Here is a 72,089-nt window from a genome sequence, read left to right as displayed (position 1 = left end):
TGGCCCATAAGCAAAATGCCGACTCTCACCCTGGGTGGTGTGCCATCCTCAGGGAAGAAGCTGAGAAGGACATCCACCTCATCTAGGAAGTCACCAAGCTGATCTGGGGGCGATAGAAAAATGTGAAAAAAAAGTTTGACAGGAAACAGAAACAGCATGGAATTCAAATGAGGTTATGAAAGATGGATAGAGAAAGAACACTAAGTCCACTAAGGTGAGATAAGCTACCCCATCGACCAGTTGCCGTGTTCTCAGGTATGATCCGTGTTTCAGTAAGGGTCAGGAAGTGGAGGACCTTAAAGAAGGCAAAGGCTGCGATAGCCTCTGCTTTCCTGACTGCTGACTGGCCGTTCCAGAGTCCTCCGGCAACAGCCGGGTCAAGACAGCTTGAGTGTACACAAGATTTAATTGGTTGCTAGGTGGAGTGCCTTGTCAGTGTACCCTACAGAAAGATTAAATAACAGGGAGGGGAGAAGACACATTGTAACAGCAGAAGTTAGATAGAAGGATTATAAAGCAAAAAAGAATATAGCTAGCACTGATGACAACAATACTGAATGCAAATACTCAGCTGTGTGGCCCTTCTCTCTGTCCTTCCTCGATGGACTCCCACAGATAGACTCCCTTGTGTTTGTGTGCCCCGGGTCTTTGTGCGCAGAGGCTGAGAAGATGAGGCTGGTGCTGTCAGATCAGTGAGACTTACACATTGCTGATTGCCTAGCAGAGGTGTAAGCCCCTCCCACCTACCAGCAGTCCTCGACAGTAATTAGCCCACGAGCTGCCAATCAAGACCTTCAAACACAGCAAGATGGCCAATCAAAGCTATTCAACAGAAACTACCCAGATACTATCCAGAAACTGACAGACTAACCAACCCACCTATTCAATCAGAAACTAAGTAACCAATCACACTTAATTCAAATACCAAAAGAATTCTACTCAACCAATCCTGAAGACACTGATGATTCTACAGCCATATACAAATGTACACTGACTTCCTACAATGACAGTCATCTTAAATAACTCAGGTGATGAAGGTGAAACCCCTCCCACATACTGGCAGTCCTACAGACAGTAATTAGCCCACAAACTACCAACCAAGTCCTTCAAACACAGCCAGATGACCAATCAACAGCTATTCAATCGATCCTGAAGACACAGATGATTCTACAGCGATAGACAAACGTACAAATCTTGTGACTATCGGTTGGTTTAAGACCTTGATAAAGGATCTGTCATCTGAGGAGTGTATGTTTTTTAATTGATTATAGTGTGTAGATTGTGTGGAGTTGTTTGTAATGAAGGCTAATTTAATGTATTATAATTTATTGTATTGTTTTTGAAGGCTAATGTAAAGCAATGTCATTTTAATGTAATGTATTTTAATGTATGCAGGGCTCCCCTGAAGAAGAGTACCTTAGTTTCAATGACACAGCCATGTATAAATAAAGGTTTAATAATAATAAAAAACAAATAAGTTGACTTCATGTAAACCAGCAAGGAGAGTATCTCTCCACAGCACTGATTCACCCTACAGAACTTGGCCCTGCCCTAATACATATGGAACAGAATCAACATGCATACAAACATTATGTTTATCTCCCCCTGGGGCCAAATGAATTATAGGGAGCAGTGGAAATCAATACAAGCATGGCATTACCTGATGCTGACGCACTGGAATTTCTCACATTTACGTACTAAACTGTAATGTATGGCCCTTACCTTGTGTCATGAATCTCTTGTGTTCTAATCATATTATTAATTTGCAATCATGCTTTAATTTTCTTTTTCTATTAGATTCCAAAGTCTGACCAGGTGACACCAATGCAGTCAAGAACATTCTAAAGTAAATAGGCAAACAAAACATAATGATACCAATTTAATTGGTTTAATATGCTGTAGACATTAGATTATATAATTTCTCAGACAAGTTAAGCGAGAATTAAAGGGTATTTTAGCTTATTTTTCATCTGAATGCATATATACAGTGCATTCGGAAAGTATTCAGACCACTTCGCTTTTTCCACATTTTGTTATGTTACAGCCTAATTCTAAAATGGATTCAATTATTTTGTTTCCCTCATCAATCTACACACAATACCCCATAATGACGAAGCCAAAAAAGGTTTTTAGAAATGTTTGCTCATTTATTAAAAATAAAAAACTGAAATATCTCATTTACATAAGTATTCAAACCCTTTACTCAGTACTTTGTTGAAGCACCTTTGGCAGCGATTACAACCTTAAGTCTTCTTGGGTATGACGCTACAAGCTTGGCACACATGTATTTGGAGTGTTTCTCCCATTCTTCTCTGCAGATCCTCTCAAGCTCTGTCAGGTTGGATGGGGAGCGTTGGTGCACAGCTATGTTCAGGTCTCTCCAGAGATGTTCGATCAATCCGGGCTCAAGTCCGGGCTCTGGCTGGGCCACTCAAGGACATTCAGACTTCACTTGTCTCGAAGCCACTCCTGCGTTGTCTTGACAGTGTGCTCAGGGTCGTTGTCCTGTTGGAAGGTGAACCTTCGCCCCAGTCTGAGGTCCTGAGCGCTCTGGAGCAGGTTTTCATCAAGGATCTCTTAGTACTTTGCTCTGTTCATCTTTCCTTCGATCCTGACTAGTCTCCCAGTCCCTGCCACTGAAAAACATCCCTACAGCATGATGCTGCCACCACCATGCTTCACCGTAGGGATGGTATTGGCAAGGTGGCTGAATACTTATGTAAATGTGATATTTCAGTTTTTTATTTTTTAATAAATTACCAAACATTTCTCAAAACCTGTTTTCGCTTTGTCATTTTTGGGTATTGAATCCATTTTAGAATAAGGCTGTAACATAACAAAATGTGAAAAAAGTGAAGGGGTCTGAATACTTTCCGAATGCACTGTATTACTGATCTGGTAAGCATTTGCTTCAAACCACAACATTTCTATCCAGCTGTGTGTTAAAGTTGTAATAATGAAGTGGAACACATTTGTTATTGCCAATCATGTGAACAGAAAAAAATGGGAGAGCGTGATATTCATTATTCAAAGGATATATCAGAAACAGATGTGAACTTGCTAAAACCTTATTTTCTGCCAAAGCTCACATTCAAATATGGCTTCAAAAGCCACAAGGACTTCCCATTTCATTTGTGTTCCATCTCTATGGTGTTTGTGATTTCAACTTGAAAAGTGTTGTCTCTGATCAGCCTATTCATAATTTGTACTTACAATGTTGAAATCACCATGCTAAGAGTATATACAGTGCCCTGCATTTTTTTCTTCTTTTGGCTCCAGGGCCAGTTTTAGCCTGCTATATTAGGGTATATATAATAATAATAATAATGCATTTTATTTGGAGGCGCCTTTCAGGTCACCCAAGGTCACCTTACAGAAGAGAAGTAAAAGCAAAAGCATGACATCAATCATTAAAAACAAAACAAACAACACATTAAGATAAAAACAAGTGAAGTGCAGAGTGTCCAATTTATAGATAGTATGCCAGTTTGAACAGGTGGGTTTTGAGTTGGGACTTGAATGTTGTGATGGAGTCTGACTGTCTTATGTGTGGGGGGAGAGAATTCCAGAGCTTGGGTGCTGAGCAGCTGAAGGCTCGGGCACCCATGGTGCTGAAGCATGACGTGGGGATGGTTAGCAGTCCAGCAGAGGTTGAGCGAAGGGAGCGGGAGGGAGTGTATTCATGGAGGAGGTCACGGAGGTAAGTGGGGGCTAGATTGTGGAGGGATTTGTAGGTGAGGAGAAGGTTTTTGTACTGGATGCGGTAATGTACCGGGAGCCAGTGAAGTTGGATGAGGACAGGGGTGATGTGGTCAGATGATTTAGTGCGGGTGATGATCCGGGCGGCCGAGTTCTGAATGATCTGCAGATCATTCATATTCTATCTATCTATCTATCTATCTATCTATCTATCTATCTATCTATCTATCTACAACATCAGTCTTCTGTTTCCCTAGGCAAAAATTCTAACAAATTCATCCACGTCTAAGGTATTTGTTATTGATTTCTCATGGGCCAAGATCACCAAATTCCTCTTTCTTTCATGTCACACGGTGCGACGATGGGAGGTTAGGACGTGACAGTGTGGAGAAGGAACTCTCACATGATGCTGAAGACACACCAATTACCAGGACTGTTACATACAGTTATACAACACAGGAAAAGCTTCCTTATACTCCTGCAGGTGTTACACAGAGTGGACAGGTCTGTTTCATTTGGACATTTCTTGACATTTCTTGACCAAGCATTGGTAAACTCATCCTGTGTACAGTGTGGACTTGTGTACCAGTTGAGAGCTGAGAATCTCATTACAGATCTTGTCACTTCTCTCAGGTGTAGTGAGTGATGACAGCCTCTGCACATCCCAGCAGCACAGATTAATACAGGGAATTAGAAAATGACTCCTTGGCTGAGGACCGCCTCCATTCCTCCTTTAATTGAGTTACAGGACAAAACATTACTCATCCCTTTACTGCTGCACTGATACACATACTCCCTCTCCCATAGGATTATCAGCAGCCGCTCCCTCAGATTACACTAATGGCCCAGGATAGTGCCTGATCAGTCAGCTGGGGGAATAGTGAGAGGAGCTGGCAGGAAACGACCCAGGCTGAATAGGAAGGCCTATTATCTGATGTAGATGGACGAAACGTCATGGGTGTAATTGGATTGAAATCATTAAAGTATATTCCACGCAGTGTGAGTTCCGCCTTTGCTGCACAAACAAGAAAAGAAAAGAAAACCGTAAACCGGCACAGGGAACACCAATCTGTGATGTTTTCGATTTTGACATTTGGCCATAACTTGGGTTCTACATAAGGATTACATAGCATAGATACATAGATAGATAGATAGATAGATAGATAGATAGATAGATAGATAGATAGATAGATAGATATACATATATATAATCCAGCCGCATTTGAAAGCAAAGAGATAATCAGTTCAGACATACACACGCCCCTGCATCCCAAGAGCATGGACGTAGTTGACTCAATTCATTAATTCAGTTCCACCCCTCTTGTTGGAGAGAGGGGACTTCAGTACGGAGAGGTGAAAAGGGAAACTGAGCAAAACAGAGGAAAAGCCAGCCTGGCATCTGGATATTTAGGACTGAACATCAATTACCATATGATATGATATGGGGTGCACATTTGTCCATTTGTCATAGATGTTCCTCCTTCGCCTATTAGGTTCAAGTTAATGAGGGGTGGACTTATTCATGCTCAAAATGCATCGGACCAGCAGGGCATTTTCAGTCCACGGCACTCGTTGCCCTACAGGGTCAGGATGATCTCAGCCGACGACGTCTAAAAATGGAAAATCATCAGTCTCTGTAACTATTATGAGGGAAGTTAGATTAGACTTTCTTTCACTTCTGTCACCTCTGTTTTCCGCAACTGCATCTCAATGAGATTTGAAAGACACATCTTGGGGAAGGAACCTTGACTTTCCCGCCCCAGTGTCTTCTCATCTCTCATGCTGCTGCCTCTCCAAAAAAAGAAAGAAAGTAATTTGTTATTTACTTCATTAGTCATGTTCTAGGAGTCTAACTGTGACAGGTACCAAATGGGGAATGGAAAAAATACAGACAGCAGCCGCACTTAGAGTCCCACTGGTTAATTCACAGGGAGAGCAACAACAAACATTTCAAAAGATTAGTGGGAAATGGTACAAGGCAGAACCATCTCATTCATACTGACTAAGCCATGCTAGAATATGATTAATGCCGCGATAATCAGGGGCCTCATTTATCAAAACATGCAGGTCAGAGTTTTAAAGGTTCATACTTGTGCGACGATATCGCAAAGGTTGCACTGCAGTAAAATGGCCTTCTCCAAACATTTTATTTTAGGTGTTTCACCTTGGCAACCAAGGGGCATAGCAACCAAGGGGCATAGTTGAGCAATTCTAATGGATGAGCTAGTTGTGAAACGGTAGCTCATATCAATGTCTTCACTTGCCTAATTTGTGAGCTGGTATTAATTGTACATTTTCATTTAATTTGTTTTATTGTAATTCCTTTTTTTCATTCTGAATTAACAATAATGGCAGCCTGGATTAATTATGTGAAGAGAAGCTTATGAGTTGTTGTTTCAATTTAGAAAAGGACAAATTATTGTCTGGTCGGAGAAATTTAAAATTATGTCCTATAAACCTCTGGAACAAATAGATAACATTTTGAACAAATCATGTCTTCATGTACACTTCATAAATTGATGTCAGACTCCCTTTGCTCTCAAACAGCCTCAATTTTTCATGGCATTGATTCCACAAGATGTTGGAAACATTCCTTTGAGATTCTGGTCCATGATGACATGATTGCATCACGCAATTCCTCAATTTTTCAGGCGCACTTTTCTCCCGTTCTACCACATCCCAAAGGTGTTCTACTGGATTCAGATCCGGTGACTGGGAAGGCCACTGAAGAACACTGAACTCATTGTCATGTTCATGAAACCAGTTTGAGACGACTTTTGCTTTGTGACATGGTGCATTATCATGCTGGAAGTAGCCATTAGAAGATGGATAAATTGTGGTCATGAAGGGAAGCACACGGTCAGCAACAATACTCAAATAGGCTGTGGCATTCAAGTGATGATTGATTGGTATTAACAGACCCAAAGTGTGCCAAGAAAACATTCCCCACACCATTACACCACCTCCACCATGAGAAGGTGTACAGGTGTTCCTAGTAAGTTGTTATGTTATGATACGTTGTTAATATTATTCATATTATTCTGTAGACTATAGCCTAATATATAAAACTCACAACTGTTAATCTGTGAACAAATTACATTTTCACTGTTTTACAGCCCGTATCCAACGAGTCATTTGTAGTTGCCTGACTGTCGGTACTTCACTGTTCTTTTTTGCCCCTGTCCATCATATCATGTATCATAGTTGGGTACAAATGAATAACTTTCATATAGGTGTCATATCATTGCTGTAACCTTGGACAGTTCTTGATATGTGTGACACTCAAGATCTGTAGGCTACACATTTTTCTGCAGTTCCTGTGTGTGTCACGGTTCCATCTGGCCACCAGAGGGGAGCAGAGATCGCCCCCCAAAGATTAATGGCACAGGTGTATTTGATTTGAACTAATTATAGTCTCCTTAAGAGAGGGTGTTTTCTGTTGTTCCTTTGTCTTTACTTGGAAAATGCCTACCATGTGCTCTAGCCTGTTGAGCTCGTCTCTAGTTTGGTTTGTGATTTTCTCAAGTGTTCCTTTGTTAGCCTAGACCTTCTCTAGCGACGCTTTGTACGTTACCGTGGATACTTGTCATGTGTTCCAGTCTCTCAAGTTGTCCTAAAGTTTATGTCTTAGTTGATTCTCTAGTATCCAGCGTTCTTAGGTTTAGACATAGCCTCTGTTATTTTCTCAATAAAGTAGCCTATTTAGGCTTGAACTAGCCATTCCTTGTGGCCTCATTTCTGTGCCTGGGTCCTACCCTACACACCTGACAGCAAGCAAAGACCCCACCATGGACCCAGTGAACATCGACCAGATCAAGAAGGTCACCTCACACCAAGGAGTACTTTTGGGGCAGCATCAAGAACAACTCTCCCAAATGGCAGAGACCCTCCGGGCACTGACCCACTCCATCGAGCAGCTCCACGCCACCATCTTGGAGTGGCCTCTGCGCCCAGTGTGTCGTCGGTGGAGATTCCCCAGTGAACCAGCCCTGTGAACCCAAGATCCCGGAGCCAGTGAAGGGTGCGGAGGAGGGGAGTGACATGGGAGAATTTGGGGAGATTGAACACCATTGATGGGCGCAGCGTTCTGGATGAGCTGCAGAGTCCTGATGGTGGAGGCGGGGAGACCGGCCAGGAGTGCGTCCTCTCCATGTTATGGTCATTGGAGGAGTCGTTATTAGTTATTTATAGGAATTCTCCATTAGTCAAGTCAGTCACGTGAATAAAGAGAGTGAGAGAGACAAGATAGCCATTGTTTTGGCTTGCAAATGTTCACCACTCCAGTTGTTTCTCAATAATTAATTTGTAAAAGGTGAGTGTTTGAATATTTGGTTAATAACAAGGCCTTAATATGAATTTCAGAAAACTCCAGGGTATATTTCCCAGAAAACATATTGACGAGTTGACTGTGATATTGCATATTTCAGTACCCAGTGGGGAGTACTAAACTTGGCACTAGAGTTCCGTTTATGTAAATTCCTTTTCCTTAGTGTCCATGGAGGATACCGCTGTGGCTAATTATTCTCCTGCAAAAGGAGAATGAGACAAATCCAAAATAAGTGGTCCACATTTGTAGTACTTGATATGTACAATTTGCCTCGAGAATGTTGGTTTAAGAAGGTTGTGGAGGGCACATCTCATTATTGAGAAACAATTATTGAGAGTGATGAAGACCATTTGCAAACCAAAATAATTCACTTTCATGGACATGCATTCATATGCAACATCGCTTACACCAAGTATTTGTCTGCAGCCTTTAACCAATAGAAGGTTATTACACCTTAATAAACATGGTCTGATATTGATAGCTTCTTCTGGGTCTCTGAGTTGGATTCATGCTGCTAAATGAAGGTGTAGATGAGGTGCCTTGCATTTCTCCTAGTGGTAGCATTGTAGAATACAGTTTATAGAAGACAGTAACTCAACAGTGTCCCCCCTCCATCAAAGGGATTCAATTAACTATTGATATGGACACGATCTTCTCTTCCTCTAGTGTCCAGAATTAGAAAATGACTCTGCTGGGGAAAAGGTTGGAAGTAAGACCTACAGTAGCTGTAAAATTCATATCTAGTCTTATTGCTGTGTAACATATGGCCAAAAAAGCAGACTTTAATTTTGAGTTATATGCTATAATAATGCGATAATAGTCTACAGAATTCATAAAGAGGGGTTGTTCTATTGCATTCAGATTTTCTATATCCTGCCGTACAGTATATCTTGCCTTGTAACCATACTGGAATCTAGCTTGAATTTTTACTGTGGTAGAATACGAAGCCTTTGTAGTCCCATTTGTGATTAAAGTAATTGTATGAAATGGAATCCCTTCAGGCATTTTGTTCGACATTAGCTTTGTACTAATCCATATTAATCAGGTTATTTTTTACTTTTATTTGACTGTGGAGACAACTCTACCTCTCTGCTGAAAATGTAGAGATTTCACTTTCCTGTAATGGTTAAACTGTTCTTCATTCGGGTACGATTCAAGAGAAATAACTACAATACTTTTTCTCCTCCTCATGAAATGTACACGGTCAAATCCTTTAGCTCCAAGCTGCCACATTATATTTTCCTGATATATTGCTTCAAGATGGATGCTCACAATGCTTGACTACTGTGGAGTTCCATCATCTGTGCATAACATACTCATACATGAGACATGTTACTTGAGTATATGCAGCTACATGCTCCTTATATTGAGAAGTCTCACTTCATTTCTCTTTTAAATTTGACTTTTTTGTGTATATGACACATCTGAGAATACTTGTTCACAGCTAATAATTAAACTATCTGATGATGCCATTAACATTCTGGGAAAAGCTCCCTTTGTACCTGGTCAAGTTACAAGGTGTACTGTTACCACAGTAATTCTCCCTAAGGGCTCCAAATAAGATTTTGGATTGCTTCCCTCTTGATCTAAAGATGACTGTGAATGTGTCCCTCCTCCAAGGAAGGATAATTGTCTAACACATCTGGCCAGCTGGAGGCTAACTGAATCTGGCCTAGTGCATAATGCATGACAGTATGTGGTTCTTTCCCGTCTCCAAGCAACAGTGGTTTGTGTTGTGCCCCGAGGTAGGAGACTACACTGCCCTGTTGTATATATCCTGCTCTGTGGGATCACAGATCCTGAGGAGGCCGTTTCAAACATATAGGGAGGGGGGGTGCTAAATAATTAATTGTACTGACCTTTATGGGGGGCAGTGGGGACCTTTTAATTATTGTGACCATAACAATGGCACCCCATTGGGGAACTGTGTAAGGGGGAAGGCAGCCACTATCCCTATAAATGTTAGTAATATTCCTCTGGAAAGTGCTGGAGAACTGTCTTAAGTGGTTCTGGATACCAACAAAAAAAAATTCACATAGAAGCCAGATGTTGAGGTCATGATTCATGTTCCGAAGGAAGTTTGAAGGATTTATTGGTTTATTTTCAGCTAACCGAAGCCCATCCTGTTAACTAGCTGCAGCCTAGTCATGGCCATTTTGCCTTTCAACTTTCAATTTGTCTTATTATCTATGAGTGAACCTATCCTGTGCACTGCAATCATCACCTTTGACCAAAAATGAGAGTCAGATCCCAATGGCGAGATGGAGGCCATGGTAAAGTAATTCATTGACACAAAGAGCATCAAGACATTCTTCATTTAATCAAGATGATAATGAATCTTGAACGATTCTCTTATAAAGGCTGAATCTCTTTCTCATAAGGGGGCGTTAGAATTGGCCGAGGACGAGGATTCAGATGCAGCAGAAGACCTTGACTTGTAGCTACTTCAGGCATTATATCTGAGCCAAATGGGTCATGATGTGTTGACACGGTTCTTTGTTTCAATAAGCTGTTCATGAGTGATTCTGGCAGGGCCACAAAGGCTCCAGAGTACAGGGAGTATGGCAATGTGTTTGAAGAAAAAGGTCCCTATTCAATCAATTACACATAAAGGAAAATCCAATTGGGGTTTCTTTCAGTGTTTATGCTGTATTCTAAGGACCGTTGTGTTCTTTGTGCAAATGTCCATTAACACTGCCTGCGAGAGGAACAGCTCAGAGGATGTGCATACACTGTAAACAATCTGGAAGTCAATCTTACGTGAACCTACAGTTCGGTTTGCCTTTATCTGCAATTGATTGAATTGAGCCTTACTCGGATAAGGATGGATCCCTATAGAGACCAGGACGTCTAGCCCAACCGGAGTAGACAACAGGGAACACATAGGTGTTAAAAGGAAATACCATGAGCTTTGAATCTGATTCCAATTGTTGGCGTTTTTTTCTTCCTGTGGTGTCGTTTTTTCCAGCCAGTTACTTCAGATTGTGGAAAACCACCGTCTTGATCTTCTAACAGAGCCCGTAATGATGCATAGTAAATTGGTCTCACATTCACAGGCATATGCTTGTCTTCTGACCCACTGACACACAAGCACACACACACACACACACACACACACACACACACACACACACACATCAAAAGACACTGATAAGCAGCACTCATAAGCAGAAAGATGTTCTGCTTCATCTATTTCCTTGTCTAGGGTTAGTTGTCGCAACACAAAAGGCAATATCTTTATTGACAGCAGATTCCCCAAGGTCTACGCTTTGCATGCTACATACTGAGGAATTAAATGGTCTCCTTACGCTCAGATAAATACCATCCTTTCAATACCAGCCGAGGTTCACTGAAGTCTCCCCAAACCCTACCAGTCTGGTACGAGTTCCCTGAATGAAACACTTTGATGGAGTTTCTGCCAATAGCTTATCACATCATGTGCTTCAGATGTGAATATTCCATTGCAGTGAGATGAATTGTGACTGATTAAGGTGTAGAGGAAGCTGAAAACATGCAACCCGAGGGGACAGCTTGCTACAGTCCACCAGGTCCCAGAGTATTGGGATGGAAAGGGAGACAGAGAAAGAGAATTTGTTAATACAATAATTACATGAGTTATTCTTCCACAAATGTGATTATTTACATGATTACAGTACTTATGAATTACAATGGGTGGAGTACAAGCTGGAGTACAGAAAGTTGTGAAATGTATAAGTCTAAGTAAGAATATATCAATAGAAATACTTCTTACATCCTAGAAAGTGACGTTTGACAGAGGAATTAGGTTGGGTAATGTATTACCAGAATTCATTAATATCTTGAGAATTCCCCTCACTGGGTACAGTCTGATATCAAGAAGTAAATATAGAGTAATTATATAACAATATTATCAGCCGGAAGTGCGTGGGATCAACTACCACGAGCCCAACTCAGCCAGCATGAAGTTTTTACCACAACTTTATTCACTCTCCGGCCGCTGGCATGGCTGTCATACGTAGGTGGTGGATTTCATGCGTTGTTTTAGTCCCTTTTGTCGCCTATTTGGGATCTTGTCACTCGGATTCAGTGAGAGGTAAGAGTACGTTTATAATTTATGAAAGTTTGATTTACATCCTGCGTCCACAAGTTTTGGCGCAACGATGTGTTGTAGTATGGATAGATAGTTAGATCCCATCTGCATTATTCCACAAAAAACGTCTGACTATTTGACTACAAGCCCGTGCGTAATTTGGTGCCAAGGCCATCATAATCCTTGATGGATGGCGCGTTACAATTCGCCAATCGATAACTCCTCTTGTAAATTAACATTGTAAGTTTGTTTTGCTTGTTTTGATACGATAGTTAAATTATTATCAACCAATTGTCAAACATAGGTTTACTTATGCATAGATAGTGACTGATGGTTTTGTGTTCGTGCGCAGAATTATTCCGATAAACTCACGTTCGTGTGAATAAATAGGCTATATTTGCTATAGCCTAACTGAATGCAACCCACAATGACATCGTCCAGTTGTCAACAGAGTTGTTGTAGATTTTTTAAAGTCATATTGGACAGTCACATAATTTCATACATTTCTAGCATTTTCCAAGTTCCAATGATTAGCCTAATAATAATCTAGTCTAATTAACACATACTCTATAGACTGTTGTTCTTCATAATGAACTGCCTTTTCCATGTACACCCCCTTCCTCATAAATGAAAGTAAGCTACCCACCCACTATTGAAACTACATGGCTGTATTAAGCAACGTTTCTAAGAGCTGGTACTTCTATATTGAATTTAGAAATCTCCCACCATTACCATCTGGATGACCCAATGTGTCTTGTTGAGCTATTCAGGAACTCCGGGTCCCTATGACGTGCTCAGCGAGGTGAAACATCACTCTGGCGTCTGGCTCAAAGTCCACAAGGCACACAATTCACTTTCTGGTCAGGGCTGCAGCTGAGTTCCTTATGTCAGGTTGCAATAGTCTCACAGGTTGTGAAAGGGCATAATGAGAGGCCAAGTGAAGGAGGTTTGAGGGGAGGCAGAAACATGATTGTTTAGACTCAGTATAGGTAAAGCTAGGGCAGACACTGGTGTGTATTAGTCTTGACGACAGACTCATGGCCCCAAGTTGGTAATTTAGTTCAGAAACGTTTTAGTTACCGTAGAGGCTGAGGGCAGGTCTTTGGCAGTGATTGGTTGGGTATAATTTAATATGATATGTAGTAGTATCTAGATTAGGGCTTGGCAGTATATCACACCCTGCGTAAGTAATGGGACAGTGAAACATTTTTTCTTCTTTTGGCTCAACTGTCTAGAAGTTTGGATTTGAAATTAAACAATTATGTAATTGTTTATGGTTAAAGTAGAGATTATCATCTTTTATTTGATAGTATGTGTGTACATATTAGTTTCACCATTCAGAAATTACCACACTTTCTATGCATACCCGAACCCTAACCCCTAACCCTATTTTAGAGTACCCAAAAGTAATGGGACAATTGGCTTGACAGGTGTTTCTGGTAAGTCAGGTGTGTTCCGTCACATAATTTGTGCAGGCATAAGAGAGCTGTCAATATCTAGTATTGATTCTAGGCTTTGTATTTTCCTTTGGAGTTAATAACCTTGATTTTCATTGACACCTCTTTGGTCCTCATGTTGACAGACACTAATAGCAGACTCCAAAGGCAAACGCAAAGCCTAGAATCAATACAAGATAATTGTCCTATTACTTTTGGGCACCCTAAAATAGGGGGATTATGCATAAAAAGTGGTGTAATTTCTAAATGGTGAAACCAATATGTACACAAACATTGTTTGATGAATTAACTACGGCTCTACTAACCCAAACAGAATAGGATGAGGTTGGCTTATCCAGACTCAGTGGTCAGTGCGTGATTATGAGGGTTATTTAGCAGGCATATAAGGTATTACAAAGGAGGGAAATGAAGCAGATATGTCGACATAAGCACAATGCTTGTTAAAAATAATAATATGCATTTTTTTGGGGGGGGGGGGATTTTGATTTAAAGTAGAGATTCTCAGCTTTTATTTGATGACTCACTCATTAATTTGTGAAGAAACTGAATTAGTTATTCACTCAGTGTTTGATGTGGTCTACCATATTGAAACTCCAGGCCATATGCAAAAGGCAATTCCTTAGCATGTGACCATTTTTAATTAACTTCAGTAGCAAGGAGTTTGGCTTCACAAAAGTCTACCTCAAGTTGTTTAACTGTTGTGAATTCACTTGTAGATGTGCTCCAAAGGATAGCGGCAGTTCTCAGGGTTGTACTTTGGCAGTTGATGTGTGAAATGTTTTCAGCAATCGGTTAACGTTTAATCCTAACATTTTTAATGAGACAGTGTCCATTTCACTTGACCGTAAATCTCACCTGGAGGTGAATTAAGCTTCAGTATTGTCCCTGGGTTCTTTTCTGGCAATAAGCCTTCTACTGCAAACTTTTCAGACCTGCTTAACTATACCAGTCAATATGCTGGATTATCGTCCGTTGTCTATTTTACCTCCCATCATCCCTGCCAGTTTTGGGGTTATGACCTTCCATCAGAGATACAAGATTGTTATTGTCATAAATATTTTAATGAAGGCATTTTTAAAAATAGATTGGTGTTTGCACAATGAAATATTAATGCAGCGGAACATAGTTTGTGCATGTGGTAACATAATGAAATCTGTTGCTTTGACTCACGACATTGAACATCAAGGCATTTTTTTAAACATCCTTCCGGTGCCATGGGAGACTGTTGCCGTACCCTCCCTCAAGATTTCTAGAAAGGTGATTGTATTACTGCTAATTGCATGTTTCAATGAGATTCTTGCAATTTGTTCTTTTTTTCCCCTGAATGTGATCTCTCAAGGGTCATATAGAACATATTACCAACACACCAACAGGCATGTGCACAGACTTATAGAGGTGCTTAGCCCCCCAAAAGGGCACTCAAACCCCCTCAAACCCCCTCAAACTAATAAGCGATTTTCCGAACATTGTATCCGGTTCAGAATCCAGACAAAATCTGGTGACGGTGTTGTCTGAGCTCCGCTATAACCATATGTGAAAAAATAACGTTGTATCTGTTGTGCAAGAGATCATTAAGAGACATTTGTGATTGGAATATACTTTGTCGATTGGTCAAATTTCCCATTAAAAATGTTTTTGCTCCTCAGTTATAGACTATAGCTTTCAAAACAGCGCTTGTCATGGAGAGTAGAGAGAAGAAGACATGTCTAGTGTACAGTAGGACGTTGTAATAACATAGTTCTTACATCTTCATCGGCTCGGCTAGACATTACCCTCTTAGTAAGGCAGATCTGTATGTCTTCTTTTGACAGTCGGTTCACTTGAACACATGAAGTGTGTTGTGCTGTTTCCCCACTCCTGGACCGGCTCAGCACTGGGATGCAGTGACTGACCAAAAAGTCAGTCATGTGAGAAAAGGCCTGCGCGCTAACGCGTGACACAGCACTGCGATGACAAATGTACTCGCTGGAGCTTCAGCCACAGGTTAATCCCTATGTCCTGTGCTCTGTCACTCGGAGAAATTGGTGTACTTCAAGCTTGCAGTTTCTAAATCTGGAGAGGCAATGCTCAGTCCATGCTCATTCTTTCCATCATACCCTGACTAGCCGTGGCACTTCCGCTTAATTAAATGACACCAAATACCTATTGTTAGCCGGAGCCACCAAAACAAACACTGTTCCTTTGTAACGTTCTTTTTTTTTTTTAACTGTTAAGAAATTGGTTTGTATGTCTTGCGATTGATACAAATAGGATGCACCTCTGGCAAACTAAATAAAGGTTCCAATGAAACATTTAATTGTATTTGCATTGAATAATGCTCCAGAGTTATATGGTGTCTGTTGCAGATTTAAAGTATGTTTTACCATTCAGTATTGTACCATTTGTCATGGCTCGATACATGAGTCAGGAGTTGATAGTGATATTTGTTTCCTTGTGTTGAAACGGTTTGGGGAGTGTAGAATGACTATAAGACCTGATGAGGTTTTCACGAGTCATCTGCCAGCAGATAAGCGTGATGGTACTTCCCGCGTGACTCACAGATGATTCACTGCTGAGAGGCCCAGTGCTTTATTTTAAGGAATTTATTTTTCAGGAAACCATGTTCTTTACATGATACTGAATCCATGAGAGATATGGCTTGAGACACTGGAATGTACAGTATGTGTTTTATTGTGTTGAGTAAAAGTCATGTCTCCAAAGTCTCCAAAAATTTTCAAGGAAATGTTGAGTGTGAAAAGATGTAGATTGCAGTAGCCATGCAGGTCATCAATGATTTGTTCCTCGTCACTGGCCTAGTAAAGTAGAATGGGTGTGCATTAACAGACGATATTCGCACACTTCCAGCGGTTGTGACAGTTTACCGCTAGAAGTGTGAGGATACCGGCTGTTAATGCACATCCTGGAGTGCTTTAACGAGTTTATAAAACGGATCGTAATGTTTTGATTGATGATGTGATGATTCTCCCTGAAACTTGCTATTTTAGCCGTTAAAAGTTGACTCCTCAAGCAACGGAAGAGTGTGGATATTCTTATTAATACAAACCTCGACAGACACCTTGAAATTCGGCAAGCATATGCGTCTATGTTCTAGCAGCCAAGTAGTCCCTCCAGTTCAAGTATAAATCGTACAATCGTAACAACATAGTGTTATTACAGTGTTGTCATGTTAGATATGTATTTTAGGTTTGAGATTGACATCGTTGTTTAGTGGTAACCAGGGGTAACATCATTTGAGGCGAGAGGGATGTTGGCCATATTTTTGGTTTTGAAAAGCCATTGGGTTGACGTCTGTTAACCCTTAACTGCCCGACACTCCTTTCTCAACTGTGTGATTGTCGGGATTAATGCACGGCTTGGAACGCAGTCTAACCCGTTTTATAATTAAATATAACAACGGTAGGTTATGTTTCAATTAGGTAGCTGTAGGTAACTGAAATCAATTAGGTTTATAGTGGGCACAGTGTTATTGTAGTGCAAATATAGTACTTACATTTGCTTACAACATACAACACAGTATTAAGTGGGGGTTACTTTAAAACCTTTACCTTGATGGGTAGAAGGGTATGTGGTGCAATGGAATCACAATCTGTTAAAAGCTCTAAACTCATTTTGAATCAAGTGCTGCTGTGCTTATTTGAATTTATATGGTACATTTCCACTGTCAACATGTCGCCCTGAAAGGCTGTAGAGATGAACAAGCCAAAGCTTGAGAGCCGTGATAAGACGAGAACAAAGCAACAGCACCAGATCCAGATTCAGGTCAAAAGCTAAAATGAAGCAGAGATTGCGAGGTCAGTTCAGATGCATGCCTGTTCTATATCTCAGACACATTCAGCCTGACATTCTGCCAAGTGATGATGATCCTCTGATGAGATAAAAACTGGAGCCCGGCCGATACTGGATTTTTGGGCCCGAATTGTCCTTTTTAGCACAGTTTTCATAAGAAAACATTGGCAAAAAGCTGCTCTTAATGCTGATAAGGCTAACCTTTGATGAATAGAGCAAAATGTATTTATTTTATGTGCACAGTTACTTATAATATGCCAAATTAAACATTGTACACAAATGCACTGTGAAAAGTATTGTTAAAACATACTGTTTGGTTGCCAATTTCCAATAATGGTTTATTCAAATCCTTCCCCCTCCCCAAGTCGAACTTTATCAAAGTGGTATGTTCCGCAGTCTTTACCAGAGTAAACAAACCTGCGTAGTGCAGTCCATCCATTTAGAATTTCATGGATACAAGCTACAATTTTACAATATTACAATATAATATCTTACTATGTGACTCCTTAATAACTAAATAACTCTCTTGTTCAGTCAACATCCTTTTAGCAACTGTCCTAATTGACTGCATTCCAAAGAGCTAACGTTACTTTGCTAAATTCAGCCACTTCAGTAGGCACTCCAGTAACATCAAATGCTAATAAACATCTTTATTAATTCCCCAAAAATCCATATATGTACATACTTTGCTCTGGAAAAACCCAATTACACTGATTTCCTGTGATTTCGGGATGTGAAGCTGACGCACGTCTTCGGTGCAGCGCCGGTGCGTTATCGGAGTGGTGCCGATACAGGTACTTATGTAAAAGGCCAATATCGTCCGATAATATTGGTGCTCCGATATATCTATCAGACTCTAGATAAAACAGAATTCTTGCACAACATAACACAAGTGGTTGGGAGAAACTCACAACAAGATGTTGTGCAATAGCGTGCTCTCATAAGCTCTCATGCAGAACAGCTGATAGCCCAGAATGTACAAAAGGTGTGGTAAAGACCAGATGGTAGGACTGTTGGTACTTGCTCAAATGGCACTAAAAAAGTAAGCAATAAAAGAGTGATTAGTTGTTCTCAGGTAATGTGGTATTTGTTCCTTATAATAGAGTGGGCGTTGTAGGGGCAATGGGTTGAGAAAAGTACAGGAGTGTTTGGAGTTAGTTTGAGCTTTAGAGCAACAATGTTTGTTTCTTTGAGTTCAAGCTGTATTAGTCTGATACAGTTTTCTGGGGCCATGCCCCATGGTCTTTACCAATCTGTCTGTCTCTTCTTTCTTTTCATCTTCCAAACCTTCTAATGACAATGCCAGGCAAGGCCAGTGAGTGGTACTGATTGTAGCTACACGCTGCTGTCAAAGCCTATTTAGGCCGACACCTTCAGCGTCTCACTGTCCCAGATGCAGTTGTCTCTCACCCTTCCCCCGAATTGGAAAGTCTGTCATCAGTTGATGAGGAAACCATAGTCACAGAGAAGAAGCACACAGGCATTTGAAAGGTAGACAAAGCTCATAGGGAAAACATGTGGGAGGTTGTTATGTATTGCCTGTGTGTCTAAAAGAGACAAATGCAAAAAAAAAAATCAACCCTTTAAAAATATGCCCTTTTCCGAAAGCAAGTGATGGGAAGTGTGTGCAGAGTTTTGTTCCGAAGAGAGCATATATTGTCACATTGGATTTCTGTGGGGACTGTATCAGTAATTAGACGACTGCGCGCGTGTGTGCGTGTGTGTGTGTGTGTGTACACTTCTGAGTTGAGTTTGCCATAGAGGAGCACCAAATTGCAATGTAAGGAATGCCAGCATTTTTAATAACGATCCCTTCCGGACTTCATGGAGCTAAAGCAAGGCAAATTGGACCAGTTATGAAATTCCATTCAGTTTCTCATTTCATGGGTGTCATTATTGGAGGTATATTCAGGACTCTCTGATCCTGCTCCCTACTGTTAATCCCCCTATGGAGGATGTTTATTGAATGCAGCCTCTCAGTAGCACTGCCGCCCACTGTTGCCAATATAAGAGTGTTCCCTTTATCTAATTTGTATTATTTGAACGATAAAGCCGCATTGCAAAAAAAAAGGAGTAGATATTGATCTTCCCATTTAATCCAGAGCGTGTCTATGCTGTGGATCAGTCACAGCGTGGCATTTGCACAGGGCATTAGGCGAAGCCTTCTCCCTCTGTTTCTATTGGTTCCATTGATTCTACAGTATAATCACATCCTCTTTAAGGAACCACACGGTAGGCAGAAAACAGTCATGCATGCTCATGTCCTTGAAACCGCCCTCCCTGTATGATAAATGGTTTCAGGAATTGTTCCTTTTCCTTTCAAATGTTTCTTATCTTCACATGCTTTGGCTTCATTGCAGTGTAACAACATTAGTGCAGTTTAGGAGGTGACACAGCGCCTTCAGTAAGTATTCACCCCCTGGACTTTTTCCACATTTTGTTGTGTTACAACCTGTCTTTAAAATTGATTTAATATTTAAAAAAAATTGTGTCACTGATCGACACAAAATACTATATAATGTCAAAGTGAAAATTATTTTTTAGAAATGTTTACTAATTAATAAAAAATGAAAAGCTGAAATGTCTTGAGTCAATAGGTATTCACCCCCTTTGCTATGACACTCCTAAAATTAGCTCAAATTAAAAATGTCTTCAACAAGTCACTCTATAAGTTGAATTGAGTCCATCTGAGTGCAAGAATAATACTTAATGTGATTTTGGAGAACACATTTTCTTTGACAAACCTATCCTTTCTTAGTTTCTTCCATTGAATGCCATTATGACACAGGTGAGAGATGTGACCTACCAGTGTTCTGACTCACCAGTGTTCTGTTTAATGTTACATATTGATATTTCATGCAGGACATATGACTAGTTCCTTTCTGTGATTCACTGGTTTTCATCGCCAGCCATGTAATGAATAAATGACTTTTCCTCATCAAGGGGGTTTGTAAAGATGGCAGATGGTGCTTTGGTACTTTCTCTCTGGAGCTCTGCAGAACTTATGGTAAACTTATGTCCACATGAACTGCTGCCATATGTTCTATCAGATAATGGCAATTTCCCCTCTGCCAGCTACTGTTCCTCAACCTTCAGAAAAGATAGAAGGTCTCTCACTGGCAGTGGTGGATTGTTTGGTTTGTTGACTCCTGGACTTACAAACGGGCACACTCTCTCAAACAGGCTATTGTTTGTTATCTTTCAAAACCAGGTGAAAACAGGTAGGAGCTCATTTGGGACATCAGAATGAGAAGGCAACAGAGAGGGCAGGAGTCAATGTGGGTGACTGAGTCGCCAAATCTGGTGAAGGGGGCCAAAGCAACAGACAAGCGGAGAGATTTATGATGTGCCAGAGCCTCGAGCCTAAAGAGCAAAAGCATCAGAGGTTGCAGCGAAGACAACCGGTGATGAATGTTAAGTCAGGAACAACACTGACAAATGAGTGACAATTGCTGGAGCTGTTATTGCATCCCCTGGACATCAAGGCTAAAGAGAGACTGTCTGAGCACTGATTAAAAATGCCTGCTCTGTATTTCGGCTAGCGACGTATTCTGCAGATGGTAATCTCTGGCACATTCACGCCTACCTCCTGGAGAGTGTTTCTGATCAGTGAGACAGTTGTTATGCTCTTCTATTCATTGCAGTGTATGTGAGTTCCCCACCATGCCTTACTGACAACAAATTCCATTAACCTAGGTTGTGTGGCCATAAAATGAACTTGTATCTTGTCATGCAACATATAAATTACTATCTTGGAGAAAACATACTCTAAGAATATGACTTAGGCTGTTTGAGAGAAGCTTTGAATCCTAAGCAAACTGCCCAGCGACGAGTACATGTTGTTTGAAGTACAGCAGACCAACATACAGCTTTGACACCTGCTATAGTGCTGTGTGCTGGAAAACCTTGTTAGTGCATAGGTGAATTTATGGGTGGTGGTGCTCATTTTGAATTTTCTGTCTTTTGCGGCTTTTGACAAGCCATAACTTCTCACTTAAAATGTAGCCTACTGTTGAATTAACCATCATCCATAAAATGCTAATACCACAAGATGCAATTTTGACCCTGCCAATAGCGTTGCTGGACTTGATGCAGCCTCTCCAGCACGCAGGGAACAAGGATATTTTCCTCGTAAAATATCAGATGAGAATGCTATGATATTCATGAGACACACCCTCAAATGTGAAACCGCCTGTAAAACACAGATCCTTTTGGAAATGAGAAAAGTGCTCGGTGATCATTCAAACAGAACAGTAAATAGGTTTTGCCGTGGTATATTGTTATTTTAGCATGGCTTGGCCAATCATGCTTGGTTGGATCTTACCATTGCATAGTAAATATTTCCACAACAGAACATTTCCAAAACAGCTTTAATCAGGATGCATGCCCAGAGTAAAAAGAGTAGAGTATACCTTTTATGTTTTTAAGTAAATCTCCTCTCTCAGGTTTCTGTGAGGCTCGATGAGGACAGTATTATGGTCACCACCATGTATAATGAAACCTGACCACATTCTTTGGTTTCCCACACTTCGTCTGGATGAAAGCAGCAAAATCGTACTCCATGTGGGAACAGCGCACCATATTCACCCAGTCTCTTGATCTGGTTTGGAGAGTGGGTTGGAAAGTGCTTTTTTTTTTTTTTTTTTTTCACCAACCACCATTGAGATAAAGCCCCTTTCTCCAACCCTGGGATCTCCCCGGTTATGAAGTCATCATATGTCCTCACATTTCTGTGGGCTGTTTTCTCCACAAGCCATGACTCATGTTCTATCACACATACTCTTTCTCCTGGCTCTCTCGTTGAACTTATTGATACTGGTATACTGAGGCCTTGCCCAGATGCAAGTTGGTACTTTCTCGGGAGAGACCCATTGCCACCTCTCCTCTTTCTCTCTCTCGTTCTCACTCTTGCTCACTATCTCTCATTTTCTCTCTCTCTCTCTTCCTGTCACCTCGCCCTTTTTCTCTCTCTCACAGACTTTCTCTTTATCTCCCTAACCCTCCCTCCCCTTTCTCTCACCAAAACCTGTACAGAAAAGACTCAAGAGTATCTCAGTGAAAGTGACCATGCCCCGCTGCTTTGGCCCACATCTACTGGCTTGATTAACTGACTTAATTGGAACTATGAGTCAAGTTGGAGCACGGCCCTCGTACTGGGCGATGAGTCATCAGCTGACAGCTTTTTATGCTTTATTTGCACAGCCAGGGACAATGTGTGCCCTTTACTCCTGTTAGAATGATCACACCCAATGCTCCCTGCCCCAAGACAAAACTCCAAGTAACATTCACTTACGTAAATATACCATTGTTGACTTACGAGTTAGTAACAGATATTGTTTTGATAATGATGACTGACTTGGACTTTGAACACTGTAAGATACTGCAATTTGTCTTCAACCTACATGATCATGTTATGGGATTGTGATATTGTCTGCCCACACGCTATTGAACATCTTCCCAAGCCTGATAATTTCTTAAATGTCAAGTTTCTCATCATGTCAATAAAATCAACAGTGCATACTGTTGCCTACCCCTGACATTTAATCTAAACAAGCCTGGACTGAGGCTGTGCTCGGGGCAACAGCCCGTATTCTGCATTAGCATTCGGCTTGGCACAGCAGCACAGTGTTGAGTAAGTCAGCCCATTAACCAAATTGAGGTGTGTAGAGTCTCAATGTTGGCGAAGCAGAACCAGCGTGCGAGGCCCTCTGGAAGAACAGCTGCCAGTGGACATTTTAAGGGCCCAAAATGTGACTGTACAGTGTGTCCCGAGCTCTGCATATTCTGGGGAGCTTAAAATACTGATCTATTGGTTGGCATCAACCAAGCTTGTGTCGATGCATTGCGGGAGTTGAGTTGATACTGTTGTTCGTGGAAGTGTAGTTTTTGGATGGCCTCAATACTAGTGGGACTGGAGGCAAGAGTGCAGAAAAATAGCACACTAGCTATTGTACTTCTCTTGGCCTCAGCAGAAGGAAAACAAATCAATATGAGCATCCTGTTTGCTCTCTTCTTCTTGGGCAGCCCTGTCCCAGTTTATTCTTCTTCTTTAATTCTTCTTCTTCTTCTAAAAAAAAAAAAAAAAAAAAGTTTTTCTCATGTCCATTTAAAACAAACTTTCTGGACCAATTGAGCAGGAACTTTCTTCTCAGTTTCTTTTCTTTTCATACTTTGCAGAAGTGAACAGTGGTTTTACATTTGAGGGATGTATTGCGGAAGAAAAAAATAAAACAAATCCTGACTTCTCATTATTAAAGTTTAGGTAGGCCAAGCACATATACGTGTTTACATACCCAAAGAGGGGCCTCACAGCACTAAGGCAGCTATGTGGATTGCCTGTCTGTCTGCTGTGTAATTTCCCCCCGGATGGTTGCTTCTCTTGCCGCTTATCTGCCTGGACAGAGGAATGTAAATAAAAAATATCAGGGGCCATGCAGAAAACATTTAATCTCCAGCAAAAGCAAACTCCACAAGCCAGGGGTTTGAGTTTGTGGGGAGTATTTGATTAGTGTTCAAGGGGCTCTCCATTATAAGACGGAATTGTATCCATGGAAGAGGGAGCAAATTGGAATGCTCCACCAGTGCTCTCATTCCTGGGAGCCTGGCAGGGAGAGGGTATTTGTTAAGACTGCTGATCTGTTATAGTGCTGGGCGGCTAGGTGCCATACGGCAGGGATTGTTTCATTTGGCAGTCAAAACTAAAATGACGATGACTGACCAGCAAAACAATGAAATTGGATGGCTGGCAAATATTGCGTCACCTCAATATGTACATATTAAAGATGGAATCTCTCTTGTTCCTTCAGAACAACCTCCTTGACCCTCACCAATCCAGCTTTGAGGCTGGGCACTCTACTGAGACTGCTCTCCTTGCTGTCACGGAGGCCCTCCACTCTGCTCAAGCTTCCTCCCTTTCCTCTGTTCTCATTCTTCTGGACCTGTCTGCTGCATTCAACACAGTAAACCACCAGATCCTTCTCTTCACCCTTTCAGAACTGGGTATGTCTGGCTTTGCACTCTCCTGGTTTGTATTGTGGCGATACGTGTCTCTGCGTGTCTTGCAGTCATTTCTGCTTTCAGCCCACCACATCAAGCTCAACCTTAACAAGACTGAACTACTCTTCCTCCCAGGGAAAGCCTGCCCTCTCCAAGACTTGTCCATCACTGTAGAGAACTCCACTGTGACCTCCTCCCAGACGGCCAAGAATCTTGGGGTGAAGCCCACATCAGATAAAATGAACTTGTATCTTGTCCCAGAAGCCCACATCAGATTCAAGACCCTGGTGCTCGCCTACTGGGCGGCAAAGGGAACCGACCCTCCCTACTTGCAAGCAATGGTCAGCCCCCAAACTCCACTCCGTTTTTCCACCTTGGCTGGCCACCTGGCACTGCTGCCTCTACAAGGATGCAGCGGTCGCGCTATTCGATTGCGGCTTATCACTGTCCTGGCGCCCCGGTGGTGGAACAAGCTTCCCAGTGCTGTCAGGACTGCGGAGTCACTACCTATCTTCTACCGTAGACGGAAGACCCATCTCTTCAGGCTACGTCTTGACTGTCCCTCCTAAAGACCTCTCCATCCCCACTACCCACCTATACAGTTTCTCTACTGTAAATAATAATAATAAAAAGTAATCCTTCCTTCTTCTGGTCCTAGCATAGATTTGTTTTCTAATCAGAATCAGAATCAGAATTCTTTTATTTGGTCAAGTATATTTGCACATACAGGAAATTGACTTGGTGAGGTTGGTGCATGGGACATAAAAAAACAATAGCAAATATTGACAAGAAATTTACAAAATAGCAAAAATATTAACAAAATAGCAATAACAAATTTACAAATTTACAAAAAAGAACAGCAGTTAAGTTTAAAGCACTGTCTACACAGTGTTAAGTGGGAGTGAACCTCACCTGAAGAGTCCATTTTGCCAGGTATAGCACGTGACAAACAACTCAATTATCCCCGCAACATTGCGATGAATTCTGTGCATAGCAGAATTGTAACTTTGGTTTTCTTCCATCCCTCTAGCAGATGGAGTTCAGCCTGAACTCTTCATTTTCCATGAGTCGTGCGCCCTCAAGAAGGATGAAGGGCCCTGCAAGGCATCAAAGGAGAGATTCTACTTCGACATCGACATAGGCCGCTGCCAGGCCTTTAGGTATGGGGGCTGCAAAGGCAACGCAAACAATTTCCACACCTTGCAAGCATGTGAAGAAATGTGTCTGGTGTCTGGTGAGTTTGACTGTTTTTTTCAGCTTTTCAGGTCAAATGTAAAACATGCACTTAGCTCCACTGCTTGAAATGCTCCTTGTTTAACTAATGCCGAACAACACAGTTATAGCTATATTATAGGTTTAAAAACAAGCATCGCCATGTTCTCAATTATCAAACGAGATAAGACCCTATCTTTGAGCCAATACACATAATGACATCATCATCATAGGTCCTTAAGTGTGTAGGGAGTTCCCAGTGTCCTATCTTCCTAAGTCAACCATATCGTTTTAGTGCTTTATGGTTTTGGGTGGGAATGCGTTTTGTTTGTTTTCTGTTTAAGATTGTCAGACACAACGTTGATTCCAAAACACATCCACAAACTCAAACCCCTGGCTCGCAGTGCCATTCTGGGGAAACTGGGATGTATGTCTGTTTAAACATAAAGCAAGCCTTTTGGCCAGACAACAACAATGGCGCTGGCTAATTGGATAATGTTGAAGCGGATTGTCATCTGGACTCATTTAGGAGGGAGATTACATTTTAATGATCACTGGTAGACTCTAACCTTTTCCACCATAAGAATTGTATTAATTATACCCCTTTTCTGTATTAGGGCACAATCTGGGGTTTGTTCTGCTGTTCTGTTTATTATAATCCATGATAAGTACAGAAGAATATGACTTATAAATACCACATAAGTTAAGTCTTACCGTATCATAATCCAAAATAAATGTTTTTTTTGTTTTCTTTTGTGAACAAACAATGTATAGCTTTGAAATATGTGTGCATCCAGAGCTCTGTTTATGAATTTGAGAGAGGTCACATTTCCCCAGCCCCACCTCTCAGAGGTGCAATATGAAACATTAAAGCTTTCTAATGGTTGTATTGACTATGTTTAACTGGCAGCGATCAGGGAATGAGATCCCTTGAAGTAAATATCTCATTTATGAACGTTGTTTTGGTCCCGAAAAGCACTTTCTAAAATTGATTGTCTAGGGGCGAAACAGGTTTGTTTACCATTGGCCATTCTGGAGGTTTGGACTAAACGATGTTTCTGTCTCTGGTGGCTGCCTCTTCAAGTTGTGCGCCGACACTGCAAGTCAGTTTCAGGGGTTATATTATTATTAGAGAGGATGTTGAATTTCGCCTCAGTGGCCAGATTTCCAGCAGACTTAATTACGGCTCCTTTTTTATTAATTAAGCATTAATTAATTAATTATTAATTACAAAACAAGTGGTAGGAAAGCCATTCGCCTTAAAAAGTTTTCTCTGCCAATTATTGAAATTAGAGGGAGGCATAGATGCACTGGATGTAAAGGACAACAAAACACAAAAAGGTGGGCTGATGCCAGTAAATGTACCAACCTCAGTCCTGTCTACCTCATTAGATGGATGTTTTGTTTTATAGAGGACAATAGTAGCACTTAATGGCTATGTTGTCAAATACAATGCATTTGGATGTTACTCAAACCGTGGGTGTTATTCAAGGAAAACAAACAATATGCATTCACATACGATTGACATGAAATATGCCCTTGGATATTAGTGAATAGAATAACCAAAGCATGTGCTCTGTGGCTCTTTTATCAGGATGATAATTTGTTTATTGTGAGAAATGGTGAAGAATTATCTCTGTCATCATACCCCTCATTGTGTGCCGCTATATGCATTATTCACTGGGAGGACAAGAAAATCATTGGTGTGTTTACATTATGCGAGCAACACTTTAATAGAGATACATCATCTTGAATTGCTTCCATTTGTTTTACTCAGTGAACAGACAACACCATCTTTAAACAATCTACATTGTGGAAAAGAACTGAAGGAAACACTACAAGATGAGCTCGGGTGGTCTGTGAGCATGGGTCTTGCGTCAGAGGTGACAACTGTTCTGGTCAGGACACTTATGTCGGTTTAATATTGTTCAATAAAATGGTAGTACATTAGGTTTGCCGTAATTGGATGGCTCCACTCTATATCGCTCCCCGCCTGAAGTTTAACAACATAAAATACAATAATATAAGACAGGGAGCCCATAACTTCTCAAACAGAACCGTCCAACACCAATGCAACTATGTGCTCTATGTGTATCAGCAAAAACCCCTCTGGTGTCCCCCTGCACCTTCTTCAGGGCACTCTCTTTTTTAATATGTTTTTAGGGCATTTCTGCTTTATTGGGATAGAGATAGTAAAGCTTGACAGGAAGGATGGGTGAGAGAGAGGAGGGATGGCATGCAGGATATTTCGATGGCCGGAATAGAACCAGGGACCTTGCGGTGATATTGTATGCACCTTAGTGTGCTACGCCACTGAACGCCCCTGGAATAGTACTCTTTAACTCCTAATCACTTGAGGAAGGGTAACATAGCTGCTGTGTTGACCAACACACACACCCGCTAATGCAAAACTCCAAAGCACGATTGGAATTCTGACCTACTACTAACTATCTGTAACTCAACATCCCATTGTTGAAAGTGTTACCACCGTCCTGAAGAACTAGTACCGAAACGAATGCCAACCCAGCACCAGTTAAGAGGACAACAAGTAGAATCACAAGCCGTCAAATCAAACCATAAATCAACGCCTCATGTTGCCTCAGCCCCACATGTTGTAACCTCTGTAGTTCTGTCGTCTCTGCCGCCCCATTCACATGTATATTGCAGCCTTGGACACATAGAAAGCAACGCATTCAGTCTAGCTGAAAGGGGCCAAGGCATGTCGGCATGCTGGCGTCCAGGTACATGTAGCCGAGTGGAGTGTTGCATAACTCGGCCTTGTCCCATGAACATGTGATGTGTTTGAATACGTGAGATCACCTGACGGACATCTGCGTCGACTTAAAGTGTCCTGCCTGAATTTACTTAATTTGCCGCCCTGATAGTCACAATCTCAGATGAAAGTGTTTCGGAGTCACTCAAAATCAATGATATTGTACATGAAACACACATAATAGTGTATTTGGTTTTATAATTGAGCAATATTCAGAAGCCGTTTATGTCACTCCCATACCAGTCTGTACAGTATGTGTAGAGATGGTCGTCATGAAGCTGCTTTGCAGATACAGAAATTCCTTAAGGAACATTATTATCTTTCTAGTCTTTAAACCATGTCAATTCACTTTCACTTTACAGGAAATACACGTTTGCTTCTCAGATATTCGCAGCATTACAAATCAGAGGCCATCTGTCTCAAGGCCTTGGATACAGTTGCTTGCGGAAGGGCATTGTAACCTCAACATTTCATAAAGACAGGACACCGCAATGAATCTAAAGCAAGTTTTGCAGCATACATTTTTCGCACTGTTTGCTGTGTGTGTTTAGAAGTCCCCAAAGAGGACAGAAGATGCATTAGCGAACAAAGCCCAGGCCTCAAGTGATGGTGTACACCTGCCCTGCCACTCCTGTGAGAGGTCAAAAGCATAATCACAGGAAAACAGACTGTCAAGTGGCAGAAAAACAGTACCCCCTTGTCTGGCTTGTAAATAGACTGTAAATAAATTTAAAAAAAACTGAAGCTGACAGGCTGAATAATATCCTACCTCTGGAGATGACTAGAGCTCCGAAGACTGGGGGATTGTGGGGATTGCGGAGGCGGCCTCTCTGCAGAAAATGGCGCCAATGGTAAAGTCGCGATTAGTTTCGCCCTTAGAAATCTCACCGAACATTCAAATTCAGCTCTGCTAATTTAGGGCCTAATCACTGCGACCGCTCGACATTAAAGTCTCATCAAAGTTTATCCCGTCGACTGTGAAAGACCCTTAACCCTGTTGACATTGCTACATAAATCATATAAATGGCTGCCCTCTATTTACATTTGTGTGGCGTCTTGGAGATGATTCAGAGTGGGTATCCATGGCGAATATGATTAGGAGGGACCAGATGTGTCTGAGTGTCAAGACTTACTCTGTTTTATTTTAAGCCTGTAATACTCTCATTCGTCTTTTATGAACAGGGATAACAGTATGTCCTGTCCTAGTTGGTGTCCTGCTATGAGATTGTAGCGTGTATGTCTCCATCTTGTGTCAAATGGTATTACTGTGAGTGAAAATCCAATGTTTTGGACATGCACGGCATGTGAGAGGGATACTCCTTCAATGTAATTTGGGCTGCCTTAAAAGCTGAACTCTGTTGTGAAATATTGAGGTGATTTTGTCACATTGGCAATCAGCCATATCCTTGAGAGACAGTGGGACATATTATTCACACACAAGTCAAGTGGGTATTATGAATGGGTGCCCAAACACACAAACTTTTTCCACCTTAGATGCCTTTATATAGATATGCTGTTTTTAATAATTCATTGGGTTGTAATTACATTGTTCATCACACAAACAGTGCTCCCCATACAGGAAGGAGAGTCAAACAGTGCTCTTTATATGCAGCACAGGATGGAGAGTCTTCCTCTGATCTTCCTTTGTGATTGAACCTCTTTGGGAATGTTTGAACACTGAGTGTCATTTGACTCTGTAACTGATAAGATGATGTCTGATTGGTTGATCCTGACAACAATTCTGAATATCGACGGTTGAGGTGTGGGTATAAAACAGAAGGTAGAGAGCAGGTCTTTCTCTTTCTTCCTGCTGTTGTTCTGGGTGATCTGAGTATACTAATGGGTTCTGTCATTTCGGAATGTAAGGCTGACCCATATCTTCGGTGCATTATATGTGGAATGTGTGTCAATACAGACATTCCTGTAAAAGGAAATAAGGAAACAGGTCTTGTGGACAGATTAGATAAAATGAACATGTACCAGAGTGATGTAAGAGTAAAGTGTGGAGAAAGAGAAAGGTGTTATGGCTGGGTGACATTTACATGACATTTATGGCATTTAGCAGACGCCTTTATCCAAAGCGACTTACAACAAATACATTTGTCTAAGTAAGTGAATCATCTATCCATCAGTCATCATAAGAAAAAGTAATCTATACTAGGACCAGGGGCTATTGGCAGTCACAATGCGAGAAGAAGGAAGAATTTCTTTTTTTTTTTTTAAACATTTTTATTATTTTTATTAATTTATTTACAGTAGAGAAACTTGTACAGGGGGGTAGTGGGGATGAAGAGGTCTTTATAAGGGACAGTTAAGATGTAGCCTGAAGATATGGGTCTTCAGTCTACGGTGGAAGATAGGTAGTGACTCTGCAGTCCTGACAGCAGTGGGAAGCTCGTTCCACCAGCGGGGCGCCAGGACAGTGAAAAGCCGTGACCGAGTAGCGCGGCTTCTTCATCCACGTAGAGGCGGCGGTGGCAGGCGGCCAGCCGAGGTGCAAGAGCGGAGTGATCAGGCAGGGGTTTGGGGACTGACCGTTGCTTGCAAGTAGGGAGGGGCTGTTCCCTTTGCCACTCGGTAGGCGAGCACCAGGGTCTTGAATCTGATGTGAGCTGTTACCGAGTGGAGGGTGCATAGGAGGGGGGTGACATGGGAGAATTTGGGGAGATTGAACACCAGACGGGCAGCAGCGTTCTGGATGAGCTGCAGAGGCCTGATGGCGGAGGCGGGGAGCCCGGCCAAGAGTGCATTGCAGTAGTCAAGGCGAGAGATCACAGGTGTTTGGACCAAGAGTTGTGCTGCTTGTCTGGTGAGCAATGGGACGTATCTTTCTGATGTTGTAGAGGAAGAGTCTACAGGAGCGTGCTGTCGCTGTGATGTTCGCTCGGCTGCTATTAATCTCAGAGATATCAGAGAGGCAGAATAACAGGATTAGAACACACACTGTTTAGATTATGGTACTTTACATATTCCTCCTCTCTTGTCATGCTCACAAAGGACTGGAGGTGTCCCACAAGATAATGGACGACCAGTTAAGTGAAATATTTTAATTAACCATGTTCATAAATACATTTTGTTATCTGAGCGTATCTAGTGGCAGAATATTAAGCGATTTTTTTATCTATGGGGGCCTGGCCCTGAGCCAGTCATTTGAGCAGCAGGCTGTCTTGATGAGACAAAATCAAATCAATCACCTGGCAGCAATATAATGTGTGTGTGGCACCAGTCCAAGTCTGTCGTTCAAGGGAAGTCAGCAAGGACTTTAAAAGATCAATTAAAAAGTAAATTCTTTTTTTTTTAAATGTAATTAATTATGGTATATCACATGTTCATATCATCAATGGGGGCAGGCGTTTGTGTTGTTTGTACAATTATGTTTAAGAACTTTATATCAAGAGGTTAGAGGAGGAGCATGGAATGATGTTTCCCACTTGTTTCTGGTGAAAATAATCCCTCCAGATAAAGGCAGTGTTATCAGTCCTCACACAAATAGAAAATGTATTACAACACATATCACCTTTCAGTGATACGCGTAGCGAGGCACACATCACCAGATAGCTAAACACTCTTGACTGACTTCACTGAAGTAGCACGAGGTAGTTTCAACGATGAAGGAGCATAAAGTTATCAAGATCCACTTGCACATCCGTTTAATGTGGTCAAATTGTTGTAGTGTGAATATGTAAATAATACAAAAGTGACTATGAAATAATGTAAACAAATATTATGAAATACAATGAAATATGAGGAGAAATCATTTCTAAAAACATAGATGAACTAATCTACTCACAAACTAAGCTTTAAAAAATCGGATGCCTTGCCTTACCATCTCTCCCCCTCTCTCTTTTCTTTCTTTTTTTTTTTGTATTGGCTTTAGTTTATTTGATTTTCACTGTAATTTTGAGTTTCACTGTAATCCAGTGTTAATTTCGTCAATAAAAATAATTATGAAAATATTAATTAAACACCTACTTTTTCGTGGCAAAAGATGAGATGATAACTTACTAAATAGAACCAGAAAAAACTAAATTACTAAACTCAACTAAACAAAAATTGTCTTTAATGTTGGTTGACAAAGGTCGACAAAGTTATCTCTGTGACTAAAACCGAGCTAAATAGACACTTTGGAATGATGGAGGTGTTATTTGTTTGGTCCAATGAAACTGAGCCCTGTTCTCTCTCTTTCACCGTCCCTCCTCAGCTGATAAGAGTCCCTGTCACCTGGAGGAGGCTCCTGGCCCGTGTCGAGGACTGGTGACACGCTACTTATTTGACAGCCAGAGCCAGGAGTGCAAGCATTTCTTTTACGGAGGCTGCTTCGGCAACGCCAACAACTTCAAGAGTAAGATGGAGTGTGAGGCAAGGTGTCGTAACCAAGGTAAGACATCAGAACCGCTGTCAGTAAACAAGACTGCCGTACGCCCCGAGTAGTCATGCTAGGGAAATGGTCAGAAAATGGTCACGCAGTGCTGCCGATCAAAATGTTGATTCAGAGAACTAATTCTTCTTTAACTACATCGGATATCTTATTGAAATAATAGGTTCCCTCTTTTTGCCTCTAAAGCACTATCAGGGCTTCAGTTATTAGAAGTGTGCTTCACCAGAGTACCTGTCAGTCAATTCATGGATGCCTAAGAAGTTTGCTCTGGGCACTTACTTACTAACACAGTCATAGTTCTTTGAAACCCAAATATTCATTTAATTGTTGCACTGCAAATGAGGTGATAACTAAGCAGTGGAACATTCAATATTGAGCAAACCATGCAATTGCATCCCAGCTTAATTTTTTTTGGTTACTGAGAGACATTTGATTATTTTTAGAGAAAGACACAAGAACATTTTGTGTAGATGTTGTATATGTAAGAAAAACAAAATGTCACCGTGACAAATACTAGCCAGAACTACACTAGATAAACATCTACAAGGACAAGTACTAGCCAGCACTACGCTAGATAAACATCTACAAGGACAAGTACTAGCCAGCACTACGCTAGATAAACATCTACAAGGACAAGTACTAGCCAGCACTACGCTAGATAAACATCTACAAGGACAGGGGACACATAATGTTGATGATTATTCAAAGGTAATTATTCTGTTCCTCTTTATTAGTAGCCTTCATTTATCTTCCTTGGGCCTAAATAGATTTTTTTCTCCGGTCAAATGTTCCTAAAAATCTTGAGTTGTAGAAGTTTATTTTAAACCTTTATTATCCAAACAATTTCATATTTTTACACCACTGTTCAATCAAATCGGTAAGGCAAATAGGCATTTTCCCTGTGCTGCAAGAAAGTATGTTTTGAACATCATCAAGCCGAGACTCTTATTGTGGCATCTCTTCTCTTCTCTTACCCTGCAAACATCTGTTTATCTCTGGACAGGAAAGGCCACTGAGGCCCCTAAAGGTGGTGTCACCATCGCCCTGGTGCCCACCAACTCACCCAGTGTACAGCCGCTCAAAGTTACAGGTAAGACTAATGTGTCTATGCAAGTTCACATGAAGTTGCCCCTGGTTACAATAACCAGTAATGCGGTGGTAAATGTCAGTGAGAGACTCCACCGCGTCAAATGTTGCGTGTGTGTGCCAATTTCCGCTCAGTTTTTTTTCACAGCGCGAACTATTGAATGTTGATCCGTCCGATGATCCAAAAAATAAAGCAAATACAGTAGGTCAGAGTTCATGTTTTGCCGATGTCATCGGGGTACCGTAATGTCATCAGGGTACCGCAACGGCAGTTGGGAGTCAGCTTGACTATTTGGCATGTTTTTATTTTAGGTCATTCACCTCAGCAAAACAACCACAAGGAGGCATCGTTGAGCAATTTTTATGGATATGCTTACAATGTATTATAGTGTGTCTACAAACCGCCTGGTGAATTACTTGAAGAGTAGCTTATGAGTTGTTTGTTGTCTGGTTGGAGAAATTTGAAATGAAGTCCTTTGATAAACCTTAATTTAGAACAAATTCTATCTTCATGGACACTTCATAAAATTATGTCAGACATGGGATATACTGTATTAATTGAAGTCCACGCATTTCAGCAGTAGGCTATATGGACATAGTGCACTCACAAAGCAAAGAGTGCAGTTTGTGTCAATAATTTAACGTGTTTCACATGATTGAAATAAGAGATTTCATGAATCAAACAAAAATGTTGCAATGATGAGAATAAAACAAAAACATTTTTTTTTTACTATTTTACGACCCATATCCAATGAGCCATTTGAACCCCATTGACCCCTGTTCAATCAAATCGGTAAGGCAAATAGGCATTTTCCCTGTGCTGCAAGAAAGTATGTTTTGAACATCATCAAGCCGAGACTCTTATTGTGGCTTCTCTTCTCTTCTCTTACCCTGCAAACATCTGTTTATCTCTGGACAGGAAAGGCCACTGAGGCCCCTAAAGGTGGTGTCACCATCGCCCAGGTGCCCACCAACTCACCCAGTGTACAGCCGCTCAAAGTTACAGGTAAGACTAATGTGTTAGTTAGTTAGTTAGTTAGTTAGTTAGTTAGACTAATGTGTCTATGCAAGTTCACATGAAGTTGCCCCTGCAGTAAGGCACCACTAAAGATTTGATAAGAGATCTTTAAGTTAAACTCTGAAATATTCGTACATTTACTTTACCGATTATGCCAATATCTAGTCTCAATGTTCCAAAGGAAGCAAACTCTTAAGTTTTCATGGATGCAGTCATTCAGAGAGTTTCCAGGATAGGTCCAAATATAATTTTCTTTGCACTGCAAAGATGCACATTTGGATGAATATACTTAACAAAATAGTTCATTGCATACTAATAATTGATTCAAATATTTCTCACTGAACAGGAATGATGTCTTCTACTAATCCTGTAATATACTGTATTTGTAGAGGGGACTTCAACACTGAATGAAATCAGATCACTTGTCATATTTTTCAGATGAATTTGCTTTGGCACATATGCTGCCCAACTATGACCGAACCACAGGTAAGAACAATAGTCATTGTTTGTGTATTCCTGCTGCCCACATACAGTAGGGGAGAACCAGGATGGAAGTAACTTGAGATGAAAGCAACACGCCGATTTTCTCAAATTTACACAGAAGAATAAGATGATCTACTGTAACTCCACACAGAGTTTAATTTTCAAAGTCATCTTCCACAGAACATTGACAAATCTACTATAGGTCACACAAGCTTCACAGTGCCTCGGCAACTTGTCAATAACATGTGTGCAAAAGAATTGTATTGCTACTGCTAACAGAACAGAAGTTATAAGGCTTTTTGTTAGTGGTTCCCTTGAAATCTCTCCAAAGTGTCGCGAAATCTCTCCAAAGTGTCCAAATGCTTTACTTTCTTTTAGAACCATCGAAATGTGCAGAGAACATTATAAAATCAATAACCTATCAAGCACAGCAATATGAACAATAATCACCTTTACACCTCCTGATTGGAAAACAAAGATATTATAGCACATTCGGGAAGCCAAGATCCGCACCTTTCCTGTGATATACGGCATTCACCTATGCAGTTTACTCTGTTATGACTAACTGATCAGACATCTAAACATATCAAATGAAAGCAGAGATCTGGCCTGTGCAGTTCAAGAGGTTAACTTGGAATGAATTTACAGTTGCTAATAGTAGAGGAAATATATATGTTGTTTGTCATAAAATATGGTGGCGCTAGCTCTATCGATCTCAGTCAATAGGGGGAAAAAATAAAGTGTTTGTTCCCTGAGGACTCTCCCCTACCGTGCTTCAACTACACCAGCTGACCAAAAGTAATTCTTCATTATTAATCTCAGAAATGGTTGGTTGCTGAGTAATCTCACAACTCATTACAGTGCACACTCTGCCCACCTAATCCCCTGCAAGTGCAGCAAAGCATAGCTCGTAGACTGTTTGCTAAATTGTCCATGCGATGGGGGTCAAACGGCATCCTCATTCTCTTCCCCTTGGTCCATTTGACTCTGATTCGGCGCAGACTAGGGTTTAAATTGAAATCATTTAAAAATACTTAGCTGTGCTTGATTGCGTTTGGAATAATCCCAAAAAATCAAACGCCACCCAACTGGCACTCCAGGCAGGCTCAATCAAATGCTCAAACTATTTCAAAGTATTTCAGATGCTTTTCAACCCAGGTCTGGTTCAGCACTAGCAGTGTTCCTGGTGTATCAGCAGCGGGTGTAGACAGACTACTCCTGCCTGGTACAAAGGGTGTGGCACGGTACAAGCAGGAGCAGAGAGTTTTGGACTATGATGCATTTTGATTTGTGGAATTCAGCACCAGCCATAATACATAAAATGAGGGTCTATACAGTACAGTACATTCGTAAATCCAGTAAGCAGATAGAGAAAGCTTACTCTTCTAACTCAAGCCTGACATCTTGTGGATTTTCCAATGTGACCACTGAGGTGGTGAAGTGACATCATGAAGATTAGCTTTAGTCAAGTTATACTTGGCAAGTAGAATATTTACTCTTGAGATTTATTTACTTACTTTAGGAAAATTATGTTTAATCAGATTTACAATTCATACTGTATGTACTGTATGGCTGTGGGGTATTGCTGGCCATGATTTAAGACCACAGGACAATCCCAGTCTTAAATTTTTCAGACTCTTTAAGATTTAGTTTCCCATCTAAAATGGTCTTTGTCTTGTCATGATACTCTGGGTCTTGGGTCTTTGTCTAGGTCAGGGTCTTGATTCTGTATCTGGATGGGAGTAGATATACCACCTTTGCAGTTGTTTTTTGTGCTGCCCGTGGGGTTTTAGCAGAAGCAAATTTGAGCCCTATATCTGTCATGATTACTTCACGATGTTGCCGAAAAGATGTTTGATTCAACCAGCCCAACCCCTCAACGTCCAAAACAATGTGCAGGGTCAGTGTTGTGATGGATGCAGACATCACATAACCAGCCTTAAAGTTAGCCTACCAGATTTTTTTTTCAATGTTCACTATGCTCACTATGTTACCATGGGTTACCATTTTTTTTTTTTTTTTTTTTTTTTCCAGAGCTCAACCTCCCAGTCTTCTGTCTCAGTCCCGTTGACAAAGGCACGTGTGATGGAAGGGAGAGGAGATTTATGTACAACCCCAAGACAAAGAGGTGTCAGGGGTTCCACTATAGCGGCTGTGGGGGCAACAAGAACAACTTTGTCCTCAAGAGACACTGCCTGAAGATGTGTATGAAAGGTAAGATCCAGCTTATCATATGGTAATGCTGGAACCTGTGTAGAATAGCCTTTTTCACGAAAAATAATGTTTCATTCATGTCAAACACTCTGCCAACACTCTGGTTTAATTTATACTTTGTGTACACAAGATTTTTTACAGAAGACATTGTTGCTATTTATTATGGGCTTCTATGGAGTACCGAAATGATACAACTTTTCAGTGGCAATAATTCATTTGCCAAATTGAAGGGATGGTTCAGCCTATTTTCATGTTAAGGTGAAACATAATGTTATCCTGAGTTGTCCTCATAGGCCAGCAGTGAAATCCTCTCCTGTGCGGCATTTTCTATTTTCCTACCCACAGCAGCAATTAGCAGAGGAGGAAATAGTTCCAGTTCTGAGCAAGTTGATTAAAGAGACTGTAACTGTTTGATTTTCAATAGTATGCACGTCAAAAAAATCCTTTTAAGTGTAACTCACAACCAAGTTTCTCTGAGGAGATTTTGGAATGTAATTTAAGCAATGCTAATTTAGGAATACTGTCCATTGATGAGGGCACTGCTAACTGTTGGCCTATAACACTGTACTGGTTCTATAACACTGTACTGGCCTATAACACTGTACTGGCCTATAACACTGTACTGGTTCTATAACACTGTACTGGTTCTATAACACTGTACTGGCCTATAAGGACAATTCGGGGGAAGATGATATTTCACCTAAACATGCACTGACCTGAGTGTCCTGACTGAAATCAATTTATCATAGAATATATTTTTTAACTATCTTATTTGTTAAATGTAATACTATTACTAAAGATATGGTTATGCTATGGGAAAGAGTTATACAATGTATCTATTTTTCATTTTGTTTTAGCAGGTCACAGAAGGAGGACAATCCGTATAAGGAAGAAGAACACCAACATCTTGTTTAGCGCTGTCTGAACACAAGGCTTTTCAATTCATTGTACCATACACTACGTTTTGATTAGTTCTTATTTATGCCATTTATTTCACTGTAGTACATTATTACTGTTATGTTTAAACATTTTCAAGTTTCAAGTTTTTTTTACCTTTGTAGTGAGTAAATGCAGTATATCTGACTGGGAAGTTTTATATGGTCACAAATCTGTTCGATATTTTTTCACTGTCACAGAAAAAAATTCCAAATATGCATATGTTATTTCTCTCTGAGATAGACAAATTTGTTTAGCTGACAAATGCATTTAAAGGACCCCATATAGCACTGCACATTGATTTAAGTAATTGAATAACAATTAAGTTGGTTGGTGTATTGTCTATGTAACTGAGTAACGCATTAAAGGGATTTTATACTTTATAGTCAGATGGTTCCATACCTTGAAAGTAGTCTATTGACCAGGAGAAAGTGTAATTCATGGTTCAGAGTTGTCTTAATAGCAACCACTAACTTCACTTAACTTGAGCCAGGGAAGGAGGCAAATTAGACATTTCACATTCAATAATGAACAATAGGCAAACATAAACACTTATTTGATCATAAGGGTTGGTCGGGGATAATCCCTCATACCACCAGTACATCCTCTACAAATATGTGGAATAGGCCTAGTGTATTATCGCATTACTAAATTCCATAAGCTATATTCCCTAAAACATTGAATGACCAATGTTGCATACATCTGTGCCAATGTCTTTGATAGGGTATAAAATCAAATATTTTAGTAGATTATAGGAAAATATGCATACCTACTTCATAAAAAAATACGTTGAGCCTTTACACATAAACTAAATGGTTATTAAAATCATCCTGAAATTTGTCAAATTCCACACTTTCAATCCATGGTAATATTGGGAGGAGAGAATAATATAAACTAGCATACAATAGGCCTATGTAAGTCCACCACCACACTGCATGATTGCCCCCACTGATCATTGGAACTGGAGCATAACAGCAACCGTATGTGAATGCGCTCCACAATGATCCTGCAATGTATTTATTTGTACGTTCTATATTATCCACTATTGCCAGCAACCCTACGTAGGTAAGTACTGTAATAATGAGCATGTTCATCCCATATTCAATCATCCCAGCCCACTCATTGCCGGAGACCTGCCCTCCGCCTCTACGTTAACTGAAACTTTGCCACTTTGGCGTCCAAGACAACTAAACTTAGTTGTTTCCAATTGTTCCCCAATTTCTCCCATTGCTTTTGTGTTAGCGGTGGCTAACGTTAGCTGAAGTTAGTAGTGGCTATTTAAACAACTCTGAACCATGGATTACAATTTCTCCAGGCCCGCATACTACTTTAACAATAAGAAACCATCTGACTATAAGTTGTAAACAGTATAGTGAATAATTAACTATCCCTTTAAAGGTGGAATCCTAACTCGAGTTTGCGATAAATTAAATCATTGCGTATTGACATCAATGCAAGATTTAGTAATGTCTGAGTTACGCCTGCAGATTTAAAGCTAGGATTCCACCCTAAGACAACAATTCATATATGTCTCACTGATGGGGAAAATGTGTTTGCCCTGCATATTCTATATCCATATGTTTTGTAGTATGCCTACATCATCTATGCATGTGTGGATATTCCTGTCTGTTCTATGTCTGCAGTCTCTTTTCATATTGCTTCATTTATAAACCAAGACATTTAAATAGTCTTGTTTGTGTGTAGTAGTGACTCTTAGACACAGGAGGGCAGTGTTGTACTATAGCATACATTTTGCCTCCCATAAATAACTTGTATGAGATTTTGTTTTAATACCCTAGATCGGACGATAACATTTGTCTTCCTTCTATAAATTGCTGACTGGTAGTGCCTATGCCAGCTAGGGCAGCCAGCCAGGGCACGCACAGAGAATGTGTGAGCAGCGTGGAAAACTGCTAGAAACAGCTGCAACTAGTAGGCTACAGTACATTATATAAGATTCTCAGTGCAGATATCAACAAGACTGTGAGACAAAATACATGAGACATTGTGATGAATATGTAACTGTATTGGTTGTTAATAAAAACATACCTAGAAATAAATTACATTTCAAAAATCAACATTGTCACACATTAGACAGTAAAAGTCTCTCTCCACCTCCTGGTCACTAGACAGTAAAAATCTCTCTCCACCTCCTGGTCACAGCAGGGGGCTGCAGCACACCCATGGCACCACCTCTTCTTGCTCCCCAGCCTCTGTGGGGCGGGATAGGCTCCCCTCAGACGCTACAGACTGTGGTGTCCTCTTCCTCTTCTTTATCCGTCTTCCTCCTTTTGGCAGAGGAGGAAGAGGCTTGCCAGTGGTCTGATTTAAAAAAAGAGAAGGAAAAAAAACGGATTTAAAAACGAACTGACTCAAATGAACAACATAATAATATATCAATTAAAACCAGAATTTAAAGTACCTGTAGTAACACAAAGTACCTGTAGGTGGTGCCATGGGTGGTGCAGCAGAAGACAGAGACAGACAATCTTTTATTTTGGGCTGCAGAGGGCAAAAGTAAAAAAGAGCTCATGTTAAACAGAGCATGTCAGGCAAAAAGCATACATGACAACCATTATTTACTTGTACATTAATAATTGTAGGCTACACCTTTCTACAAATGTCTACTTTTCCACCTTACCTTTGGAGGAAGCTGCTGAGGTGGACCAGGCTACAAATTGAAGATACAATAGTTTGACATTTTTATTACAAAAACACCTTTGGAGGTCTGTGCCTTTCTGAGCCTTCACAGGAGGGAGGAGTCACGCTCGAGGAGACGGTAGCAGTGGCATGGCCAGGGGAGGCGGGAGAGGCTGTGGTCCCAGAGGAGACGGTCCAGCGAGGTTAGACAGGGGTGATGGTGTCTTCTTAGGAGGTGGTGGTGTGAAGAGCCGCCAACGGTGGCTTGGAGGAGCTGGTGGTAATGATGGAGTTGAGGGAGTGGCGATGGCATGACCGGGGGAGCAGGCACATGGCCTGCTTCTGCAGCAGGGTGCCCCTATAATGTTCGTTTCACACAGGGAGGCGCTGGTGGTGTTGCCTCTGTCAGGGGTGGTCCCAGCACAGGCTTTTCTACTTTTATATGCCTCTGAAATTAACATGGCATCAATGTCAGAAATAGACGTCTTTTCAACATTGAATCAACAACAAAATGTTTACTGGGATGCCATGCTTCAATTAGACTGAAATGTATCCTCAACTGTTCAGTAAAGGAGGAGAGATGTTATAAGATAATACTTCATCTGTATACTGTACAGTAGTCTGTTATGCTGGTTTGGTTTTGTTTCATCACGTTTTTTTATTTGATTATGGTTATTATGGATTATGTTAAAAAAAAAAAAAAAAAAAAAAAACCTTTAAACTTGTTTTCTGGTGGTATTTATTGATTCCCTTTGTACCCTTTTTTTAGAACCCTGTAATCTCAAGTCAGATTCCCCTCAGCTTTTGGAAGTATTCATAGATATAGAATTGTAAGTCACTTTACTATGCGGTATCCAAAAACCTCTAAAAAAGCCAGCCCAGTTCTGGAACAGCATTCTTTGGACAGATGAAACTAAGATCAACCTCTTTTTTGCAGGGAGCTAGTCTTCAGTATTAGTCACATAAGTGGATAATTAGATCATATTATCCTTCCATGCAATTTGAGAAAATGTTATCGTGTTACTTTCGTCAGGGCTTCCCCGACCTATACCTGCACAATAAGCCGCTCGCGCTCTCTGCTTCGAGTTTGGTCCATAAAACCAGTCTATTAATGCCAAATAATACAGTCCACCCTCAAAAGCCTAGCTTACTAGGGATTGTTTCATTGTGCAGTGTACTCTCTATAGCTATAGGCTTTAGCTGGCATTTATAAACTTTCAAATTACAGCATACTTCGTGATTGAGTGGCTGACGCATTTTCATTCTGGTGGAAGGGAGGAGCCCGACTGTGACCCTGCAGGGCAGCCCAGAGAAACCGGGTGGTGAAGGAGACGGTTCGGTTGGCTCTCCTGAATTGGTGGTAAGCGATCAGCTGTGATGTAACAGGAAGTCACTTGTGTGGGTTGCCTTCCAACTTGACAGCGGCTCCATTCCAAAATTTGATTCATTGAGCGCCGGAGCTCGTTGCATTCGGTTCGCTGTCGCAGTCGAGCTTCCCAGCTTCAATTTGGTACCGAAGCGCCGCTCGCACGTTCGGAAAGCGGTGCTCCATCGGTTTAAGTGAATACCTAGATCAGAGTGATATTGGATTGTATCCTATTGTCAGGTAAGACCTATTTGAATATATGATTGAGTTCTGTCTTCATCTTTAGTTTAAACATCGGATACAAGACTTTTTTCTAATGCCTTTCCTTTGAATAACATGTCATAGCAGCCGTACGGACTGCTGTGTATCAGAAAGATAAATCGTCTTTACTGCTATTTACTGAGAGTTGTCACTGTAGAATGATATTTAAACCAAATGTGCTTTGTATGATAGCTAATGTATTTAATGAATGGATACTGTGGACCTCAGACAAAACAATTGCGCAGTTATGTCTATAATAATGTCATTGGGAAGATGAAACGTGTCAAGAACAGATATTGTTCAAATGTATTAATTTGTTTAATATAAGGTGGAAATATTATGAACGTTCTAGACTAGGCCTACTGTTCGACGGATTTGATGCCTAGCCGCAGTTATCATCAGATATTTTCACAAAGGTATATTTTTTACACCCGATTTCGATCACTTTAACAATGCAAGGACACATTGCGTCATGGTTCATAACAGAAATATGACCGAGTCAATACCAGCAATGTGACATTAATTTTCACTATTCAATATGATACTAAATACCACTATTTTATTCATTATAAGACCTACATGTGTTATGTTTTAAGCATGATCAGGGGACATTAAAATTAAGTGTTATTCACCTCAGCATTCTACAAGTGTATTTGCGCATCCATGCCATATTTGCTGCATGATAAGGTGTTAGAATTATATATATATATATATATATATATATATATATATATATATGAATCACTTTGTCAAAATTAAATGATAATATGATTTAATCATACATAATCATAGTGTCATCATCTACTGTCTTCATTAAGAAAATGGTTTTCCACTGACATTTTGAAAGCAGAAACTAAACATGACTCCAAAACACACAGATCCCAAGACATCAGCACTGTGCCATTTGACAGAACGTTGTTGGATGAGCTGATTTTCACTGACAGCATCGCAGCATTGTCATTCTGGGTTACCCCCACCACTGGTATGTGGTACCAGTGCTATCTGGACTTGTTAAATCATGTGCATGGTTATGTAAGATTCATATTGGACGTGATGAGATGTTGTGGGGCAGCTAGAGGGAAGAACATGATGATGATGCTCACATTTGGCAGATCTGGCCATGATACGATGAGGAATGCAGAGGCACGATTGCTCAATCAAGGAGGGGAAAAAATGCTCACAAGCCAAATGCTATAGAACACTTGAGTCCATAAGGACCCTTATTTCGACATAGTCATGTTCAATCCTCAGTATCTCAGCTAACTTAATTTCACACACACTTGTAAATCACAGGCAAGCTCTTGAGTTCTGTTCAACATTCACAACAACACACTGTCGTGAAAAATGGCATGAAGTCAGATATTGCTCTACTCAACATTCTATGAAACATCTTTACATCTTTACATATGTTCCATTTAAAAGTATGCTGAGGAGAACATGTTTTTTATTTGATGGCCTGAGGATGTGGAACACCCGGGGAGTTTGGACATTGACTATCTTAGGAGAAGCCAGCTGGCAGGAGTGTTTAATGAGTCCATGAGGATTTATCCCACGAATCCTCAACGGCTAAGTCTTCACAGTAAATATATGAGTTCATACTGTAAGAACAACTTGAAGACTTTGTGCGTGGGGAGTCATTGTCTTGTGTTAAACTCCTAAAGCATTGGATTCGCGCCCCAGAGCAGTCTCCGGAGTGAGGTTTCCTGAAAACTTGCTATTATATGTCAGTGTAAAAAGGTCGCTCCCCTGCCTTGCGACATTGCTTCAACAGCCTCTGCCATCTCCATGGCGCAGGCTAGTACGCCCCAACTATGGCATCTAGAAAGGTCTACAGTGTTCACAATAGTGTAGATTCAGTCCGTTTCTCACTCACTCTTTGCTGCGGCGTCATTGGCTAATCTAGTTTCAGAATGTATCTTAGCTAAATGTCTCCTCTCACTGCTGTAGTTCCAGATGTTACCCTGTGCGTGCAATGTTAAGGGTTAAAAGGAAAAGAGGAAAAAAGGAAAAGACAAAAATTTGACCAAATCAATTCTGAAGGATTATCGAAAGTTGGAGTTGGAAAGTGTCCGTGAGGTAGATGAAATGATACGATCCTGTAGGACCACATGTACTCCTGTCCTGACTGTCGTTGGCATGTAAGGGTTATACCATGTGTCAATTTTAGGTTTATGTGGTTGTCAGAGTTGGCTCTGTAACTTTGACAGTTCATGTGAATGCTGAGCTTTGCTTCCATCGGTGATCAGGCTACAGGACTATGTGTGCATTTATAGAAAACAAATGAAACACCCTCTCGACCAATCACAATCAAGTATTCAACAAAGTGTCCTGTAAAAAAAGAAAAACAAAGAAGTAATTTTTGGTTCTCCTACCATTGTCACTGCCAATGGCCCCTGGTCCGAGCATAGATTACTTTTTCTCATGATGACTGATGGATAGATGATTCACTTACTTAAACAAATGTATTTGTCGAAAGTTGCTTTGGATAAAGACGCCTGCTAAATGCCATAAATGTGATATATATATATATATATATATAAACTGAGCTATCCTCCATAGATCATCGCTACATGTGGATGCAGCGACAGAAAAGCATTGTGATTCTTTCATCATGACGCTGCAGGCGTCCCTGTTTGTTTCACCGTTGCTCTCTCTCTCTCCAGCCCAGTTTTTTTTTTTTCCCTTTTCTTTTGTCATTCATCTGAGATCAGAGCCAATAACACCGGCATATCCTGCCTCCGTATTTTATTACCCTTCCAATGCATTCAAGTGCATCGGGGCCATTATTGAATCCTCTCTCATCATATCATTTTTTTTCTTCTGCTCACCGTGGGCTCCACTATCACATTACACCTGATGCTGATATGCATTACTGTATGAAACCTCCTTACGACCTCGGTTTAGTTTTATTTTTCGGGGTGAAAATAACCCCTTAATGAGTCCTGAGTTTGTTTTCCACCCATACATTATACAGAAGAGGATAGTGTTTCTCGTCTGATTTGTTTAATCAGAACTATGCTTCACTTGTGTGTGTATTGCCACAAAGAGCAACAGTTGTGTCTTTGGCCTGCGTGTGGCCTATGGTGCCTCTCTAAGATGGAGTGCTATGTGAGCAATATTGGACAGTGGAAATAGCCTGTGCAGTTTCCAGGGGTGGTTGATGTTTGTGTGTGCTAAACAAACTGTCAGCGGCTGACACCGCCTTCCTGATTTAGAGGGTGGGAGGCGGCCTCTGCCGGGACACGGAGAGAAAGGTTCCCTGGGAATTTGTATCCATCCAGTAGCCTATATGACCCTGCCCTGTAGCTAAAGCAACATGCTATCATGTTTCAGCAGCACTATTACTGTATTTCCAAGAGGTCTCTTGCATGAAGAAAATAGCCTGTTTCTGCATAGGGTTTATCTAATTAAATGAGTATTGAAGCTTAACATGATTAAATGAGCCATTGTAATTTTGTGTTATGACAGCTAAGAGGTAAACTCTTATAAGACTGTTATAAAGCCGTTTATGGTGAACATTATAACTTGTTTTTGTGAGAGCCCTCCTCTATCTCAGTTGTTTGTATGTAGGTTTCATTTCTCCCTGTGTGCGATCTAAACAGCCTATAAACCATTAGACAGTTTAGTTTTTCAACTAAATGCTGAAAGGTTTTAAAGTAAATCGTCTCTTTGGCCAAGCGTTCGTCCTGCTTCTCCGAAAACAACATTTGTACCCTGTGATCGCCTTCATCAAAGAGACTGAATATACTTCCAAAGTCTACCTCTATGTGGTGCGAGATTGTCTACATCAAAGAGAGTAGATAGGATCTATGTGTGGCCCTTCTCTTCTGAGCTCTTCTGAGTTCCTTTTGGAATTATGGAATTCCATTTTATTAGAATAGAATGGGTATGTGTGCGTGCGGATGTTTGGAAGCAGACCTCGGGGCTGTGGGATGGATAGAGTGACACAGTTAAATTTAGATGGACATGCTGAACTTTAGAGCCTACAGTGGGTAATGGGGCCTCTTCCAGCGGGCCTCTCCCAGTGGGTTTAGAGATCCTGTAAGACTGTTTTCTGTTTGTTTAATTGTATCGCATGAATAACCAAGGCTGTATTTCATTAGTGCATTTTAAGTAAACAAACATATTTACTTAGTAAATCAACCGTCTGACATTTCCACTGGGACCTTTGGCCTGAAAATTCCTTGAGTATAAATATCATTGTACTGGACATGACATTGCACAACATCTTCTTCCAACATCTTCCACACTTGGGAGGGCTGGGGTGTGTTAGCTACTGGATAAAGAAGCACATCTTGATTCTATGGACTTTATCCAATGCACTTGATTAGTTGACTTTGCACGTCAAATGACCTGTTAAAACATGGCCCCATGTAGTGGAAAGAATCAGGGAAAGTAGCTACAGTATACCTTCCGACTTGACCACCTGCTTCAGTTTACTTCGGCTAACACAGGCAAATTAGGCTATTAGGCTATTTAAACATAAGCCCACTAACACCTCAACACGCTATATTGAAATGCTACCCCGAGAATAGAAAATAGCTTTGCAGGCGCTGTGTATGGTGCTGCTTGTCCTTAGTTTATTTTTTACCCACGTAGCCCAGCAGGCTTCTCTTTTGGTCTTTGAAGTTGTCATTTATTAATGTCAAAGTGCAGCCGGCTTTTTAGTATGAGCTTTTTTCTGTGTTATCCAGGGTTCTCCCCAAAGAATGTATGAGGGGAGCTGTGCCACTATGGAAACATGTCAAAGCAAATGACACAGATATTTAGTAATAGATTAACAATCCTTGATCGCCAATGACATTGTTGTGAATTGCAGAACAGGCCGTTCATAAACTCTGAGCGTTGTGTTCCTCAGTGCATTTCAGTAGGAGGCTATCTTGACACAGACCTCGCTCAGGACGCACAAAGCACAATCCGACGAGCATTGTCGAATCATTCTAACTTTGTAACGGTAGTCAAACAAAAGTAAAATGACCAAAGTTGCTCAGCTTTCTAGATAATCTCCTTCGACAAATGATAGGATCTACTGTATTTGCAAAAATCTAGTTCATTATTATACAGATAGTAGATCAGCTCATGAATAATGGGGATATGAAGTGTGAAATTGTTTAAAAATCAAGATATCTTAAAGGGGACCAAATTGGGCAACATGTTTTAGCGGTATTTTGACATGAATAGGTGAGAGGCGTGCTTTGATAATGCAACCTATGGATTACAGAATAAAGTTAGCAGTTTTCAGGCAAGACAGGAGTCAGGATTTTTGCTTTCAGTGCGAAAAATAGGCACTAGGATAGGAGAAGATATGATTTTCCCTCTCATGCCTCTGCTCTGAATTGTTAAGGACTTCATGTCTGTGACAAAGATGCCTATCAAAATTGTGACTGTCTGAAGATTCCCAATGACAGCTGAAAGAGGCACACATTATTTTCTAGACCTACTGTAGAGTTACCTGTAGAGTTTACCTGTTGTTACCTGTAGAGTTTTGAAATGATGGTGTCTTTGAGTAAAGTAAATACGGAAGGTTAAAGGCTTCCATGCAACAACCTGTTTGGAGAATGTGCTATTTTATTTGTTGCTAATTTCATGATGAGAATGTGGTGTGTTTCGTGGTATTGCGTTAGTGCCGACATTGGGGGAACATTTTGTAATTTTCCAGGTCTCGTCGCTTCACTTTTTCAGGAAATGAGAAGAGTGTTTCCCAGGATCCTGGATTCTAATGTTAATCCCTAGTGCGCGACATACAATCATGTTTTTGCAATACTGCTCAACAGAATGTTTGATAGCACCAGAGAGACCTTCTTACTTTTCCTACTTTTTCAGCTAGTGACTAAACGCACACAAACACAATAGTGGGTAGATGGTTGAATGTGCATGGCGGCTTCAGGAGGGTTGGTAAATGGTAGGACCAGGGGTGTGTGGGAGTGGAGGAGACAAAGGCTTGGCAGCTGGATTTGTCATTTGGGCCGCAAGAGGCTCTTCTTCCATACCATACTAATGCGAGGAATCTCTCTCACGTAAGTAAACACTGATGATGACTAAGAAGTTTGGTTCCCTGGCTTTTCGTGCCGAGTGGCTCCTCCCCCGACATCTGCCCGGGTTTGTTATTGTTGTCCCTGACATCTGGTGGTGCCCTAGGCAGACTGTGAGCCAGCATGACGTCCGCTCTCATGTCCTGCTATTGCTAACATGGCAATCTGAGATGTGAGGCCAGAAACATCAGCAATCGCATAGGAGGAATTACCCAAATAGTCTAATGCCACAACCCAGTGGATGAGAAACGTCCGTAGAAGAACATGATAACTTGCATTTTATGGTTCGAGTTTGAGACTTAGCTGTATGAGAATGTTCCCCTTAAATTTAACTTAAATTGTTAGATGGGTTCTTCCAGAAATACTCTACCAAGCTTACCAATATGTGGTCTTTTTGTCATATTTCAACATTCAAGAAACATCTCCCCTTAGTTCGCTTGGATTCTCCTGGGATCTGACTTACTTTCCAACCGACAGTTTTTGAGAAACAAAGATTATTGCCAGGGAAAGTTTCCCATAACCATTCTAACCAAACCAATGATCTAAATAAAATAAAATGACTTTGAAGCACATTCCCTTGACATTAACACAGTGCTTTTTTGCAGGCCTTAAAACCAGCATGCATAAATAAACACAGCCCAGCTGGATGCATGGTAGTGCTCTCCATTAGGCGAGATTGAGGCAGTAACATCTACACACAACACCTGCAGGCCTCATGTTGTGTCCCCATAAGAGTGTGTCTGTTCAAGTGGCAGGGCGAGCTGATAACGCCTGTGCACTTAGAGACACCTGTTACCTTGACTTACTGTCCCAGCCCGTGCCCAATCTCCCTGGGGACAGAATGATGTTATTTACCTGCACACTATCAGGGAGAAGGGTAGGACTGGGCCTGTGGAGAACTCTACGACGGAGTTCAAGTTAAAGGTTTATGAGCCCTAATGGCCGGTTTGGTGTTGGACACCTGGAGTTGAGCTCATCCTAGGTGCACAGCTCTTTTCTGAGAGCAACAGCGTCCATTTAAATATTTGACTTTTTAAACTGTGATGGGAATTATGTAAACATTGTATCTGGTCAATGTTTACTTTTGCATCCTTGCGCTCGGTCAGTGTCTGGTGTGCCAGTAAGCTTTTGTAAATAATAGGCAAATGGTTTTTCTAAATGCCATACAGAGAGGAAATTGTGAAGGGGTGGGGTGCAAACATCCTGTGAAGCCAGTAGGATGTTTACTACACACAACTGCATCAACAGACAATGGAGTTGATAAGCGAAGGCTGTTTGCTCCTGGCAGTGAGAATGCACAGCTGTTATGCATATTTCCCAGGAATCTCTCTTGGGCGATCACAGATGTAAGAGGTGATGGTTGTTCTTGTACAAAGAGTCCATGACTAACCACTTCCCGCGCCTACTCTTAGGTACTACAGATAATAGAGGACCACCCACGGTCTAACCCCCTCAGTGAATATGTGAATGGGGGCAGTTCCATGTAAAAGGACCTATGAGGACGAAAATGTTATCAGAGCATATCAAATTGGGTGTCAAATGAAAGCTAAGAGTTTATATTTTTGGGAAATGAAGTGAGAAATTAATTTCTCAACCATCCTAAGAATAGGGATAAGCAAAGGCTTTGACTTCTGGTCAAACATATGGAAAAGCATCTAAGAAAACATCTACCAGAAAAGGTCTTTAAATGTATTTATCAAACTTTGTTTTTGTTCAAGTATAGACCCCACTCTTTCTGCAGGCATATTTTAATCCTAATTTGGAGCATATAGAGTTTTAGGGAAACATGGTTACATAAAAAACCCAGGGAGATTTTAGGGTAATTCCGTTAACGAACTTTGAAGCTTGCACAGTTCTTAAAATAATGGGGTTTTTTAAAAATTATTTTATGTTCAGTTGGAATTGTTAGAAGTAGTCCTTGTGCATGGAGTTGTATAGTTTGTTAACCTTTTCTATAAAGGGATTTTGTTTGGCATACGTTTGAAAGTTTGAAATCAATTCCCAGAACAATTGTACACCAATAACAAGAACAATTGTACACAAATATTGAAATCCAATACGTGCAATAACCTTTTGGGTTATGTTTGGATTTTTTGCATGAACACTTAGACAGTGGAAGCTAGTAATGTAGTACACAATTCTATCTGCAACACCTCGTGTTCATTCTATTGAATATGACCTTGGTAGAATTCTGTCTTTTTTCCTGTCAATATTGATATAGAGTATTGTAGCTAGGTCACTTGGAAGGTAAACTATGCATTAGGTGTTCCACCATTTGTCTTCTAGCATGTGGCCACCGACATTGTGGTCATATCCACCATAAATATGAGTTGCCATCCATGGCAACATGATTAATAGCAGCGTTATGTATGTTTGAAACAGAAAGGGTGTGGTCAGGCGGTCTCCTCAAGCGTTTTACAGGCACTTCCTCGTGGGATTTGGCTTTTTGATGGACCAAATTATGTCATTCTGAATATCTGCCAAATAAAGCCCCCTTGTCAAGCAATGCTTTCCATGTCTGACGCTGTAAAATATTCCTGTTGTTTGTTCATGTTTTAAAGGGATAGTTCTTGGTTTTGGAAGTTAACATTATTTTCCACTTACCTGGGTGTTGTCGATTTGTCTAGAGACTTTTGTTTTTGTTCATATGGTGTTCTGGAACAACTTTGCTGCAGATCAGAGTATGTACAGTAGCCATCCTAAAGGAACAGGTAGGGAACCACCGTTCTCAGTATACTGTATTCAAAACCTCTCCACAAAAGGTTGTAGGCCTACAACATTTGTATCTCTGATCTGCAGCAAAGTTGCTCAAGAACACAAATATGAAAGAAAAAAGTGTCTGGATGAGTCGACAACGCCCCAGGCATGGAAAATAAGGTATTTCCAAAATCATGAGCTATCTCTTTAATGATAAGTCTACTGTAATTGTTCATTATTCAGAGGGACTCGGACTAAATTATTCTAATTTCTAGTGTACATGCATAACCATTCCACAGCCTCTAGCCTCATTGCCACTTAGCCTCACACAGCCTACAAGATGGATTGTTCTGCTGCTCTTTTTTGTACGTTTGTTTATTTTGTTAATATTTTGCTATTTTGTAAATTTTCTGTCAATACTTGTCATTGTTTTTTTATGTCCAACCTCACCAAGTAAATTTCCTGTATGTGCAAATATACTTGGCCAAATAAAATAATTCTGATTCTGATTCTGATCATATTGAATAGCATTGTTGATCTGAATCATATCCAGATAAACGCTGGATGTATTCACTAATCATTTTAGTTATTGTTTTGTTTTGTCATCGGACAGACACATTTCTCACTTTGAGTTGGTAAATGGTTGGAATCAGGCCTTGCGGAACAGCTGGGTGACTTGGCAGAGAGGACCGTTTGTGTCGGTGCAGCTGATCTGTTTCCAATTTGCACATTACCATAATGTTTTACAATCCCAGTTCCAGCATTTCCCCCGGTGTAATGGTGTTTTAATTCCAAGCAGACTTGGGAGGCAGGCAGCCAGTCCCTCTGGCTTTAAAGGCTCTCTTAGCCTCCGGACTGCTCACTTAGAATGCTGTCCCTCTGGCTTTAAAGGCTCTCTTAGCCTCCGGACTGCTCACTTAGAATGCCGTCCCTCTGTGGTGGACTCTGAGGCATGTCTACAGTGCTCTTACAAGGCAGATAGAGGTTCAGCCATAGATAAAAGACTGCAGTGCTTCCTCTCAGTCCTATCCTCCTATACAGTTTTAGTCAAGTGCATGCCTGTTTAATTAAATCAGACAAGCAACTTGAAGGAGAATTGCCCCATTCCTTTAGGTCAAAATGGGCATTTAAAAAATGCATTGAATTGAAATGGAATTCACAGTGCCTTAACTTAACCGATATACCACTAATGTGTTACAGATCTCTCCTTTCAAGACTTTAGGCTAAAGAGACATAATACCTAACATCTTGTGTTTGATGTGAAGGGGCAGAGCCTTGTTAGCCAGCCAACTCTTTACTGTTTGAGCTAATGGATAGTACAGACAGTATTAATGTCATGTAGTCACAAAGCTCAGTCAATAAATCATACCAACCTCTGACTCTGCTAACGTGTCCACATTACTTTTAATCAGCTGGATTACTGCTTGCAAGTGCTGGAGAGGAGTCTTAACTAGACCCCAGTGGTACACTTTGAGTATACATTTTATTGTATCTCGTCCAGCAAGACGGCAAGTGCATTTGTTTACATTGGAACTCCCTTACCCTGCCCACTATTTTGCAAGTCAAACATGCATATTTTGTACGGTCTGAGCAATGTGTTGACATTAGAATTGCCTTATTAACTTTTCACCATCCAGTCTGTAACCTCCGGTCTTCACACTGATGCTGCCACCTGTGGCTTTTGGCTGATGAGTCTCAACCCCTAACATTAAAGTCAGTAAGACTTCTTGTCTAAACAAAGATTTTGACATTAAAATGGTACAGAGAGTTGTGTCCAATTTATACGTTGTATTTCTATATATGTGTAGATACATGTGTTATTTCTTAATGGTCAGCAATATTTTACAGGTCTTCAAGATTAGCATTTAAAAGTTGGAAACCTTAAGAAATCTTAAGTTAATAAACCTCTAATATGTGGGCAGTTCCGTGTAAAAGGACCCATCAGGACCGAAATGTGAAAATTAGGGTTAACAAATTGGGTGTCAAATGAAAGCTAAGAGTCTATATTTTGGGGAAATTGAACCATATTCCATCATAAGAATAGGGATAAAGAAGACTTGTCTTTGACTAGTCAAACATATGAAAAATTCTAAGGAAACATGGACAAGAAAAAGTCATTAATGTGTTTCGAATATTTGAATCTTAATTTGGAGCAGATACTGTATTTAACAGAGTTTTGAGGAAACATGGTTACCCAGGGAGATTTTAGGGTCATTTTGTTACTGAAGTTTGAAGCTGTTTAGAAGTAGTCCTTCTGCATAGTGTTGTATAGTTTGTTCAACTTTGCTCTCAAGGGTTTTTGTTTGGCATACGTTTGAAAGTGAAACAAATCGAGTCCCAGGGTCATTGCTGCCTCGAAGCATCCTGTGAGATACTATTGACCTGGCTATCTACACTGGACCATTTGAACCATTAGTGCATGCATGATGAGGGCAAACAACAGCCAACAGCTGCACCGGGAGCCATGTTCCAAAGTCATCTCAGGAGCAGGGACAAGTACGCTGGCTTCCTTTGGGCACATTCAAGCTCATTGGATTTAGGTAGAGAGCAGCTGGGTGAAACAGTCATGGTATTCGAGGGAAAGAGTGGCTGTCGATTCTGCTAATGAAGAGGCCAGACTGTGAACAGTGTTTTATTGGTCTCTCTCCTTTACAGATCGATAGTCCCATCGAGAGTGGATCCTCAGGCATGTCGAAAAAAAAGATGGATGGTTTCGGGTTTTGTTGGATGGTGGCCTACTTCCTGCTGTGCACTCCCTCTGAGGTAACATTTACACACGCACATGCGCACACACACACACAAGATTTACATTGGATAAAACTTGTTTAGCTACAGTATGTGGGACTATCCCATTTGATACAGTATGTTGTCCTTTACTGTGTCACATGCAATGTGATGTTGCATTCTCTGTGTCCTTTAACTTGCAGATCTTCGTAGCGGCTAGCCCAGGGGTGAATGACACTCAACAGCAAAATCCACAGAATGTCTACCACGACATTGGACTCACCAGGAACAACATAGTGACCGCACAGTTTGAGTGCTACCAGAAGATCATGAATGATAACAGCAACAACAGACACGGTAGATCTAGAAACACATTTATTTTTATCACAAATATGTTTTGGTGAGTTAGTGTTTTTATTCAGCTGTCCAGTGTGGGTCTGTCTGAATGATTGTGTGTTGTCACGGGGCGAACTAAGTAACTGACTCCCAAACAATGGGCGGTGTTGTCTCATTGAAGAGTTGAAGGATTAGATGAGATTTTCCTTGTGCAGATGTTTGTACCTTGTCAGCCATTGACTCAAAATGGCACATCACAGTGAGCCCTTTAAATGTGTGCCAAGGGATGGGGCCTTTCAAATGTAACTGCTGCTTTTACATTTTGTGATGAACACCCCCAAAAACCAAAGACAAGAAGGGAATATTCAGAAGTGGCAGTTATACTTGCCAAGACCCACAACTCAGTTTACAAACACAGATTTAATGGTCCCACTGTGGGTGGAAAAAGCGGTTGAGGAGGGCAGCTTTAAAGGTAAAGAAGTTGTAAAGCGTAAATATGTCAAATGTGAATCAGTTATAAAATGTAAATCTGCTCTTCACAACAGCAGATCCTGCATCTCAACAACCAGAACATAAAAACTTTATGTAAAGCGCAGCGTTCGACCTCAATGCCGTATTTTGAGAGGTGATTTTAGAGACCAAGTCAACACTGTTCGATGTTCAATTTCTGCCACAGAATCTCCTTCTCTGATTGCTATCTATTTATAATAGCATTTAAAGCTTTTTAAAGCTGAAATTGAATGTTCTTTACCCCAGCGAGCCCCAGATGTGCCAATTTGTGTTTCTTTTGTTTGTTTCATTTGTTTTGTTTTATTAGGATCTATTTTATTCCTTATTCGGGAGCATAATCGCTCAAGTCATCATTTGGATCCAGGCAATTAACGCAACAATAAGATATGACAAGAGGTTGCACCTGAAGCCATTTCCGACTTGTTTAAGGTGGCTTTAATTTCTTCCTCGGCTGGTGTAGAAAAAAGCTAGGGTATGCAAGGGTGCATATCCCATAGCGAGATGTTGAATCGAGTCAACAGAAAGAGTATGTAACCAGGAATTTTATGTAACCTTTATTTATACAGGAGAAACACACTGAGACCAAGGCCTTTTTTGCAGGTGCACCCTGTCCACTATATTTACACAATAACAACACATAAAAAATACAACACAGTTCAATACAGAAATCAATACATCATATAAAACCACAATATTTAAAAGTGCGCTATGGTAGATGCCATCCAAAGGTTTACGAGTAGTGGCTGCTGCATTTTGGTAGATGTTATCACCATAAGTACTGGCATGAAAGTTGATTGCATAATCTGCTTTCTGCTGTTCAGGCAACTGCATTTGCCTTATTCATGATTTTTATGTAATATTTCTATAATTATTAATGTGTTTGTGTGGGTGTGTACCATAGGAGAGAATATATTCCCTCCGGTAGAAAGCCCTAATCTTTGTCTGGAGAAAGATCACTGTGTATTCCAATTCAAAGCTTTAAAACACATCCCACCTTGTGTCAAAAGTTTGAAACAACCCAACTATCAGATTAAAGAGAAGCAGAGTAAGAAAACATTCCCCATTGCACCACCTCCACCATGAGAAGGTGTACTGGTGTTCCTAATAAAGTGTTTGGTGAGTGTATATATCACAAAAGATCACTCCAGACACACTCTATGCTGTCAAAGGGCTCTCTCACAGCTCTTTAACTAGTGCAAAAGGCAGAAAGACACTGCTTCCATATTCACCAAATGTGGACACTTGGTGGGAATGCAATGATTACACCAAAGAGTCTACAATGGTAGTCCGTCGATTTTAGCATGAAAAGAGAATGTTACAGATGGGTACTCAATTATCAGTCCAAGCAGATGACACCTTTGAATGGGCAAGTTGAGTTTACCATTATTTGAAAGGGCCAAAGGAAAATGCTGGACAAGACATTTTGTAACTAATGGGTCAACACAAAACACAAAAACAAGTTATCATGCATGCTGTTTCACCAAGCCCTTAAAAAAAGAATGAGCTGGTACAGGAGGAGCCATCGGTTTAACAGAGAATCCCATTGCTTTTTGGATGATTGTGCTGGACAAGTTTGCCACTTTGTAATGGAATGTTGCTTGTTGTGATAAACTCTGCTCATACTGCAGGTTTGCATTGGGCCCTTCTCCATGCACACTGGGATTCAAAATCAACCAGTAGTCTGGTATGCTCAGGTCCTGCTACCATCCATCTCTGGAAAGCAATGGAATTCTCTGTTAGCCCCTGTACATTTTCTCAGCTCATTGTTTTGTTAATGTGCTTGGTGCTCTGGCTTGGTGCTCTGGCATGGTGCTCTGGCTTGGTGCTCTGGCTTGGTGCTCTGGCTTGGTGCTCTGGCATGGTGCTCTGGGTTGGTGCTCTGGCTTGGTGCTCTGGCTTGGTGCTCTGGCATGGTGCTCTGGCTTGGTGCTCTGGCATGGTGCTCTGGCTTGGTGCTCTGGCATGGTGCTCTGGCATGGTGCTCTGGCTTGGTGCTCTGGCTTGGTGCTCTGGCACGGTGCTCTGGCATGGTGCCCTGGCATGGTGCTCTGGCTTGGTGCTCTGGCTTGGTGCTCTGGCATGGTGCTCTGGCTTGGTGCTCTGGCTTGGTGCTCTGGCTTGGTGCTCTGGCATGGTGCTCTGGCTTGGTGCTCTGGCATGGTGCTCTGGCTTGGTGCTCTGGCTTGGTGCTCTGGCATGGTGCTCTGGCTTGGTGCTCTGGCTTGGTGCTCTGGCTTGGTGCTCTGGCATGGTGCTCTGGCATGGTGCTCTGGCTTGGTGCTCTGGCTTGGTGCTCTGGCTTGGTGCTCTGGCATGGTGCTCTGGCTTGGTGCTCTGGCTTGGTGCTCTGGCATGGTGCTCTGGCATGGTGCTCTGGCTTGGTGCTCTGGCTTGGTGCTCTGGCTTGGTGCTCTGGCATGGTGCTCTGGCTTGGTGCTCTGGCTTGGTGCTCTGGCTTGGTGCTCTGGCATGCAGGAGAAGTTGTTTAGTGTATTTGGGAGGACGCCATAGTGAGAAAACACCTGTCTTACCAGATCCACAGAGGATCATTGGGAAATAGATTATGCTCCTCAGGATCTACAAAGTTTTCAGAGGTCCCTGCCCACATGTCATCTAAAAAATGCATGACCCCCCCCCCCCCCCCTACCCCGCCCCCCCCAAGTCTAGAGTCCATAATGGTTTATTCATGGAAGTCATAAAATGTTACCAGCAGTTTCAGTGCTCCTGTTTCACCTGAATGGATTTCATGTTCTGGTGTTTCATATGCTTCAGAGCCTGTGTGTAACCGGACCTGGGATGGCTGGCTGTGTTGGGACGATACCAAGGCAGGCTACACCTCTGAGCAGCACTGCCCGGACTACTTCCTGGACTTTGATCCCTCAGGTGAGACCCTGGACCCTATTTACAGTGCCGTCGGATACTACTATTATTATTATTATTATTATTATTATTATTATTATTATTATTATAATATTGAGTGGATATTGGCAGCCTGAACCTATTATCCACTGATATACAGTGCCACTGTCACAAGAGATAAGTTGTTGGCCCTGGGGCCACAGAGTTCAGAGATTAGAGATGGTTTGAAGATTAACATCAGATCTTATGTCTTGTCATGTGTTTGATGTGTTTAGACTTTTATTTATTCACAATTTATGTCTTTTACTCTGTACAGAGATGGTGACGAAGACCTGCAGTGACACTGGCCATTGGTTCCTGCATCCAGAGAGCAACCGAACGTGGACCAACTACACCCGATGCAATCAACGCACCAAGGAAGGCATCATGGTACATTACAATCTTCAAGGGAACTAAGAGCTGAAATAGTACATACATTATAGATGCAGATCTAGATCTAGGTTAACATAATCCAACACTATTTCATGCCTGAATTATGTGAATTTGTGTTAATTAAGGCCGAAATCCTTCCTTGAGATCAGCACGTGTAACTCAAGAGTTGAAAAGTGTTACCTTACATTACTTCATATCTTACTAAGGCAATATGAGGCTTAATGTGTCTATTATTTCTCTATTATTTTACAGACTGCAATGAATTTGTTCTATTTGGCCCTGATTGGTCATGGATTGTCACTGACATCCCTGTTAATTTCTCTGGGAATATTTTTTCATTTCAAGTAAGTATAAACCAACCATTAGAGCTAATTGAATACTCAGAGGCTTTGTTCCTCGTTCAATTTTTTTCCCATGTGTTTCTGCTTTTAACATTACAATGACAACCTCCTCTGCTTTTCCTTGTAGGAGTTTAAGCTGTCAAAGGATTACCCTCCACAAAAACCTCTTCTTTTCTTTTGTTTTGAACTCAGTCATCACCATCATTTGGCTAACAGCCGTGGCCAATAACCACGAGCTAGTACAGAGAAATCCAGTAAGTGGTTTAAATCACTGTCCTAATCAGAGGTGTCTTTGTTTCAATGTATTTTAGGTTTGCCAGTAAAATTGAGGTAACATTTAACTGAAAGCCAACAAGTATATTGTATTATCATGCTGTCGTAATGAATTATTACACTTGTTATAAGCACTTATACAACGGTTGATAGCATAGTGATTAACCGAGAGGTGTTTGAAACTGTAATTTAATGGACAATAATGTCACGGTTAAAACATCTGTTATGGTATCCATGCACAGTTAAAACATCTGTTATGGTATCCATGCACAGTTAAAACATCTGTTATGGTATCCATGCACAGTTAAAACATCTGTTATGGTATCCATGCACAGTTAAAACATCTGTTATGGTATCCACGCACAGCAGTAGATCACGTTCGCTTGACAACGGTGGTAGTTTTGAGAACTATTTCTGAGTGCAGAAAACACCACAATCTATCATGAGAAAAATACTCATAGTTTTTGAATTTGTGTAACCATTGTATAAAAGCAATAATGCCATTGAGGCCGTAATTTATCATTAGTATTGTCCCTCTGCATTGATTTACATTGATTGCCTCTGCGCTCACTAATGAAATCATGCAACCGTGCATGTCTTTGATAGGGTATCAAATAAAATAGGAGAATATCTTTAACGTTGTATGCTGTACAGAGTAATACACAGACCGACTTAATAGAGCCTTTACACACAAACTAAAAAGATGGTTGTCAGAATCATCCTAAAAATTGTCAAATTCCACTTCTTCAATCCATGGTAATATTGGGAGGTAATATAAACAAGCATACAATAGGCCTATGAAAGGACCATAAATGTTTCATACAATGTAGTCAAGTTGTATTTCTTATTTGGTTCCTGCATGTGTGTTTTTCAGACAAGCTGTAAAGTGTCCCAGTTCGTCCATCTGTACCTTTTTGGCTGCAACTACTTTTGGATGCTGTGTGAGGGGATATACCTGCATACACTCATTGTTGTCGCGGTGTTTGCGGAGAAACAACACTTGATGTGGTACTATCTTCTAGGATGGGGTAGGTCTGAGGGATAACCCTTTTCTCTCATATGTGCTTTAAGAATTTTGATTTGTGTAAAAAAAAATATATATATATACAGCTAGGCTCATCACCGGTACTGTGTTAATTATTTTGATGTTATTGTGTGGCGTCATCTGTAACTGATCACGGACGTCTGCTGTTTTTCAGGCTTTCCTCTGATTCCAGCCTTCATACATGCCTTTGCTCGTAGTTATTACTACAACGACAAGTGAGTTGGCACTTGTTCTTATCCAAAGTTTTACTTAGGATGACTGTTGTATAGCTGATCCACTTAGACAAATGTACTTATTGTAAGTTGCTTTGGAAAAAAGCGTCTGCTAAATGACTTAAATGTAAAATGTAAATGTAATCACATTCTCTCCTCCTACAGCTGCTGGATCAGCTCCAACACGTCACTGCTGTATATCATCCACGGGCCCATCTGTGCTGCTCTCATGGTAAGACTGTTCTGGCCTTTCCTCAAGACCCATGTCTGGATTGTAACATAGAGGTGTTATATTATTTTACAGAAATATTAACCTAGTATTTTCTCTTTTTTTCATGTGTCATAATAATTGACACTGTCCAGAATAAGACAACTATGGAAGGACTTCTTTAGTTCCTTATTTCAATGAATCCTTGGGAAACTGGAACAAACAATACTGAGCACGATTTGGCTTGATAGTCGTTATCATATCCAAGTATCCAAGTAAATGGAGTAATGTAAAATAAAGTGTTATTCTCATTATCACAAGTACAAACTCGTTCAGTAGGATGCATTTGTAGGGTATTTTCCTATTGTTGTTGTTGTTATTTATGAGTGTACACTCTGTCCTCAATGGTAGGCCCCTCTGCGGGTTGGTTTCAGATGTTTTGACCCACCCAAGTGAGTCCCTTGGCAGAACAAAGTGCCTGTGGCATTCTCGGAATGGGTCTAACAGAACACTAATGGTCTGGCTTCAAAGGAAACATCCCCCTGTGGCTTACAATTACAACATGCTTGTCAAGGGTCCAATCGTTGGCCTTATTATCTTATCAAATATGCCCTGTTGATGTTTCCTCAACTTGAGGAATTGTAGTTTAACCTGGAGCATTACTCGCATGGTGAAAGGAGGAGAAAGTAATTAAAAATACTATAATGATGATTATGTGAATGCTCTATCCGCCAGTACTTATATTGGTGGATAGTGATGGCTTTGTGATGCTAAGCTGGTTTGGAGCATGCATTTTGGGTGTAAATATATTTATTAGAGTCGCTGTGGACACCAAAATATATTATATTTACTTCTATTTTAATTTATTCTATTTTAAAACGTATTGTTGCACTACTCTGTGGCACTGTCACTTTAGCATTTCACTGTATACTTGTATGCACGTGACAAATAAAGAATCTTGAATATAACGGAGGAGGTATGGCGAAACGTGCCTGAGATTCCCATGTGGAGAGAACCTCAGCAGGCCAACAAGGTGTTGTAGCACACAGGGGCCTAGTCTCACTCAGTCAGACTCCATTTAGTTTGACGATGCACCCGATGTGATGTGTGTGCAAATCATGTTGTAAACAAGAGCACGGGCAGAAGAGGGGGGTCACGAGCGGGGATCAGGAATCCGACAGGGAAATCCAGGCAGGGGTCGAGACACAAGCAGGCAGTTCTAGGGAAGGCAGATCATCTGACAGGGGTTAGGCAGAAGCACAGTCCAGAAAACACTTGTAGGTCCGAAACTAGGAATCAACAGACTAGAAATGCTGGGACGTATACTGACACAGGCTAGGTGGAAGTAGAGGGTGTGACAAAGAATGTCTGAATACTTATGTACATGAGGTATATCTGTATTTATATTTGAATAAATCTACTGAAATTTCTAAAAATCTGTTTTTCGCTTTGTCATTCTGGGGTATTGTGTGTGGATTGATGGCAAATTCTTTTAATTTAATCCATTTTAAATTGACTCTATAACACAACAAAATGTGGAAAAAGTGAAGGGGTCTGAATACATTGTAAATGGCCTTATTGTACATAAATATCAGTTTGTCCTTCTCTCTCTCTCTCTCTCTCTCTCTCTCACACTCTCTCTTTCTCTCACTCTCTCTCTCTCTCTCTCCCCCTCTCTCTCTCTCTCTCTCTCTCTCTCTTTCTCTCACTCTCTCTCTCTCTCTCTCCCCCTCTCTCTCTCTCTCTCTCTCTCTCCCTCTCTCTCTCTCTTTCTCTTTCTTTCTGTTTAGGTGAACCTGTTCTTCCTGTTGAATATTGTGCGTGTGCTCATCACCAAGCTGAAGGTGACCCACCAGGCAGAGTCCAGTCTCTATATGAAGGCTGTGAGGGCCACCCTCATCCTGGTCCCTCTGCTTGGGATCCAGTTTGTCTTGCTGCCCTACAAACCCCAAGGCAGGGGCTCCTACGAAATCTACGACTACATCATGAACATCTTAATGCATTATCAGGTAAGGCCACACTAGTACGTTCGTTATATCCATTAATTACAGATTGTGCAGATGTTTTCTCCATGGGAGTCATCGGTTGACGGACATACTTTATACTATACATACTTTATACTTTATATACGTTGGAAGTCATTTAAGTTACAGGCAAAGTACGGCTGAATCCCACTTTGAGTACGGACGTGCATCACATTTTGATTCAAATCTTGACAAGTCTGAGCTGCACACAGGTATATATAATTGTCATATAAAAAGTCATGATTTGGAATTGTTCTCCAAACAACGTTGAGGTTTGTTCACATTTTGTACTCTGTAGTCATCCAGTAGACGTTCTTTATATAGAGCAACTTACAGTAAGTATATTCAACGAGGTCTCGGAAACAATAGAAAAAACCCTTCCAAAGTAAGTTGCAGTAACATTCACACGGCCTCTGTAGAGACACAGTCGTCTGAACCAGCTGTCTCTCTGGTCTTTAGTGTTGGCCCATTAGTATTTAATAAGACCAGGTCAACGCCCCATTAAACCTTTACCCCTGCGTGTTTATTTCATGGCCCATGGAAGAACAACAGGAAGGGGAACGGGGCAGCGGGGTTGCAACAGAATGTTGTGCTGCAACTTCAGATGGGTGGTACATTAAGGACATTCTGAGGCCACAAGCTGAATCAGCTCAATAAATCATGCATTGCACAGTCTCTCCCTCCCAGTGTACATGCTCCTCAAGAGGGCGGGTACAAAGTGATGAAATGTCATTCTGTCTTCACCACTTATGGTGTTTGTGAGTTTAACACCACGAGAGCCAACGCGTGTCTTCACATGGAAATCACATAAGGACCTGGGAAACAAAACCACACCCTACACCCTCCACCCTCCACCCTACACCCTCCACCCTCCACCCTACACCCTCCACCTAGGGGACACATATAGCCACTGAAATAAGGAGCAAAGCACAATATTGTATCCAATATAATAATCAACTAATGTCTTTTGTATCGACGTCATTGTATATATTGACAATTCTACACCATTACAATGTCATATTGCTTTGCATTTGTGCTCATTTGCCTGTTTATGCTCTCTATATTCGACTGTGTGTCTGTGCCATGACATATTGACATATCAATGCTGATTTGGGGTGTAACCTTTAAAGCACTCTTTAAGAGGTTCAGCTTGTAAGGCAATGTGTATATCACTACTGAGTACTGATTGTGTATATCACTACTGAGTACTGATTGTGTATATCACTACTGAGTACTGATTGTGTATGTCACTACTGAGTACTGGTTGTGTATATCACTACTGAGTACTGATTGTGTATATCACTACTGAGTACTGATTGTGTATGTCACTACTGAGTACTGGTTGTGTATATCACTACTGAGTACTGACTGTCACTTGTTTGTCTTTTATTTTCTTCTAGGGACTGCTGGTGGCCACCATCTTCTGCTTTTTCAATGGAGAGGTGAGATTGGATCACACACACACACACACACACACACACACACAATGTCCTGTGTGATTAAGGACAACGTCCTCTGTATCTGGGGAGATTAACATGCAAGCCTGTAGACCAAAAAGTAAAAAATGCAATTCTGATAAACACTGGGCTAAACAGCACCAAATTAGCCCTTAGTGTTTGGATTGGGTTTGGACACTTCACAGCGACATGTAAAAAGGTCAAATGTCAATATGGTTATTGTGAGTGCTGAGAGTTACCTTGGAGATGAGGCAAATAGGAGGATGGACACTGAATGCATGTTAGTTTGAGTGAGGAATTTGTACGAGGGAAATTCAGTTGAAGACATCCTGAAAACAATGGCCAACAACTAATTGATTATTCACTGATCAATCATTTACTTTTGTGCTAATCTAACGGTCAATATCCCGTCTTGACAGGTGCAAGGGGTGTTAAGGAGGCACTGGAACCAGTACCGTATCCAGTTCGGGAGCACCCTGACCCACTCTGACGCCCTGCGTTCCGCCTCCTACACGGCGTCGTCTATCACTGAGGTCCAGGGCTGCTACAGCATCGACAGCCATACGGAACACTTGAACGGCAAAGGCTGCCACGACAACGATACCTCCATCTTAAAGTCCGACAACCCCTTCGCCTGAGGGTACTCCGGGGGGGGGACGGGGGGGGGTACTACTTGCTTCGTAAGCAGTAGGAGGAGAGAAGAAGGACAGAAGCTCTTACCCTTATACAGTGCCCTGTGTAAGTAATGGGACAGTGCCCTGTGTAAGTAATGGGACAGTGAGGCAGCATGTTTTCTTCTTCTGGCTCTACACTTCAAAAGTTTTTTTTTTTTGTATCAAACAAAAACATTCTCAGCTTTTATTTGATTGTATTTGTGTACATACTGGTTTGGTCACCATTCAGAAATTACAACACTTTTTATGCATAGTCCCCCTATTTCAGGGTGCCCAAAAGTAATGGGACAGTTTTGTTGACAATCCTTTGCATGCAGTAACTGCCTGAGCTCTGCGACCCATTGACCCCACCAGATGCTGGGTATCTTCTCTGGTGATGCTCTGCCAGGCCTGTACTGCAGCCATCTTCATTGTTGTTTGTCTTGAGGGTTTTTTTTTTCCTAAAATCTTATCATCAGGAAATGAATATGCATGAATTTCAATCTGAAGATTGACTTGGCCAGTCAATACTTTTCCACTTTTTGGCCCTTAAAAAACTCGCTAGTTTCTATGGAAGTATGTTTTGGGTCAGTGTCTTACTGTATGATGAAGGTGCCATCCAATGAATTTGGAGGCATTTGCTTGCACTGGAGCAGACAAGATGTTTCTGTACACTTCAGAATACATTCTGCTGCTGTCGTCAGCAGTTACAATCATCATTTAAGACAAGTTAACAAGTTGTAGTGGCAGATATACATGTCCAAACCTAACACCCCCTGCATAATGATTCACAGAAGAGAGGGTGTGCTGTAAATCTTGGGCAGATGCATTTTTCTCAAAATGTTCCTCTTTCAATCATTCTGGTACATGATAATTAATCTTATGTGTCCACAATACCTTTTTCCAGACATCTGCAGGCTTTTTAGGTACTTTTTAGCAAACTGTAACCTAACTATTCTTTTAGAGGATAACTAATGGTTTGCACCTTGCCGTGAAGCGTTTGTTGATTGGCTGGTGACGTAGTCTTTCTTGGTGTAACCAGCCTTTGTGATTGCTGAGCTCAGCTTTTTTAAATATTTTTTTATGATGTTCCAAACTGTTGATTTTGGCAAGCCTAAGGTTTTGGCTATGTTTGTGATAGTTTGTTTCTGATTGTTCAGCCTAATAATGGCTCCCTTGACTTTCATTGACACCTCTTTGGTCCTAATGTTGACAGACACCAATAGCAAACTCCAAAGGCAAATGCAAAGCCTAGAATCAATTGCCTGCGCAAATTATTTGATGGAACACACATCAAGCTGTCAAGCCATTTGTCCCATTACTTTTGGGTATCCTAAAATAGGGGTGACTATGCATACAAAGTGTTGTAATTTCTGAATGGTGAAACCAATATGTACACAAATACCATCAAATAAAAGCTGAGAATCTCTACTTTAACCTCACAGTAATTGTTTGATTTAAAATCCAAACTTTTGGAGTGTAGAGCCAAAAGAAGAGAAAATTCTTCACTGTCCCATTACGTATGCAGAATATACAACCAGAACAACATTTTGCAACATCACTAAATCATGTTATCTGCACCATAAAAAATCACTCTTTGCCACTTTTTATTCAAGTATACAGTTTCATACTGATTTAATACTTTTCAGAGGATGCCAACTGTATATATTCCGGTAGGTAGGTGATCCTTGCAACTTTGAAGCAGTCCAAAAATAATTATGCATATTAAATGTTCAATATCAGATAAAGCATTGATGTTATTTCCCCAAAAAATGTATTTTGACATGTTTTGTGCCAAACTAAGAACTGCCCTTTTTGACTTATTTTATATACTTAATGAGAACCACAATGGTCTCTTTCTTTGCTGAGTTGACCTCTGCAGAAGTGGAGGTAGACGTTGTGGTTCTCAGTGAGATAAAAGATATCTAGCACACATGGACAGCCCTCGAAGAGGTTTTGATTGACAGCCCTCGAAGAGGTTTTGATTGACAGCCCTCGAAGAGGTTTTTGTCAGTGTTGTCTTTTATCTAGCATTCATCATAATCAATTCACCCATGTTTTTGATCCCACTTTTATTTCAACACTATTTTGCAAATATAGCGACCAGCGAAAGTATGTAGTTCACCTTTGTCAAGTGTTCGACATCACTGATGAATTGATGAACATCATGTCCATAGTTTCTATATCTTAAATTGAACTCTCAGAAAGAGCTAAAAAGACCCCCTCTTATAATTAGTTTTACAAGTGTATGGTAAACTCTGTGTTACAACTATGATACATTTGTGCAAGGTAATTCCATTCTAAAAAACTCTTCTATTCTAAAGACACGTACAGTAAATAACAGACCAGAATACTTACAGGCTTCATATGTAAAATCATTTACTTTCTTGCTGTGTGGCAAAGTTATACTTTCAACAAAGATACTCGCTTAATGAAATGAATAACTTAAAGGCACATACTTTACTATGATTAACTTAAAAGTCAATTTGCCAGATTTCAGTTATGGGACTTTGAGAGTTGGTATCAGTAATACTGATTCTATATTAAGGTTAATAGCATCAGCAATGTTACTGTACAACCATCATCAAATACCAAAATACTACATTAATATATGTCTTGTACATCTGAATGTAACTTTTTCTGGCACTGTTAAAAGATTCTATTCCATGACATTCCCTCTGTGGCAAGCAGTATGCCTATTACACTGTTCCTTATGTCTGGCACATGTCGTCAGATATTTCTTCAGATATTCCTTCATTTCCTCTGCTCAATATTGGAATCATGACGATTTCACGATTATTTAATTCATGTTGTGATCCAAATACTGGAAACTACTCACAAACAGATTATGTAAATATGTTGTAAATTTTGCAGTGCAAAAATGGGGGAGGGTGTGTGTGTTTTATGTGTGTGTGTGTATATATATATATAAACAGAGTATATACATACACAGTATTTGTTTATATGCTGACAGGCATTTGTAACATGGTTTATTTTCACCTTGTCATACAGTGACCATTAATCAGTAAACAAATACCATAACATAGCACTAGTATGTGTGTGGTGCAGCATGGAAGAAGCCATGTTGGCACCAGCTTTCAGACCCATTTGTATATTAGCTGTATTTAAGGCTAGTCGATACCATGCTTCCTGTTTTGTAACTTTTGTCAGATCGCGACATTAACTGCAGGACAGTTTCTCACTACAGGACTTAATCTTAAAATGTTTTTTCATATTTGGATGGCATATGAAATTGGTGAAGGCACTTGCTACTGCGACAAGGATTTGGTTACACTTTAAAGTAAACACATCTGATAAAGTCAAAATGAAGCCTTCCTAAACTATTCATAAGGCTTACACAGATATCATAAATCATTAATAACCAAATGTCATACTAATAATGTGTCCATCTAGGTCAGGTGAGTCAGATGTGGCGTAACCCTCTAGTATGGCATTTGCTTCTAAATTAGATCTGTGAAGCATTTCTGCAAGGCCTATATAAAGGGCTTATGAAGGCGTCATGAAGCCCTTATACAATGTGCTTTCTTTGAAGTGTGACAAAACATTTTACAGACAAGGTCTTGTATATTACAACTACTGTATACCTTTGGAAGTTGACTCCATTCTGCTGTATGAATGTAATTTGTATGTGTTTTATTCTCTGGAATATAAATATATATGAATGAAAATATATATATTTGTCTAAAATGTATTTTATTTTTTATTTCACTGACTGTGGGCAATGTTGCAGTCTTCTGTGTATGTATCTTATCAAACAAATATGGTGCAGCGCTAGCAAACGTCTCTCTGATGTTCTCAACTTCAAACAAATGTAGCTTAGTTCTCATTTCACGTCTGTATATTGGAAATAAATCAATAAATCAATACTTTGCGGACATATTCAAATACACATACAACAGCAGTTGCCCATCAAGCCAATTGTTTTTACACAGATTTAAGTTTAGATGTGCTTACTCTACATAAGAAATAACATTAAGAGATACAGATGAATTGGCAGCAAATATGACTTGGAGATGATCTGGAGTTGGAGATGATCTGGAGTTGGAGATGTGTCCAAAAATTTCCAAGAACACACTCGTTGCAACTTATCCTTCATGAGGATCACAGTTTGAAATGTTCCCTCTTTTCCTAGCACTAATTTGATCATGCCTGACCACTGTGTTAATCAGTTTGCTATGATACAGGCTGTAGAATGGGAGCTACAGAAACACCTGTCAAGCCGACTGTCCCATCACATTTGGGTACCCTGAAATGAGGGGGACTCATTTGCACTCTGGTAGATATCACGCTGGTTAGGCTACTCCAGAAGCCCACACTGCTAAGATGCGTAGCCTCAAATTGAAATGCATAAATGAACACAATCATTTTATTGTGTTTGTGATGTCAAGTGGAATTGATTACAGTTCGCTAAAATATGTTACATTTTGGCTACAGTAAAATCAATGTCTGCAAGTCAATCTTCTACGCAGGAACTGAAGTCGTGTGTTAAATGAAGGACTCAAAATGTGTAGCCTACAGATCATGAATGTCAAACATATCAAGAACTGTCCAAGGCTGCAGCAATGATATAACACCGATATGAAAGTTACTCATTTGTAGCCAACTATGATACATGATATGCCGGACACGGGCGAAAAAGAACAGTCAAAACCAGACAGCAGGCAACTACAAATGACTCGTTGGATACGGGCTGTAAAACAGTGAAAATGTAATTTGTTTTGAGATTAACATTTGTGAGTTTTGTATTTGTATTACATATTACTTTCACTGATCACAGTAGGCTTGTACCAGCCACAGAACGACCAGGGAACGTCACCAGCATCAGCATAATTGCAGGTCTCACACCATGGGCCATTATACTGTTGATAGCCTCCCCCCTCCCCTGTCTCTGATGATCAGTGGAGTGGACAGATCTCACATCATGTAGCCTATTGCAAATTAAGTTGTGGTCATATTTGTACAGGCCAAGAAACAGGGAGAAAGAGGCCAGAATTATTACAATCACGGTCACACACAGTCAATAAAAATGACTGACATTGCCGATTCGCATGGGGTAGATGCTCTGAGAATGATTACATTACCCTGCCTCCCCTTGTAAAATTGTCCTGTCCGAATAGAGCTTAGATTGTTTTCATAAAATACTGTCCTTGGGCTGCTCTCTCGGCTATAATATTGTAAAATGAGCAATACACACAACAACCAGGAGACACATTGAACAGGCCAATCTTCCCAGACAAATGAATGCATTAAACAAAATGAATAAATGAAAATGCTGGTCAGATCCGAAAGAGCCCACAAATTACACCAACAATTACACAAATCCGGTGTAAAAACTTGCAAATACAATTTTCCTACTGTGCAACCACTATGCAATCATTGCAAATAATGTTGCATGATTTTACATCAGAGTTAGTTTTCGAAGCATTTATATGTGTAGTTTTAAGCTTTAATAACTGGCTCCTGATTGCAAGCTCCCTATTTGGCAAGCACCAAGTGAAACAATTTCAACTAATTTAACTGTTTGTACATGGTTTATAATTGAATCATAAAGTAGTTATACATTATTTATTAACTAATTATAAACCACTTACAAACCCTTTAAAAGGGTACTCTAATGTAAAAGTCTTTAACAATAGCTTTGAATTTAATCAACAGCAGTTTGATATATTTCTAAAGCTCCCGAGACAGAGAAGTATATACACTATCTTGTTCCCTCCATCAACAAACCATATCAACCATTTTAAGAGGGATGGAAATGAAAAGTCAATGACCTTTGGAGTGATGCTACATTTGAACAGGGTATTTCACAGACAGAGAACACTTGACAAACAGAGGAGAAGTACTTTACCAACAGCCCACATTTCACAGTGTTTTATGGTACCTGAAGGCCATGCGGAGGTTTCAACAGCTCCAGCGTGCGTCATCCTCTCAACCAGAAGGTTGTTAATCTAACTTTTTTGGTGCGTAGGTGTAGGATATGGAAGTATAGGGTAGTGAAGTGTATAACACAGGTGTTTCAGTAGTTTCCATGCCGGTCGCGTCGTCCTCGATGGGACAGTGCATGGTTCATAATTATCGTCAATCGTGACCCGTTTGCGTCAGAAACTTTCTGCAAATTGCCCATGAAAATTGAGATTGATGACCAATCTGTGCGCCCGCATCGAAGATTTCTTTTTACCAAATCTCTATTTTTTTTATTTAAATGGCATTTGTAGAAGGGAACAGACACTTCTTTGTGAATTTGCCTGGTTTTGAGAAACTTCCCGGCACAAGTGATACCCTCATCAGTATACAATGGAAGAAATGGGGGCACACGTGCAACCGCGAACATAAATATGTCATTTATGAAAGTGCAAAGCTGTCAGTATTGTGATGCATGTATTTAGATGTTGTACATAAAACATTCTGGCGATCCAAACTTTTTTATACTCCATTTTGTTCGACTAGAACGACAGGGAGCGAAATTAACAAGAAATGTGGAAGTAGTGAAGTATGACTTTTCTTATAACCAACAATAACTTGTTGAAATACTTTGACAACTAGGTTCGTAAATGCGTTTTGTTGCTAGACACGCTAGTATCCAGGGGTAGAGATAATTGCTGAGTGTAATACAACATGCAGTTTGCTGTAACAAATACAATGCAAACCAAAGGGGGAGTTTTCTTTCCAGCGATTAACCCTACCCTTAGCCAGGGGTGTGATGGTGGAGTTCAGTCTAGTTTTCTCAATATTAATAAAGGTGTTCTGCAAGGTTCGATTCTAGGTCCACTGCTGTTTACCATGTATGTAAACAAATAATGTTGGTTTGTCCTTGAACAATTATAAATTACATCTTTATACTGATTATACTGTTGTCTACTCCCGTGCCTCCTCACCTCAGCCGGTCATTCTTGATTCTATCACTCGACCTTAAGCTGAATGACCACTTGACCTTAAGCTCTCCAGTGTCCAGCGTTTACCCACCTTTTTTCTACAGTACCCCATTGCTCATTGTTTGCTTCCCTTTCTCTAGTACTCTAGCTGCTTTTAGCCCCTGTTCCCCCTACTGTTCCCCCTACTGTTCCCTCTACTGTTCCCCCTACTGTTCCCCCTACTGTTCCCTCTACTGTTCCCCCTACTGTTCCCTCTACTGTTCCCCCTACTGTTCCCCCTTAGTCTTATAAAAAGTCTTACTTGTTGCAATGATTGTGATACATTACTGACGAATGCAGGAAACATTTTCACCACCAGTTCCTTCCATATCACACTTTACCCAATTATAACTCCCCTGTACAACTGGGTTACTCTTGATTGACTGCCCCCAACCAGCTCAACTAGACAGCTGCAACTTAAAATGACCCTTTGTAAGATTTTCATAGGGAAACATGTCCATTATGCACAGCCCTAGTGCTTTTAATGTTTTCTTTACTAATTGGAAAAATAGTTAATACATTTATTGTGCAGAGAAAGATAACAGTGGCAGGCACCAGCAGAGATACTGTTTATACTGTTCATACTGTTTATATTTTGTATTACTTCTATTTTATTTTATTTTATTCTATTTTAAAACGTATTGTTGCACTAC

General features: G+C 40.7%; 2 protein-coding genes and 2 long non-coding RNA genes across 6 annotated transcripts; 3 read left to right on the top strand and 1 right to left on the bottom strand.

The window, feature by feature from the left end:
- The first annotated feature begins 11,988 nt into the window (after positions 1-11,988).
- tfpia (tissue factor pathway inhibitor a) lies at positions 11,989-38,495 on the top strand. 2 transcript variants are annotated; one of them, XM_083682510.1, is made up of 8 exons: positions 11,989-12,098; positions 25,365-25,568; positions 32,521-32,697; positions 33,701-33,787; positions 34,703-34,789; positions 35,240-35,287; positions 37,319-37,498; positions 38,356-38,495. In XM_083682510.1, exons 1-8 carry the CDS (start codon positions 12,008-12,010, stop codon positions 38,421-38,423), a joined length of 942 nt encoding a protein of 313 aa, XP_083538636.1. In that variant the 5' UTR covers positions 11,989-12,007; the 3' UTR covers positions 38,424-38,495. The 2 variants fall into 2 exon arrangements, with proteins under 2 accessions (XP_083538636.1, XP_083538637.1); XM_083682511.1 differs by having other exon boundaries at positions 38,359-38,474.
- Positions 38,496-40,632: 2,137 nt separating this feature from the next.
- On the bottom strand, positions 40,633-41,654 carry LOC310813479. The gene is made up of 3 exons (XR_014554550.1): positions 41,076-41,654; positions 40,857-40,936; positions 40,633-40,756 (listed from the first exon to the last, which is right to left on the bottom strand). It is a non-coding gene; the product is annotated as an uncharacterized lncRNA (long non-coding RNA).
- An 872-nt stretch (positions 41,655-42,526) lies between these two features.
- LOC310813325 (calcitonin gene-related peptide type 1 receptor) lies at positions 42,527-64,499 on the top strand. 2 transcript variants are annotated; one of them, XM_083682253.1, is made up of 12 exons: positions 42,527-42,680; positions 54,358-54,511; positions 57,773-57,883; positions 58,176-58,288; positions 58,544-58,635; positions 58,760-58,886; positions 59,780-59,933; positions 60,105-60,165; positions 60,328-60,394; positions 62,161-62,379; positions 63,795-63,836; positions 64,271-64,499. In XM_083682253.1, exons 2-12 carry the CDS (start codon positions 54,484-54,486, stop codon positions 64,487-64,489), a joined length of 1,233 nt encoding a protein of 410 aa, XP_083538379.1. In that variant the 5' UTR covers positions 42,527-42,680; positions 54,358-54,483; the 3' UTR covers positions 64,490-64,499. The 2 variants fall into 2 exon arrangements, with proteins under 2 accessions (XP_083538379.1, XP_083538378.1); XM_083682252.1 differs by lacking the exon at positions 42,527-42,680 and adding an exon at positions 54,094-54,193.
- A 4-nt stretch (positions 64,500-64,503) lies between these two features.
- Positions 64,504-68,197, top strand: LOC310813327. The gene is made up of 2 exons (XR_014554543.1): positions 64,504-66,457; positions 66,508-68,197. It is a non-coding gene; the product is annotated as an uncharacterized lncRNA (long non-coding RNA).
- The last annotated feature ends 3,892 nt before the right edge of the window (positions 68,198-72,089 follow it).

The sequence above is a fragment of the Argentina silus genome (assembly GCF_951799395.1).
Source record: "Argentina silus genome assembly, chromosome: 12".
In the NCBI taxonomy this organism is placed as follows: Eukaryota; Metazoa; Chordata; class Actinopteri; order Argentiniformes; family Argentinidae; genus Argentina; species Argentina silus.
Note: the sequence above shows the minus strand (reverse complement) of the source record. Positions and strands in the feature narration are given on the sequence as shown.

Coding starts and splice junctions, on each gene's coding strand:
- tfpia (XM_083682510.1), top strand. CDS start 12,008: ATGGCTGTCATACGTAGGTGGTGGATTTCATGCGTTGTTTTAGTCCCT. Junction 34,790..35,239: donor ACAGCCGCTCAAAGTTACAG/GTAAGACTAATG, acceptor CATATTTTTCAG/ATGAATTTGCTTTGGCACAT. Junction 35,288..37,318: donor CAACTATGACCGAACCACAG/GTAAGAACAATA, acceptor TTTTTTTTCCAG/AGCTCAACCTCCCAGTCTTC.
- LOC310813325 (XM_083682252.1), top strand. CDS start 54,119: ATGTCGAAAAAAAAGATGGATGGTTTCGGGTTTTGTTGGATGGTGGCC. Junction 62,380..63,794: donor ACATCTTAATGCATTATCAG/GTAAGGCCACAC, acceptor ATTTTCTTCTAG/GGACTGCTGGTGGCCACCAT. Junction 63,837..64,270: donor TCTGCTTTTTCAATGGAGAG/GTGAGATTGGAT, acceptor CCGTCTTGACAG/GTGCAAGGGGTGTTAAGGAG.